The 72,089-nt window shown below is 35.9% G+C and overlaps 3 protein-coding genes and 2 pseudogenes across 3 annotated transcripts; 1 reads left to right on the forward strand and 4 right to left on the reverse strand.

Annotated features, from left to right (window-relative positions):
- Positions 1-7,993: 7,993 nt before the first annotated feature.
- On the forward strand, positions 7,994-8,974 carry LOC103561524 (olfactory receptor 4F6-like). Its single transcript, XM_008536172.2, has one exon. The coding sequence runs from the start codon at positions 8,036-8,038 to the stop codon at positions 8,972-8,974; it is 939 nt and encodes a 312-aa protein (XP_008534394.2). The 5' UTR covers positions 7,994-8,035.
- Positions 8,975-21,488: 12,514 nt separating this feature from the next.
- LOC103561523 (olfactory receptor 4K14-like) lies at positions 21,489-22,957 on the reverse strand (annotated as a pseudogene).
- A 10,413-nt stretch (positions 22,958-33,370) lies between these two features.
- Positions 33,371-34,312, reverse strand: LOC103545594 (olfactory receptor 4K17-like; annotated as a pseudogene).
- Positions 34,313-38,663: 4,351 nt separating this feature from the next.
- LOC103561522 (olfactory receptor 4K13-like) lies at positions 38,664-39,605 on the reverse strand. Its single transcript, XM_008536171.2, has one exon. The coding sequence runs from the start codon at positions 39,603-39,605 to the stop codon at positions 38,664-38,666; it is 942 nt and encodes a 313-aa protein (XP_008534393.2).
- Positions 39,606-47,803: 8,198 nt separating this feature from the next.
- LOC103561511 (olfactory receptor 11G2-like) lies at positions 47,804-48,760 on the reverse strand. The gene has a single exon (XM_008536161.2). The coding sequence runs from the start codon at positions 48,737-48,739 to the stop codon at positions 47,804-47,806; it is 936 nt and encodes a 311-aa protein (XP_008534383.2). The 5' UTR covers positions 48,740-48,760.
- Between the last annotated feature and the right edge of the window lie 23,329 nt (positions 48,761-72,089).

Genomic DNA, 72,089 nt, shown 5'->3' on the forward strand with positions numbered 1-72,089 from the left:
GCTGAATGACAGAAGACAGAAATAAAAAGTTACATATTGTATGATTTCATTTACACAAAATACCCATAATAGGTAAATCCATTGAGACAAAAAGTAGATTAGTATTTACAAGGGACTAGAGGAGAGGAGAAGGAAGAGTGATGTTCAATGGATACAGTTTCCCCTGTAGGTAATGAAAATATTTTATGTCTAGTTAAAGGTGATGGTTGCATGATATTGTGAGTGTAATAAATGCCACTGAATTGCGCCCTTAAAGTGATTGAGTTATGTGAGTTTTATCTCAACAAAAGTACGTAAAATTAAAGAAATAGAAAAACACTTGAAGAAATTATATTTTCCGTTATGAATTAAGATTGGAGTCATCAGTTTGGTTTATCACATAATTTCCAAATCCTACTTGGCTTAGGCTCGCCTTTCTCTTTGCTTGATAACTGGCTAAAAATATGCTTTTGATGTAAAAGAGTATCTCAAAATTTACAGACTGAGTTTTTGCTAATTTTCAGTTATTCAAGTTAAGTGTCATGTAGAACTTACTTCAAGATTATAAAATGGGAATACTCAATATCAATCTAATTGACACAAATCAAGTTGGTTGAAATAATGTTGAAATGGAGTTGTTACAATAATGCTAAATGGTTGCGATGAAGATGTGTGGTATCCAGTCTCCTGTGAGTTTACTTTTCATTGCTGAGCAGTATTTCATGCATTCAGTAAGTCTGGCATGAATTAATGAATAAAAAGATCAATGGACTGAATTCCAAGCATCATAAATTCTAGCCCCTTTTCTACAATTAACTGTATATAAATCACAATCTATTTCTTCATCTGATAGGAAGGAATATTGCATTTCAATCTCACCATTTTGTTAGGAAAATTAAATGAGATGATAAATGTAAATATACTCAGAAAAGCTAAATAGACTTGTGAACTCTTATTTGTATGTTATTGCAATGATATAAAAGAGGGAGTATAATGCAGGGATTAAATTCACAGACATTGAAATCAGAAAATAAGTGTTTGATAATTGGATCTGTCTCTAGCAGAGTGACGTTTGCCAACATATTTAATTTCCATGTTATTTAATATTAGTATCTCTATAATGGGGATGGGAATTGCATAAATGAGGTAAAAAGGAGGCACAGTGTTTCCAAGGATATTCCAAGAATATGCTTCCAACAGAATTTTAAATGATTCTTATTAATGAGTTTGTTAAAGCTATTCCTTTTCCACTGGCATTGGTGAAAATGATAATTCATTTATAAACAGGCATTAAAATGTTAGGAGATGCTGATTTTTCTTGATATTTTGCTGCCATCTTTTATTAGACATAGTTTCCTTTGCTTTCCATTTACTTTCTTAACCAAACTTCTATTATCTTTTTCTTCTCTAGATTCTATGGGGATTAAAAGCTGAGCTCCCATGATGAATGGCCTGGGGACTCAGGTCATGGAGCCATGAAGTGGTCACCAAAAGCTGTTAGGTTTTTAGAAGTGGAAGAGTTGTGAGAAGATTGAACTTCATAGATAAAAGAGGGAAACATTTTTTAAGTTGTCCAGTAATCATGAAAATGTTGATTCCTTGGGTCTGTTTTTTGGGCAGGTAAGTGAGGACTATATAATTTAATTGAATAGCCTCCTAAAATTATCAGCTATTTTTCTTATACAGGTAATGCATACTACCTATGCCATGACATTACAGAATGTCTCTCCCTCTCTCTCGATCCTTTGCTCCCTTTATTGCCTATCTCCATTTGTGTTTTTCAGTCCAAAAAGCATTTGTTGAACACCCACCGGTCACAGTCTTTCCGAGGGGAAATTAGAATTTTCACATTAGGTTGCATGCATTGCTCCATATGCCTATACTGTGTCTTTATTTACAGGGAAATTTCTGGGGTCAGACTGTATTTCACTAGGGACTAGAAAGGCCTTGAAAATTAGTTTTAATGTAAGTAGTCTTAGAACTTCCCTATGTTTATGGAAATTTCTAGACTGGCAATTGTTTTAAAATTGCATTGGCATTAATTTTCAATAGGAATAAGATGTAAAATATAAGTCTATACAAAGAAACCATTACTATCAATTATCCATACATTTATATACATACGTGTGCCCACATCCATCCAACCACTTGCTTTCTCTCCCAAACACACACTTACATGCACCAGGATTTATGACTAAAACACAGTCCCTGCTCTCAACAAGCTCACAGACCTAGTACGGGAGAAAGAGACACTAGTAAGTTGTAAATTATAGTGTCATGAAAAAAGCATTATGAGAGGTTTGCAAGTATGATGTGAGAGCATAGAGAAGAAATATCTAATCCAGACTGGAGGAGAGAGAGAGACATCCTTGAGTAGTTGTTGCGTAGATGGAGTTTTTAGCATGAGATGTAATCAGCCAAATGAAAAAGGTCAGAGATACCTTTAGTGCAGAGCAAAAGTATGGGTAAACTTGAGCATTCATGAAAGAACAAGGAGTGTCCCTATAGTTCATGAGGTTTGTGAGGTGGAGAGGCAAGAGGAGAGGCTAGGGAGATGGGCTGTAGACAGATGTCAATGCTTTATGTGCCGTGCTGCGGTGTTGGGAAGGCAGGAAAAGTGACTGAGAAATTTTAAGCAATGAGTAGACAAGAGAAGGCACAGGAAATACTCCCTCGATATGCTGTTTTAACTTCTTGCCTTTTAACTTCTGTGATATTCTTTCTTGCTTCCATTCTTCTCGCCTTTTTCTTTCCTTTTCTTGTCTCATCCCTTCTCTCTCCTCCCTTCTCCTTCCTTTCCCTGTCATCTCCTTCCTTACTAGCATCAATCAACTAAACAACAGGTATATTTTAAAGTGATTAGCAATACACTGCTCATCTATATGAGGTTTCTTCTTGGGGATGAATCTCTTAGCATTTTCTGAACAAAGGCCATTGTGATTTTTTATATGTAAACAGTTTTTCACACACTAGGAAAACTTTATTTCAATCTTTAAATGCTTATTTGAATGGTGTTAACCTCTCTATAATCTGAATTTGTAGGGCTGTGGATCTTGAACCTCTTATTTTGTATTTAACAATCCATTTTTAAGTAAAAAACAATATATGGTTATTTCAGACCATTTAAATAATACAGAAACATGACCTCAGAAAGTGAAAGGCACATGTAATCCTACTTCAGAATTCACCATTGGTAATATTTGGTGTGCATTCTTGGGAAATTTTTTTATTCAAACTTGCACATGGTATCGTAATATTAATTTTTTTTGATATTGGAGTTTCTTTCTTTGATTCAATATTCTAATGGTTGTGTCCAAATACTTAACTACATATATTTAACTGACCTCAGCATTTTACAATTTAACACATGCTAGTGGTTATCACAGAACAATTCTTGCAGGAATTAATGTTGCCTATTAATATACATAAACAAACATCTTAAAGTCTAATACTTTTGACATCACAAATGAGATCATCTGGATGATGGTAATCTTGCTATTACTCATGAAACAGGAGCTCGTTTTTTATGTAAGGTCAAATTTAACTAGATTAGTTTGTGGATGGCATATTGTTGTGGGTGGAAAACTCTATCCAGGACTGAACAAGTTAGAACAAATGCTGACTGGACATTGTTTTGTGTGGCTTACACTAAGTTATGCTGCAGTAACAGCCTCAAAACACGTGGCTTACAACCAGTATATTTTTTCAGCTTTATTGAGGTATAATTGACAAATAAATATTGTATATCTTTAAGATATATAATTTAATATTTTAATATATGTATACATTTCGAGTGTCAAATAATTTTTGATATGTGTCTACATTGTATATATCATGTTACTTCACATAGTTACCAATTTTTCCTGTGGTGTGAACACTTAAGATCTACCCTATTAGCAAATGTCCAAGTATACAATAAATATGTGTGATATATGTGTACATTACACATATTACAATCATATGTGTGTGATATGTGTATCACACACAATATATGTGTGACATGTGTATATTACATATATCACAATCAAGCTAATTAACATATCAGTCACATCACATAGTTATTTTTTTCTATGGTGTGAACACTTAGTATCTATCCTCTTTGCAAATGTCAAGTTATACAATAAAGTTTTGTCAACTATAGTCAGATTGATGGTTAGATCTCCCGAACTTATTCATCTTGGTAAGTGAAACTTTGTGCCCTTTGAGCAGCATCCCTCCATTTCTCCCTCAACCCAACCCCTGGAAACCACCCTTCTACTTTTTGCTTCCATGAGTTTGACTATTTTGGATTCTGCATGCATGATACCATACAGTATTTTTCTTTCTGTGTCTGACATTTCACTTAGCATAATGTCCTTTATGTGCATCCAAGTTGTCACAAATGGCAGAATTGTCTTTTATTTTTAAGACTGAATAATATCCCTTTGTGTGTGTGTATGTGTGTGTTTGTGTATTACGTTTTCTTTATTTATTCATCCATTACCAGACATTTAGGTTGTTTCTATTTTATGATTAGTGCGAATAATGCTGTGATGAACATGGGAGTGCAGATATCTCTTCGAAGTACTGATTTATCTCCTTGTGCATATACCCAGAAGTGGGATTGCTAGATTGTAAGGTAGTTCTATTTTTAGCTTTTTGAGGAAACTCGAATTGTTTTCAATAGTGGCAGTCGTAGTACTATTTTTATGCACTTACTTTTTTCTGCTTAAATTAGAAATCTTTCCAGATATGTATATAGAGAACTATTTATTTGACTTTAATAGCTTCATAGTGTTCCATTATATACATGTACTACAATGTGAGTCATACATTCTCTATTGATTGACGCATGTCAATAACATTCTATTACATGTATATATGTGTATTTATGTATCTGTAAATATAAATGTTATATAAATTATATGCTACATCTATATAATATTTGTTCTTGTGCTAGTATGTCTAGAAATAGATGTGTATATTTTAAATTCTAGTAAATATTGTCAATTTGTAATTCCTTCATCAACGTATGAGTAACTTTTATATTGAAACTTTGATAAAACTGGCAATTGTCTTTCTTTCTCTCATCTGTCTCTTTGCTTTCTCTTTCTATCTTTCTTTTTCCCTGTTGATTGGTATAACATAAAAAGCAATGAAGCTCCTAATCACCAATGGTGATGAGGACGAGAATTAATAAATATGTTTCTTGGCCATTTGCATAAGTGGATGTTGTTCTCCCTGTTGTTGAGTTCCCTGTGCATGCATTTCCACTTTTTAAAATTAAATCTCCTCCTCGTGGAGTTAATATATTGACCTTTCTATCAAACGTAATGTTCTGAATAATAATATTTTTCCTTTCCTATTGAACTATATGAAATGAAGATAGTTTGTAGTAATAAAGAAATTTTTAACATTTAGAAATAAAAATAAAGAGAAAAACAGAAAGAAATGAACCAATTCTCCTACGACTCAGGAAAAAAAAATTATCAGTACTGTTTTTTAATTGACCTTTTGTTTTGGTATTTAAAACATTTTTATGTATTTTGTACAGTCGGGAACATATTGAATGTACATTTTTGTATGTTAAAATAGGTATATTTTTAAATCTACATATTGCATGGTCAAAACTTTTAGAGATTTGATTATAGGTCCTTTGAAATGTCACATCCTCTGCCCTTCACCTTGGTGATTGTCCCATTCTTCCTTGCTCAGTCCTACTCTATTTTTTTCCCAGATATTGACAATAAAATTCTCCATCCAGTGCCGTTGTGGCTAGGCCTCCTAGCATCACCTTTCCTTCTGGCTACAGTACCAGCTTGATGTCCATAAACCTCACGAAACCAAGTCCTGACTGGTCAGGCTGCCCTATGTCTGTTCTTGGCTATAATGGGTCAAGGAGCTACCACTAAATTATGCTGCTATTCTGCTGAGGTGGTGCAGGGTTGTGCCAAAGGTAGAGCCTGGGCATGATATGGAGTGCCACAGGGAGGAGTGATGACATGAGAGAATGGTTGCTAGTGGTGTGGGGCCTAGAGGAAAGTTTGGTGGTGGCAATGCAAGTGGGGAACCCATGGTATTCAATTCAGGGGTAAATCAATCATGAATAATTTAGTTTGGTTGTTTAAAGATGAAGTAGTTTAGAAAATTATGTAAGAAATGAATATATCAATATTTTAGATTGAACTCTATAAAGTTAATATTTGAGCATCTTTGAACCTACTCAAAGAAAAAATTTATATGATTCAAACTGAAAAATACATATTAGCCCAGAGATGAATAATTTATTGATCGGCACTAAGGATAATCATCTTTCTATTTTTTCCTAGGCATGAAAGTTTTAAGTAGGTCTCCTATATATTATTTCTTATAAATTTCTATTTTTTTCAAATGTCCTATGTTCACATATTTCCATAGCAATGATTTTTGTTTCTATATGTGAGGAATAATGACTTCACCAGTTGGGAGAACTATGAATATTTTAATTCTATGTTGTGGTCATTTATATTGTTTCTAATTTTTCTTATTATAAACAATGATATAATAGGTGCCCCTTTTAGCTTAATTTTTAGCTTATCCATTGTTATTACACTAAGTAAATATTCCTGAAACATCATAAGTTGTGGAAAATTTCGACTTTTGATATTTATTTCAAATGTGCATTCTCAAGTAGGTATATCAATTTTCACTAGTATTATCATTGTATGAGACTGTCTATTACCTCACAGCCTCATCTATGATAAATAATACTACAATCAATTTTTTGAGGCTTTGAAATGTGTTGGTACAAATAGTGCCCCAAGGCCATCTTATTTATATTTCTTGGATTACTAATGTGTATTTTACTTTGCATATGATTATTGACTATTAAGATTTCTTCTTTTGTCAATGGTCTTTACATGTTTTGCTCATTTTAAAATCAGTATACCACACTTTTTTCTTTATCTATTTGAAAGAAATAATTTTTTATTAAAACTGTCATCTATCTGATATTTTAAACCTATTTTCCACAATGTGTTTTTAATTTTATTTTTATAGTGACTATAGTATTTATAATTTTATGCTCACCTATGTATAATATGATACAATTTTTATTTTAATATTTTGGATACTGCCAATTACTTCCTCCCTGACTTGTTAATAAGGGATATGCTTCGAATGAATTCTCCATCTTAAGGCTTATTCAAATATTTCTATACTTTCTTTTAGTTTGTTTCTCTTATTAATGTTTAAATGTCTACTTGAAACTTCTCTGAGTTTATGTTGAGAGATAAACATCTGTTTCTCTCCGAGTTGTGTCTCTTGTGCCAACACCATTGGTTGAATAGTTCACCCTGTCCATGCTGATGAGATACGACTCTTCAGTGGTCTCCTGAGAGGTCACTCTAAGTTTATTTGGGCCCTTTCATTCCATTCTTTACATCGAAGATTTTGTGACTGAAAGTAGAAAGACAATCAAGTCACTTCATAAAATCACTGACAATTTTCTATTGCTCTTAGGCTATAAGGCAAAGTTCTTATCACAGACCCAAGATTCCATCTTGTCTGGCCTATTGCTCCAGCCTGATGTGCATTTTTCATCCTTTTGCCCCACTGACCTTCCTGTCTCAGGGTCTTTGCACATGGCGTTTCCAAAGTCTGGACTATTCTACTTACTCTTCATGAGTAAATCCTTATTTGGCAGAATGTCAAGAAACACCATGATCATGAGTCATACCATTCTCCTAGCACTCTGTTCTTCTCCTTCAGATAAGTTATCAGAGTTCTATCTGTTTTTAAAGGTGTTTAATGTCTAGATCCACCATTAGCCTGTAACCTCCTCAAGTCAGGATCAGTGTTTTACCTCAGAACTTGACACGGTGCCAAGCATATGGGAGATGTTCATTAGGAATATTAGTTATACCCATTAAGCATATTAGCTGAAAGCACAACTTGCATGAATTTTTCAAAAAACCTTATGGTTGTTAGTGAATATCTCTTCTAAAACCGGATATAAAAATATCTTAAGTCTGTTTCTTTTTTATAAGTTCTTTTGTTATTATTTTGTTTTTGGTTTTAGGGATCACAGACAAAGCCAATGTACGAAGCAAATTACTCTGAAGTATCTCAATTTGTGTTCCTGGGATTTTCTGCCTCTAGACCAGTGCAGCATTTCCTCCTTGCCTTCTCTACAGCATTTTATGTAATAATTGTTCTGGGAAACCTTCTAATTGTGTTTGTAGTGACCTTTGATCCTCATTTACATTCCCCCATGTACTTCCTTTTAGCCAATCTCTCATTTATTGATATGCATCTTTCTACTTTAACAGTTCCTAAGATGATTTCTGACTTGTACTCTGGGCACAAAATCATATCCTTCCAGGGGTGTGCCGTTCAGATATTTGTCCTTCACGTCCTGGGTGGATCTGAGATGGTGCTGCTCATCACCATGGCCCTGGATCGATACATTGCCATATGTAAACCCCTCCACTACCTGACTGTCATGAACCCACGGGTGTGCATTTTGCTTGTATCTGGTGCCTGGGTTATTGGCCTCCTTCACTCAGTGGCCCAGTTAGCTTTTGTCGTTCATTTGCATTTTTGTGGTCCTAATGAGATAGATAGCTTTTACTGTGATCTACCTCAATTTATTAAACTTGCCTGCACAGACACTTACAGAATGGAATTCATGGTTACTGCCAACAGTGGGGTCATTTCCATGGGCACCTTTTTCTTATTGATTATCTCCTATGTCTTTATCCTGGTCACTGTATGGAAACGATCTTCAGGTGGTTTATCCAAGGCCCTTTCTACTCTGTCAACTCATATCACTGTGGTGGTTTTGTTCTTTGGACCATGCATCTTTGTTTACATGTGGCCATTTCCCACAGTGTCAGTGGATAAGTTTCTTGCCATTTTGGACTTTATGATTACACCCATCCTGAATCCTGCCATCTATACACTGAGGAACAAGGACATGAGGACGGCAATAAAGAGACTGAGTATTCAACTCTTGAATTTGAGGAAGTTCTCCTAAATAACTCATAATAGTAGAAGTGGTACCACGTGTAAGTGCTATTGAATGCACAAATGTTTAAAACATTGCACTGTCTTGAGATAATTTGTTGTCTTTAATTCAGCAGCTCAAAAACCTTAGATGGTTTATTCCAAGTTAATAACCAATAATGATTATATATTTAATTTTTTACCTATAGGCTATTTTACATGGTTTTCAGTTTCTAAAATACAGGATATACAATTTGTGTTGTGTGATCTACATTTTGCATAGTCCATAGACTATTATTTTTTTTTTTATGAATTCCAGGTCACAGTCCTTATTTGCAGATCCACTGGTGTATTTTGATATTTTCGTCTGTAACTGGGTTGAAAAATTCTCATATAAAGAGAATGATTATTTTGTCCTGAGTATTTTTGCCCGAGCAACGCAGGATAGCTTTCTGTATTGATTCAGGACTTCTATTGCTTCTTTTCCTTCCTTTACTCTGTTACTTTTGTTAATAGATGTGCTCAGTTACATGACTATAATTTCTGAAAAAAATTAATTTCTTTATAAGATTAAATATTGTCTGCTATTCACATATGCAGAAAACAATAAAATGCACAAATAAATAGCTAAACAATTATTAGTATTTTGAGTGTCATTTTACTATGTTGTCATTAAGAGGGTAAAATTAGGTCTTCTTTTTTAATTTTGATTTTAACTACTCCTTTTAAATGTGTACTGACAGTAGAATGGTATGAATTTGGTAGTAATATTCAGCCAAAGAGAGTAGAACTAGGCTGGATTGAAAAATGCTAAATTAAAGAGAAAGAACTCAGATTTAATCTCTCCAACTATGGATCCGTTGCAGCACTGAGCGCCACTCTACATTCAAGCATCAAGCCTCTGTTTTTAGACTTTCAGGGAACTCACAACCACATAAAGCAACACAATATCTTTTGGAAAGCATTGCTTCTTGAAATTGTATTCTTATATTGAGATGGAATTTATTTCTCTACATATTTCCTATGGTATTCCTCATTTGTAATCTGGAATTTTGCAGAATAGAATGTTTTCTGGAGTTTGCCCCCCTTTCATGTTTGAAAATAAAAATGATTATATTTTCTAGTTTTAAGTATTCCTTCTGAAGCTAAACATATTGAATCAAATCTTTTTAGGCAAAATTTCCCATTTTTAAAATTTCATGAGAAAATTTATTTTTATTATGAGGCAACCTGGAATATCAGTTTAATGTTCTGTTAAAATCTGTTTCTGTTGGAATCTGGACCTAAGTTGACACTGATTCTATCCATGAAGGAGTGAACAACAAATCATAATATTCCATCATAAATGAAATGTCATTAAACTTGTAATTCAGGATATAAAAGAACATCCTAATCAGAGATTCAAAATTTCTGGATGGAAATGACTAAAAACATGGAAGCAAAATATAAGAGCTAACTTAAACTCAGAGGAAAATTTGAACAAGGCAATATCATTTCAGAAATGAAGAATAAACTGCTATGTACACAAAGGAAAATAGAATGGCCAAAATTACAATGAAGGATATAAGGAATAAAGACGAAAAGAACCAAGAAAATGAAACCTAATTAAAGTCAAAAGTATAAAAGTTTCAGAGAGAAAGTTATATAGAATCAGACAAATGACACTTAATATTTGTATAATTTGAAAATGAGGAAACACGATAGAATTAGTATTTCAAACTCTTATTAATGTTCCAGAAATAAAAGACCAGAATCTACATAATGCAACAGCTTATAGTGACTTGGGAAAATTGACCCCTGGTAGTTAGTTCCAAGACATATCCTAGTAAAATTAGTAGATATTTAAAATATAGTATCTTCTGAGCCTCCTATAAGAAACCCAGGTAATCTAAATAGAGAGAAAATCAGACTGACCTCTTTTTCATACTCATATACACAGAAAGAAAACAATGGAACCACATTTTCAAAAGACTCAAAGAAATAAAATGTGAGATGAAATTTAATGTACAGTCAATCCATCCTTCAAGCGTATCAGGATTAAATAAAAATGATTTTAAGTATATGAGCTTTTGTCAAATGTTGTACATATAAGCACTTCCTGATGAATCTTCTAGAGGATGAGGTCCATCCAATCATGAGCTATTTGCGGACTCTTCAGCAATACTGGTGCTTAGAACTTAATGCATTGTTTCATAGATTTAGAACTTAAACAAAAGTAAGGCTACACATGAAAGAATAGTATGGAAGTGTTAAGTCTCTGATAAATTAAACATTTTAATGGGGAATAGACAGAGAAACAAAAAAGTAGACAAGTGTGTTCATTTTTTCATCAGCAATAGATAGGAGTCAGAAAATACAATAGGATTGGCAATCCAAATAATTTTGGAAGCATGCAATTTTTTTAAGTGATGAAACTGAGCTCATTATAGAAAGATAAACACTAAATCAAGTTAAAATTTTATATCAAAACAATGCAAAAATAATTTTAAAAAGCAAATCAGAGACACTATTGTGAAAGACATGTTAATAATAGCACAAAACAAAGCAAAATAATAAACAAAATAGGACGGATTTATTAACAGGTATTGATAAACCAAGTTCAATCTAAGACAGGTCAAATGGAAAATATAATAAGTGAAAATAAATTTTTTTAAATAATATAATTATACTAAGCTAGACATTCTCGGTGTGTGGGTATATATCAGATTTTGCACCCCAATACTAGATAATTCAATTTTTCAAGTGTGTGTGTAACTGCACACACCAGCCATTGGTTATTTACTATCTGATTCCTTCACTACAGAGGACACCTGGAGGTAAGTGAGGGTTTTATGCCAGAACTTGACTCGGTATCTGGTATACAGTTGGGTGTTTTCAGTAGGCAGTCAGTGAAAGCTTACATAATAAATGAATTTTTCAAAGCACCTTGTGCTTGATACTGAAGATTTTTAAAAATTGCACAATTGGAAATCAATTGAAATCTTTTAATATTTCTAATGTACTTAATTTTATTTTTTCCTTTTATGTAACAACAAAACAAATAAATAGAGAAAATTAGTCTGTGGTATGAATTTGTATTTCTGGCCCTTTATAACTTTTGGTCATGCAGCACTTTATCTTTTCTATTTTTCAAAACATTTCCTTCACCCGAAAGAAACCTCATACCTATTAGCAGTTAATCCCAATTCCCTTCTCCTCCCATCTCCTGGCAATCACTAATCCACTTTCTGTCTTTATGAATTTGACCATCCTGGACATTTTGTATGAATAGAATCTTGCATTATGTGGCCTTTTGTGTATCTGGCTTCTTTCACTTAGCATAATAATATTTTCAAGGTTCATCCATATTGTACCATGTATCAGAATTTCATTTATTTCACAGCTGAGTAATATTCTACTGTATGGATACACCACATTTTGTTTATCCATTCATCAGAGGATGGACCTTTGTATTGTCTCTACGTTTTGCCTATTGTGAATGCTTCTTCTACAATAATTTATGCACAATTTTTTGTTTGAATACCTGTTTTCAATTCTCTTAAGTTGAACTACGGGTCACGTGGTAACTTGATGTTCAACATTTTGGGGAACTTTCAAGATGTTTTCCACAGTGGGTGCACCATTTTTATCCCCACTAACAGTGTGTGAGGAATTCAGTTTATCCATATCCTCACCAACACTTGTTAATTTATTTTATTATTTTTTATTATGGCCAATATAATGGGTGTAAAGTGATATCTCATTACGGTTTTAATTGGCATTCCTCTAATAATTAATGATGTTGAAAATCTTTTTATGTGCTTTTTGTTAACCACTTACATATATTCTTGAAAGAAACATGTATTCGAATAAAAAGGTTGTTTGTCTTTTTACTGTTGAGTTTTTTAATACATTTTGCATACTGGACCTGTATTATTTTTCTAAGGCTACCATAATAAATTGCCACACACCTTATGGTGTAAAATAGACATTTATTCTCTCGCAGTTTTGGAGGCTAGTAATCTTAACTCTTAGTCTTGGCAAGGTTATGCTCCCTCCTAAGGATCTAGGGGAGAATTCTTCATTGTCACTTCCATTTGCTGGTGGTTCCAGATGTTTCTTGGCTTGTATTTATATAATTCCAGTATCTACCTCCATTTTCACATGGCTGTCTCCTCTGTATTCTTGTCTTCTCTTCTGTTTCTTATTATCTCACTTCTTATTGGATTTAGGGCCCATCCAGGTTCTCCAGCGTGATCTCCTCTCAAGATCCTTATTACATTTGCAAAGATCCTTTTTCCAAAGAAGGTCACATTAACAGTTTTAGGCTTTAGTATATAGACATACATTTTGAGGGCACCACACAACCCACTAAAAGATCTTTATCAGATATATGACTTAGAAATATTTTTTCTCATCTGTAGGTTTTATTTTCACTTTTTTGTCCATATCCTTTGACACATAAAAGTTTTTAGTTTTGATGAAGTCCAATTTATCTATTTTTTCTTTTCTTGATTATGCTTTTGATGTCATTTAAAGAAACCGTTGCCTACAATAGGTAAATGAGTAAATAGTAAATTATAAATAGATCTGTTCTCTGGGAATATACTATATATTTGTAGAATTTTAGCATCTGATTTTTTTTTCATTCATGGTCTGGGGAATCAGACGATGAGAAGGAAGGTGGTATGAGATGTGGCTGGCAGACAGAATCTACATTATTCAAGGTCCTTAGATCTTCGAAAACATCACATTTTGAATTTTATCCTGAAAATAATGGATAGCCTTTGGGAGCTTATGTGTAAGACACTGTTAGGCATTTTACAGAAATTATGCAATTTCTCCTTAACATATCATGAGAATGAGGTGGCGTTTTACAGAAATTGGCTTAGAGAAGTCATGCTTCTTCTCAAAAGTACTAGCACCAGCCACTACCCTCTTTTCATAGGTCTGAGTTTCATGTCCATGGGGTCTTTCTCTAAGCTTCTAAGTTTTAATAATGCCAAACCCTTTATTCCTCCAGCCTCAGAGCTGGTACTTTATTTCTTCAGTTGCTTTCTAAATAATTTCTTAGTGTTTTAAAAAGTTTCTTATTTTTAGTTCTTCCATACCTAGTTAACTATCTCTAAATGATATTATTTCATTAAAATAAAAAATGTCTCTGTCTCCAGACTAATTCAGAAATCTGTAACAGAATTGGTCCCAGGAAACAGATCCTCAAATATGGGATTTTGGAAATCTCTTGGTCTTGTCCCCGTGAATGTATACAGTGCTGAGCTCTTTGCCAACATGAAATGGAATGCTAGTAATTCCATTACCAGCAAGTAGTGGCATCATAAAGCACTGTGTTGATTGCATTAAAGTAGCAACTGAAGCAAGTGACTATTGTACTTGACCATTTTGTTACTAATGATTCTTAAGGAGTGTGATGTGTAATGGATTCTTGTGAAGGCTTTAAAGAAAAAAAATGACAAGCTCAGCCCTTTAAATTTCATTTCAAGCTCTAGTCTGAGAACCAGAAAAATTCTATGGTGGCTCTTAAATAAAATCTTGTTTATTGTGCTGAAGACGTAATCTTGCTGAATTCAGCCACAAAATTTAATTTTGTACTTTGCAGGATTACAATTTAATTTCTGAAATTTGTGAAATTAAGGGCATTGCTTAGAAAAGAATTGGAACATATTTGGAATTAAACATGCACACAGTCTTCCAAACTTCCAAAGATATGTGTAATTTTTTTTTTCAATGCTGGCTTACAAGAAGTTTTTCCTGGATCAGAGTAGCTTATTTTTCAGGCAGTGTTTGTTCAGAGGTTTTGCCTTTGTCTCTGTTCCCATCAGCCTTCACCCTTCATTGTATCTATTTGTGGCTTAGGAGATGCTTTCAAGTCTGCCTTGTTACTTACTCCTGCGTGGGTGCAGGCTAGCACATGCAAACAGCCTTACTGAACCCCTGGATTGAGTGTAATCTCAGGAGAGTTCTTCTTGGCTGGTTCTCTCCGTCAGTTTTTGGGCTTCTCTGCTGTTTTGCTCTTGGCTGCCAGTATCATGGAAATTCCAACACCCTCTAGTGCTCTCCACTGAAATATTCATATTTTTTGACAATATCCTTAGTCATGGAATTCTTCACACTGTGTTCCAAATGAAGTCACTCACCTCAGACAGAGCTGCAGAGCTTTTTGTCTTTAAAGCCTGTCTTACCTCCTGGTCAGAAACTCTGCACCACTGCATAGGAGTTAGGGGAAAGAATCTTAGTTATAACTTCCCCCACCTCCATCAATATATTCTACACTCCTTTTCTACTTCAGGCTAAGCAATTCTGAATTCTTTCAAGGGTTTCTTATGCAGTATGATTCCATTTTCCTTAATTTCCTTGAGTGAACTTCAGATTCTATGCCCTAAGTTTGATACTTTAAACAAAATATGACCAGCACAGAGCCATAAAAGAGAGGAGGAGAAGGAAAGAAATTAAAGGAGTGGAAGGAATCTGAGTGAAGATTTTCTTTTTTCCTCTGAATAATCATAACAATCATGATTTACAAAATAATCACACAATCTACCCCTGCGTTACTATGTGGAACCAGGTAGGAGAAAAATGGATATCTTTTATTTTGCCAAATATTTTTTTTTAGTATTCCATTGAGAGTTGCTTTGATATTAACTTAATATAATATGTAAACAAACTTGTGATTGCCTCATGGAGGTATCCTTATACTTGTATTTATTAACTTGAATTTACATCTCTTATTTGTATAGTTAACAGACTTGAAAGTATTTAAAAGGCTACGTATATATTTATATATATATTTATATGATCTTTATTATGGAGACATAATTCATAAATCATAAAATTCATCCATTTGTCATAATATATTCTGCAGAAATCTTGATCATCTTGATATCCACAAAACATCATTTGATCCCCTCCATTAATGTGATAATTATGATTGTACCCAATGATGAGAAAAAAGCAAGTATTTTGCATGCGTTGGACATATCTGAACCAGGTAGTGGGAGATAAATCACCTCAATAAAATTTCTGGGGGTCCAATCGTTATCATCCTACTGGGCTCTGATAGATATTAAATACTTAAACTTGGGCCACAATTATTAGTGTGTTTTTCTTTCTACCCATCAAGAACTTGATGCTATCTCACTCTTCAATGCATAAAATTCAGACACAAAAATAGCATTAAGTCATCACGTGGAAATTGTACCTAAGAGATCAGGCTGAGAAGGTTCAGGGTTGTTTAGAAGTTGCATTAGCTTACGACTAAACTCCTTTAACAGCTATGAATCCCCGATTGCCTTCTTTCCTTCAATGTACATCAAAGGCTACTTGAGGAATTCCTTATAACCAATGGACTGAAAATGTAAACTTTGAGCCTGAATATACAGATGGTTTTGCATAATATGTTGGCCGCAGCTAGAAGTGAAAGTCTGAAGCTTTAGAGACCCAATTTAGTGAAGTATTATGGTTAGATATTAGTTATGTTTGTTATTATGGTTATGGCCCCAAAAGACAGTGGTGAGGAGAAATTCTTCATGTGGGCAGAAATGTAAGTTGTGCATTTGGTTATCAACTTTGTCTGGCTAGAAGCATGGATATATATTGATTTAGGAACAGTTACTAATGGTGTGGTTACATGGTCAGGGATTAGAAAGACTAGAATGGAAAGCCTGGTGAGAAAGAATTCCTGGGGAAGAATGCTGGTGATAGATCTCTCAGAATGGGCACAGATTATTAAAATATAGGTGTCTCAAGTGAATGCACACCATACAGCATTCACTACAGAGGAAACTTTACTAATCCGGTACACAAATGACAAATTTTGTGTATGTTAACCTCTTTTCCCAGCCACCTTTGTGCTTGCTGAATGGGTTCCTATACCAAATGACCAGGGTCAGAGATCATATGTTGCTTAACAACATAGAATTCCTCACAAAGCTGACTGGCTTTCAGTACTGATAAGCCTCTTTAATACTGAGCCACTAATACGGTGCAGATTACCATGGGGATCAGCCAGCCACCTGGAGGCAGGTTGATTATATTGAGGCCTTTCTATCATGGAGGAAGCAGAATTTTGACCTCATTGGAATGAACCTGTATTCTAGATATGCGTTTTGCCTAACTATGATATTCCAGCTTGCACTACCATCCGTGGATTTAAGAAATTCTTTCACAACCATGGTATTCTGAACAACATTGCATCTGTTCAAGGAATGTACTATACAGCAAAAGGAGTACAGCAGTGGGATCATGACCATGGAATTCACTGATCTTAACACATACATGATTGCCCATAAATAGCTGGCTTCATGGAATGGTAGAATGGCATACTGAATATTCCTGTATGACTCTTTTAGAACATGAGATCTCCATTCTCTGAATTTGGGCATCAAGATGTGGAAGTGGCAATAGATCTTACTACGGTTATACCTAATAACCAACTCACAAAATTTTTGCCTCCTGTCTCCACCACTTTGAGCTCTGCTGGGTGAGAGGTCTTGGTGCCTAAGAAAGGAATGATTCCACCAGATATTTTCATTAAACTGGAAATTAATACTGACTTTTTGGCTATTTGAGTTTTGCAAGAGAATGTCCATAACTACAAGTTCTCTAGATTAATGTCTGTAAAGATGATTTTAATAGAAATCAGTGAGAATTAAGGAGAGTTTGCCTATCTGATAGGATAGCATGACAGAAATTGGCTAAAATGTTTTATTCAAGAACACATACTACTTGGATTTTGTTGTGGCGAATTATATTACAGGATAATATAAGCTGCATTGTTCATTTGCATGCCCTTCTACTTTCAGAATATTAGGAAATCCATTCAAATAATCTTTAACACTCAGGTTTATCTTATAAGGACAGACAGAGAGAAAGATACTCAACATTCTGGGTAGGAAATAAATTGCTTAAACATACAGTGATGATAATGCAGTGACTGAGTGGGTATACCACTGAGAATGAATTGAGGCTACAGTCCAAGACAGAGACAGCCGAATGGTTGACTGTTAATCCTTTAGTACTAACCGTGAACAAGCCTGTCCTTAGGTGATCTTTTCCTCATTCCCAATTTACACTGCATGATCAAATTAGATAGCAAATTATGCTATTTCCAATATACATTTTTTAATTTTGTTATGTTAATAGAGATACTCAAGTATTTCATTCTTGACATAATTTAATCTTTACTTTCTTTGCAAGAAATAATTTTATATGGTATTATGTAGTGTCCTTTAATAAATGAACAGTCTTAGAAATCAAGTTGGTCTTTGTATCCTTAAGTGAAGAAAAAATACGGCTTTGTTATCTTGAGAAACTTTATACTTCTGAGTCTCATTTTCCTATTCATTATTTGGGAATAATAAAAAAAGCATTTAAATTAATACATATAACAAAATGACGTAGATTAGGGATTCAAGGATCATAAGTTATTCTGCCATTTTGTTATATTTTGTTCCCATATTAAGAGAAATACAAACTGCCTAGGGGCTATATATTTTTTTAGGACATTTATTGTCAATTCTTACAACTAAACTTCAAGTCCCGTAACTTACAATTGTGGAAGAAAGAAAGAAAATTTTATTTATAATTTGAAACTTTTAGTAATTTTTTTAATGACAAAAGACTATTTAAATTCACCATAGTCAATCTTTTAATAAAACACAAGACATGTTTACCAATAGACCCAAAGCACCTTTTAGTTTTTCTGTAATAAGAACTCAAAAGTAGATAGACATATGTAATAATTAATTTCTAATATTTTATCTTATTTGAAAATGACCTAAACTCAATGAATTTTTGTCATTTAAAATGACCTGGCACAACTTCAAAGTTTCAAGTTGCCAAGAGATTTTGGAAGTTATTTTAAATACACATCATAGCATAATTATTTTTAAAAAGTTCACCTAACACTCTTTATCTTTTCCACTTCTACTTAGTTTACCTGTTTCCATAATTATTTATATTGCCTATAAAGACTTTGAGACATCAGAAAATGTCAGCTATCATTAAGTTATTATGCTGACAAATTTATAACAGGGATAACATGAGCTTATTTAACTAATAAACCCAGTCCTCATGTCTGCATCATATACAATGTTAATAACTCAGGGGACATGTCCATTTTCATTAAACCAACAATCTTAAATGAGTTTTCATTTACCAAAGATTAGTTCATATCATGTTAACTTGAAAGACGTCTGGGTTAGTTTCTATTGCATTTAGACATAATGTAAGTACTTTCTTGGAGCCAGTTAAACAGAGCTCTTGATTTTTAGCCATACCATCTGGAGGTAAAATATCACACATACATAACATACATGTAGATACACATACACAAAGACTTTATAGCTATTGTTTTAAAACTTTGGGACAATGTACTATACCTCTATAAGTCTGCAGAAAGCATTTAACAAAGGCCCTCTTTATAAGTGTACACTTTAAACCGAGACCAATTTGCCTTGAGGGAGTGGCTTTTATTATGCTTTTTATTAGCAAATAATACTAACCTCTAGATTTTATCTATTATTGTTTAGGCTCAGGAAACCCTATTGTCTTCCCTTTAGCACGCTTAATAACACTGTCTGAAGGGTACACTTATGTGCTGTCTTAAAATTGGGCAGGGGAAATGTTCCCTTTTCCCAGTGAGACACAATGTCTATCCCCACAATACAACCTATAATGCAATCAGGCATAAAAGAAAAAATCACTTCATGTAAAAGTCCATAAATATACTAATTTTGCTATAAAATTTTATGTGAATTCCATCAACTCTTATACCTCTTATCATAGCTTTCATTAGAACTTAAATATAGGTCTTGTCTTATAATTTTGGATAGGGAAAGCATTGCCAGCAAGATATTTTAAAATTTACTCATGAAGGTTGATACAACCTCTTTATATAAAATTATCTCAAACATCCCAACCTTTATAATCTTATGAAAATTTATACTTTTGTATTTTCTCAATTTAATTGTAACTTGAGTCAGGGTCTTAAGGCTAGCCATTATTTTTTTTTTTTTGTATTTCCTTTTTTTAATTTGGCCTTTTCAAAGGCGCAAATAACACAATTATGATGAGAGCTCTCACAAACTTTTTTCCCCAATTTAGAAGTTTTCCCAATTTAAATGATCCATCATCTGGCCACATTGATGAGTAGGATCTTAACAATGACTCAACCAATAAGCTTAACCATGGATGCAAGAGGTGTCACATAAACAGAGTGCAAAAGCAGCCCTCTCAAGATCCAGAAAATTCAGTCCAAAAAATAGTCTGAGAAAGCAAAGGCTTTGGTTGCACAGGCAGAGTGAACAAGCAGTGAAGGTTGAGATGACAAAGGTCCCTTATGAAAGCAACTGGGACTCCTTATGACAAACTCCCCTGAGATCTGACATAGCTGGACAAAGAAAGTGCATCCCAGGACCCCAGTCTAATTGACTGACTGCCAAGATGCATGCCGGTACACGCATCTTCTGGATGATAGAGACCAGGAAGGTCACAAAGCCAAGCTCTCAAGAAACAGAACAAGATAAAAGAAAAAACTTCATAACTCATGGACTGCGGGATCAGCCCAGAGAACAGGCTTATAGAGATGCCTGAATCTTGCCCTATACTTTTTCCTTTTTATGGCAAATGACACAAAGATAGAGACTAAGAAATATAAGACCATCACTGGAAGGAAAAAGATCAATAAACTAATGAGTACTCAACCAAATTTCCTAGAGTATCTAAGTCCAAGAAGTTAGCTTCACCAATATTTTCTCCTGCTTATCTAAATTCAAAAAATGAAAAAAACTTACCACTCTTGCTTCCACTGAACCCTACAGCCAGAGATCCAGGAGATGGACATGATAAGAACTCTTAGCTTCCGTTGGCTCCTGTCAGGGGTCCAGGATCTCTCAGCTGCTGGAGTCCAGGAGCGAGCAGTGTCCAGCCAGTGAAATTTTATCCTGTCTAAGTTACCAAACTGTAGAGGAGGAAGAGAGTTCCTATATCCATTCTATGTCCTTCTGGCTGGGCTACAAATTAAATTGGCATGAGACAGAATAACAGTATAAAAATCAAACAAGTTTAATAACATATACATAGAAGAAACCCAGGAATGCTGAGCAACTCACCAAAATGGCCAAGCTGCCAGTTTAAATATCCTCTTCAGCTAAAGACAAAGGAAGATGTTGGGGGTCAGTTATGGGAGATTACCAGAAAAGCAAAGTAAACAAAAGTAATGTTATTATGCAGATTTAAATACTTGCCTTCAGCATAGGTAACAGCTTTTAGAGATAAGGTCATTTACCCCTTCTTCCTGGTACAAAGAGGGAGACCATTTTACAAATGGAAATTTCTCTTACAATGTAAATGTCTCTCACAAAGATTAGCTTCTACTTTTCAGAGCTTCTCCCTTGTCCACAGTTTCCTAAAAGTAAACAGCCCAAAATAAACCTAATGCCAAAAGACACACATTTTGGGGTGGCCAATTCTGATCCCTGACAATACCTAGAATTTTCAACCTGTTTTACAACATCAATTTGAAGTGCTTACAGTGAGATTTCTGGGCATTAGATATTTCCCTCGGGATGCATGTAGTAGCTTCTGAATCTCTTCATTGCATTTTTAATCTCTTTATTTCTCAAGGTATAAATGACTGGATTTAGGAGAGGTGCAGTAATAGAGTAAACCACAGCAAAAAGTTATCCATCCAGGTGACGCTGAGTGGCCACACATAGATGAAGATACAAGACCCAAAGAAGAGAACACCATTGTGATGTGGGCAATACAGGTGAAGAGGGCCTTATATGCTCCTGTTTTAGAGCTTTGGCAGAGAGTGAGAAGAATGTATGTGTAGGATATCACCAACAGTACAAAGCAGGTCATGGCCAGAATCCCACTATCAGTATTCACTAATATGTCCAAGTTATAGGAATCTATGCAAGCAAGCTTGGTTACCAGTGATATATCACAGAAGAAGCTGTCAATTTCCCTGGGGCCAAAGAAGGGCAATTGCACAATTGCAACTATTTGACTCATGGCATGAACAAAGCCAATGGTTCAGGAAGTCACCACCAGCCCAACGTATTTTTGCAGGCTCATAATGCTTGAATAGGGGAGTGGCTTGCCGATGGCCACATAGAAGTCACAGGTCATTACCATCAATAGCACCATCTCACTCCCTCCAACAAAATTCATGAAGAGAATCTGGTACATACAGCCTCTAAAGGAAGTATTCTTGTTCTCCCTGAGAAAGTCTGTAATCGTTTTAGGAGTGGTTGCTACCACACAAAGCGCACCATCTGCTCGCCGCAAGACAAAAGCCAATTGTCAAAAGGCAAGATGGTGACAGAGAAAGGGCATTTTATTACAGCTTGCTAGCAAGATGGAAGATGGCTAACAAATGTTCAAAAGAACCACCTTAAGAGGGCACAGAATCTTGAAGTCCTTATAGAGGCCGGTGGGTTATAGGGGAGGGGGTTAGAAATATTGATCTTCTGGTATTACAGACTGGGAGTTGAGTCACCACACTAGATCTTTCAGTTTTCATTGATGATGGCTATCAGAACAGACTCTCCGTTTGGGGGTCATCATATTCCCAAGGAATTCAAAAGAATGAAATTATCATCTTATTGTTGGTAGGAGATATATACACAAGCAGGCACTATAAAATCTACAGAACATGTGGATCTCCTGGAGGGTGCAAATCCATCTGGGTTAGTTAGTCAGAGGTCATTCAAAGTTACAATATGGTCCTTTTTGTACAATATGGCTTCCCTTACGTCAACATTGTATTGAGCCAGTTTCATGGTAACTGAAGAAAGCCATATATCAATAAAGGACAGCTTGGTCAAGAAGAAGTACATGGGGGAATGGAGATGGGGATCGGTGATGATTAAGATCATGATGACAATATTTCCAGATATGATGATCAGGTAAAGCATAAAAAATATCAATAAGAACAAGACCTGCATATTCCTCGAGTGGCAAAGTCCCAGAAGCACAAATTCTGAAATACAGTCAGATTTCCTTTATCCATTTTATTCAGTGCGTCCTCTAAAATAACCTAGAGAGAAGGATAGACTGTCAGTTAGTGGGATGGAAAAGAGTACTTAAGTTTTAGAATTTGGTTAAAATACTATTTCATTGAAATTTCATTGAAAATTAGCATCTATACATGAAAGAGAAAAGTATAACTGGGAAGACAAATCTTGGCAAAATATTCTTGATATTATGCCCCAAAGAGAATCTAAATGCCTAAGATTGGCTTTCCAAGAAGGACAGTCTGGGCTCAAGATTCTTATGTAAATGAGTAACTGAGAGGATATTTTCACAAGAAAGGAGTGAAGGAAGCAGGACAGCAAAAGGCAAGGCTAAAAAGAAGATTGTGGTTTCACCTGGAAACTTGCTTCCCTCCACCACTCCAGTAAAAAAGAATCTGAGTGGGGCAGCACCAACAACCACTGCGCTAAATAACTAAAATTTAAGTCATCTACTTGGGAAGAGGATGGCAAACGGATATTGAAATCCACAGCAAATGACATGGTATAAAATTACAGTGTCTCTGTATTTTAAATAATGATTCCTTCAATCCTCAGTTGAACATCTTCTATAAATCATCATAAAGCTAAATTTTTGGCTTATTACTCTGAAATGTATGTTGGGACAAATTTTAAGAGAGAAGCTATTTAGAAGGTAGCATAATAAATACCTTGGCGTGATAATTTGGTGCAAAACCAAACACGTAATTTAACAGTTAGATCATAGTTAAACAGAATTCATTTAGTCAACTAAATACATTAGAAAAAATGTCAGTGGAGAACTATGTGAGAAACGGATTGATCAAAGTGGAAGGTAATTGAAACTCAGATTCTAAATTGAACTCTAAACAGAAGCTCCTTACAACTCAAACTTATCTATAGAAAATATTTACTTTCAATTGCATCAGTGTTTTTTAGGAAATACCTAGCTTTTGAAAAGTTGCAGTAAAAGGTAGAAAAACACTTATTTTTGAGTGAGCATGAAGTTAAATCTTCAGAGATCACCAATGATTTACCTTTGTATATGCTAATGATATTTTTTATACTCATCTTTAAGTAAATGAGAATTCTTCTCAAGTCGAATGGCAGAAAGATAATTGCATATCTCTCTTCTTTGTTTATTATTTCTTTCCCTCAGCTTTGTTTTACTTTTTGAGTGTCTCACCTTCTTTTACCCTTTGAAATAATAAGGGTGGTGCCAAGGAGAGCAGGTGAACAATGAAAACTGTTACTCATCATAAGCACTAGTTTCTCCTTTCCTTCTTCTGAGAACTCAGCAGCATAGACTAAGAATGGAAAGAAAGAAGATATTCCTAAGGAAATTAGGTAAAGCACACATTTGCTGTGGAAAAGGGGATATGTGGCAATACTTTTACAACTTCCAAATAAACATATCCTCCATAATAGAGACTGCTTACTTTCTAAAGAAAATATCCTGATATTACACCCGATAGAATTATGTCCTCTGAGAAACTTGAACAATTTGACTTTTACCTTGAAACTTAATTTTTGTAAGACAAACCTTTCCAGGGTTAGCTTTGAATAATTAATTCTGTATCTGTTGAAATAAAGAACACAGAAGATAGCTAAAAGCAAAAGCACAATTTCAACTGTGTTTGAGATAGGAATTTACTAAAAGATGAATATGTACACTGCTAGACAACAATTTACCAGTAAGAAATCATACTGTTTTTTGGCGCCGGCCCCATGGCCAAGTGACTGGGTTCAAGCGCTCTGCTTCGGCGGCCCAGGATTTCACTGATTCAGATCCCAGGAGTGGAAATGGCACTGCTCATCAGGCCATGCTGAGGTGGCGTCCCATATAGCACAACCAGAGGCACTCACAACTAGAATACACAACTATATACTGGGGGGCTTTGGAGATCAGAAGAAGAAGTAGGAAAAGAAAAAGAAAAGAAGATTGGCAACAGTTGTTAGCTCAGGTGCCAATCTTTAAAAAAAATACAATTTTTAATCAGTTTTGAAATTAACATTTCATAAAATATTTATGAACTAATACTTCATAAAATATTATGATTATGGTGGATTAATTATATTGCTTATGAATGTTAATCCAATATTTAGGAAAATTAGTAGAATAACCATGGACTTTTTAATTTGTCAGGTCTGGTCTGAAATCTAAGTATATTTCTTGTTGAACTTGTGACCTTGAGCTAAACCTATTTCTGTCTTCATTTTCTCTCATTTCTGTCATTTTCAGTAAAAATAGAGCATTCAATCTCATAGATCTGTTGTGAAGACTAGTCAGATAATACACAGAAAGCACTTAAACATTTCTGGTACTGAGTGCGCGTGTTTAATAAATATTAGTTATTTTCCTTCTTTATTCATTAAAATGCAGCATAAAGCAGTACAGTTTCCAAAGCTTAATGGAAACAATCTTAGTGAATAGCCAATTACGTTCTGCAAGCAAAATACATATAATCACCATTCTTTAATGTACTTGCTTCTTATATTTTCTCTAAGTTAACAAGCACGTACTTAGCAAGTCTATAGGATGTACAGATGCAAAAGAAGTACCAGACATGCTGCTAGCTTTCTAGTAGCTTAACAACTTTTTCACCTTTCACTTCTGCTTTTGTCCAAGAGGGGTTATTCATATTTTAAGAGGATCTACATGAGGCAATAGCACATTCTATTAAATCAGCTTTGGAATTCTTACCTGTAACTCAGGGAGGTAATGATAACTTTGGGATTAGTGAACGTGAAAAACTGGGAAAGGAGACAAATTGAGTTACTCTTTTAGGAGTATTAAAACATAACTACACGTTTTTCACCCCCTTCTAGATGCAATGTCCTTCCATTAATATTTCTTAATAATAATAATCCTAGAACTGTGAGATTTTCAACATTTATATTTTTACAAGGAGAAACTTGGATTCAGGGAATTTAATCGATTGCCTGAGATACACACTGGGTGAGGCGCTGAGGGAGGTAGTCCTAGTTCCTGTCACTGGCTAGAGCTGCCGTCCTTTTTTCTCAGATTACCACCTTTAATCCTATTTCTATAGTAATTGAGTTTTATGTCACTTCTTACTTTTTTTAAATAACACTTTTTACTTCTATTTCTGTGTTAAAAGTTATCTTAGCAAACAGTACTCTATCTGATATGAAAAGCTTTATCTTCTTAATTGTCAAGGACCATTTGAGACAGGATAGGTAGAAGTTGCTAATATCAAGTATCTGTCAAAGAACTATGGTCTCCCAAAGGGGACCTGAGCACATCACTGAGGCACTGCATTATGGTGACCTGTACACCACCATTACAGAGAACACAGAAATTCCAAGAGGAATAGAATAGGAGGAGAAAACCTGTGAAAAGTCTTCTTTAAAGGTCAGAGGTAAACAAGTCATACCCGCTCCAAGCAAGTGGGCATTCATGAAACAGATATATAGAAATATTTTAAAAATTATTTTAAAGAAGAGAGAGTCATAGAGAAGACAAGATAACTTACTAAACACACATTTTCTCTAAGATTAGATTATTTTCCCTCTTCTCTATGATGTATGCTTGAGATGACATCCATGGTTGAAGGGAGACAGTATCTGTGGAAGAGCTTTCTCTCAGCCCAACATATATTCACCACCAGAAGGAACCCCTTGGGTGAAATTTTTCTATGTTCCTTTTTTCCTTCTCCCCACTGCCTCCCAGTACATAGCTGTATATTCTACTTGTAGGTCCTTCTGGTTGTGCTATGTGGGACACCACTTCAACGTGGCCTGACAAGCAGTGCCATGTCTGTGTCCAGGATCCAAACCACCGAAATCCTGGGCTGCTGAAACAGAGCACGTGAACTTAACCACTTGGCCACAGGGCTGCGGATCTATATCATCAAATTCAACTAAGGTTTTAGTTCCAGTTCCACGAGAAAACATATCCTGAACAGTGTGATATATGGCAACCAACAGAAAACCCTGATGTGGATGGAGTGCCCTACTGCATGCCTAATGGTATCTAAATAAGCAGTCAATCTTTCTCAGCTGACTGATCTGTTTCACTATTATCTATGATTACTTGAGACTGACAGATTTTTTTAAAAGGATATCGATGTTAGTTTAAAATTAATTTATTTTGACCTCTTAGATTTTTAAAATATCTTTCTTGTGGTGTGATTAACATATAACAAACAGCACATATTTAAAGTGTACAATTTGATAAATTTTGACATATGTATTCAACCGTGAAAATGTCATCATAATAAAGACAGTGAATGTGAACATATCCATCAGCCCCCAGCAGTTTCCTCATGTTCCTTGATAATCCCCCTTAACTGTCCTCCCACACATGCTCCCTCCCCAGAGGACTGCTAATCTGCTATTAGTATACATTAGCTTGAATTTTCTGGAGTTTTATATAAGCTGAATCATATAGTATCTACATTTTTTCATCTAACTTCTTTCATTAAGCACACTTTGATAAATATGTAGGAATATCTATCAATAGTGCATTCTTTCTTTTTGCTGAATCATATTTCACTGTATGTATATGTCATAGTTTATAATCAATTCATCTGCTGAGGGACATTTGAATTTTTTCCAGTTTTTGGCTATCATAAATAATGTTGCTATGAACATTCGCATCAAAATCTCTGTATGAAGTGAACGCTTTAAAATTTATTGAGACTTATTTTATGGCCCAGAATATGGCCTAACTTGGTAAATATTCTGTGTGCATTTCAAAAGAATGATCTGCAAATGTCAAGGAATGAAAAGACAAGCCACACTGGGAGAAAATATTTGCCAAAGGCCTATCCAATAATGGACTATGATCCAATGTTACATGTTGGTGTGGGGGAGAGGGAGGTATTTGGGATTTCCTGTACATTGCAGTCAATTTTACTGTGAACGTAAAACTGTTCTAAAAAATAAAGTCTATTTATTTAATTAAAAAAAAAGATTGGAAAAACATGTATCATACTAAAACAAATCAAAAGAAATCTTCAGTGGCTATTTTAATATCAGACAAAATATATTTCAGAGCAAAGAATATTACCAGGGATAAAGAATGCCATTTCATATTGAGAAAGGGACATAAGTAATTAAATTGCTATGTCACACAGTAGGGGAACCTTTGTTATCATCAGTGAACCTGCATTGACACATCATTACCAAAGTCCATCGTTTACATTAGGGTTCACTCTTGGTGTTCTACATTCCACAAATTTTGACAAATATACAATGACATGCATCCAGCATTATAGTATCATACAAAATAGTTTCAATGCCCTAAGTCCTCTGTGCTCTATTTATTTTCCCCTCTCCATAACCCTGGCAAACTTTGATCTTTTTACTGACCATATTTTTGATTTTTCCAGAATGTCATATAGCTGGAATCATACAGTATGCAACCTTTCCAGATTGGCTTTTTTCACTTAGTAATTTGTGTTTAAGTTTTCTCCATGCCCTTTCATGGCTTCATAGCTTTTTTCTTTTAGCACTGCATGATATTTCATTGTCTGGATGTATCACCTTTACTTATCCACTCACCTACTGAAGGACATCTTGGTTGCTTCTAAGTTTTGGCAATTATGAATAAAGCTACTGTAAACATCTGTGTGCAAGCTTTTGTGTGCACATAAGTTTTCAATGCATTTGAGTAAATACCAAAGAGTATGGTTGCTAAATTATGTAGTGAGAGTTTGTTTAGTTTTGTAAGAAACTATCAAACTGTCTTCCAAAGTGGCTGTTCCATTTTCATTCTCATCAGCAATGAGTGAGAGTTCCTGTTGCTCCACATCGTTGCCCTCATTTGATGTTATCAATATTTTGGAGTTAGTCATTCTAATAGATGAATGGTGGAAACTCGTTGTTTTAATTTCAATTGCTTAATGTTTTATGATGTTGAACATCTTTTCATATGTTTATGTACCATCTGTACATATTCTTTAGTGAGGTTTTTGTCCCAGTCCTTTGCCCAGTTTTTAATAAGCTTGTTTTCTTTCTGTTGAGTTTTAAGAGTTCTTTGTGTTTACTGGATAACAGTCCATTATTGGATAGGCCTTTGGCAACTATTTTCTCCCAATGTGGCTTGTCTTTTCATTCCTTGATATTGTCTTTTGCAGAGCAAAAGTTTTTAATTTTCATGAAGTCCAGCTTATCAATAATTTGTTTTGTTTTGTTTTGTTTTAGGAAGATTCTCCCTGAGCTAACTGCTGCCAATCCTCCTCTTTTTGCTGAGGAAGACTGGCCTGAGCTAACATCCATGCCCTTCTTCCTCTACTTTATATGTGGGATGCCTACCACAGCATGGCTTTTGCCAAGTGGTGCCATGTCCACACCCAGGATCTGAACTGGCGATCCCCGGGCCGCCGAGAAGCGGAACATGTGAACTTAACCACTGAGCCACTAGGCCGGCCCCTTATGATTTCTTTCACAGATCATGCCCTTGGTGGTGTATTTAAAACCTCATTTCTGTATTTAAGATCATCTAGATTTTCTCCTGTGTTATATTCTAGGATATTTATAGTTTTGCATTTTACATAAATTCTGTGATCCTTTTGAATGAGTTTTTGTGAAGAATGTAAGTTCTACGTTTAGATTCATTTTTTTTTTTTTGCATATGATGTTTAGTTGTAACACCATTTGTTAAAAAGATTACTTTTGCTCCATTGTATTGCCTTTGCTCCTTTGTCAAAAATCAGTTGCCTATATTTATGTCAGTCTATTTCTGGGCCTTCTAGTCTGTTCCATTGATATTTATGTATTCTTTTGTCAATACCACACTGTCTTGATTATTGTAGCTTTATAGTCTTGAAACTGAGTAATATCAGTCATTGAACTTCATTCTTCTCCCTAAGCCTTTCATTTTTAACTTATTTGTGTCTTTATATTTAAAGTGTGTTTCTGGTATGTAGTATATAATTGGGTCTATATCCATGAAGGGTATTTGTTTGTAGTTTTCTTATTTTATGCTGTCTCTTTCTGGCTTTGGTATCAGGGTAAAATTGTTCACATAGAATGAGTTGGGAAGTATCCCTTCCTCCTCAATTTTTTGAAGGAGTTTGCAAAAGATTGTTATTATTTCTTCTTGAATATTTGGTAGAATTCACTAGTGAAGCCATCAGGGCCTAGGCTGTTTTTTTGTTTGTTTTGTTTTGAGGTCTTTTTTTGTATGTGTGAGGAAAATTGGCCCTGAGCTAACAACTGTGCCAATCTTCCTCTACTTTATGTGGGATGCCGCCACAGCGTGGCTTGGCAAGTGGCGCTAGGTCTTTGCACAGGATCTGACCTGCGAACCCCAGGTTGCTAAAGTAGAACACACAAACCCAGCTACTTAAGCACTGGACCAGCCCATGTACTGTCTTTTTTTGGGCAAGTTTTAAAATTACTGGTTTACTCTCTTTATTTCTTATATGTCTCTTCAGATTTTTCTATTGTTTCTTGTATAGTTTTAGGTGTGTCCATGCCACGTAAGTTATCTAATTTCTTGGCATATGATTTTTCATGATATTCCTTTATAACACTTTTTTTTGGTAAGGTTGTTAGTGATGTTCTCACTGTAATTATGTTTGTTTAAAAATAGGCCCTGGACATGGGTTTTCCATGTTGTTCTCCAAAGAGTCAGCTTTCCCAGTCAGGCCTTGGAGCTTCCAAGCCCTCCTGTCTGTCATGCTGACCCTGGGCAGACCTCCATAACATGGAGCCAGAGCTAAGAGGTGAGATGGGAGCCACCAGTTATTAAGGCCTGACTTGGTTCCCCTGGAATAGAAACTCTTTGTGTCAGGTTTGGAACTTCGAGAGGCAATAGGAGTTGCCTGTCCTTAGGAAATGTTCCATCTGAACAGTAAGGAACTTTCACAACACAGAGCTGAGAGAAATAGGAGCAGACTCTGGCTTAAATGTCACAGACTTCGCCTATTCTTATCAAAATCCAGTAGATTTTCTGGAATAAATGTTTCTCCATTGTTGTATGCCCTCTGATCATTTTCCAGAGATTTTAAAAGGTTTATTTTTTTGTCTTCAATGATTTTGGAGATGATTTTCCAAACTTCTCATACAGCCATTCTGGATGTCCTCCCTCTAGTTTATTCTTTGTTATTGTTCAGTGTATGGCTAGATCACAATTTGCCTGTCCATCTTGGTTGTTTCACGTGTTGGTGATTATAAATTGAGCTTCTATGAACATTTGCAAAGCCTTTGCATGGAATAGAGATGATAATTGGTTCCTTTTAGAATGTGATTGCACTGGATAGCAGTGCCTGCAGATTCTGGGACTCCAGCTAGAACCTAAAATCTCCAGTTGCAGTGTCTTATAGTCAGACCTATTTTCCAGTTACACAGATAGAATTTCTTCAAAGTTGTTTTGTCCTGTTGAACAATGCTGTTAGGTCTCATTGCAGTATAATCAAAGCATGTCTAAAAAAATTTGAAACTCTGTAAAATTTGTGTCTCTCTCAGGCCATTTTCCCTTTCTCTACTTTTTTCTCTATCTATTCTCATTTCCCCAGGGCTTTGATCTCAGTTGATTGTCATAGAAGACAAGAGTTAATAAACTCACTCAGAGCATGAGATGAATAACTGAAAACAAGCAAATATGTTACAGTTCGTAAAATGATAATGTTCTTATAAGTAAAAGAATGACAAAAAGCAGTAGAATTTCAAATCACGTGGCAAATTATACTGAGCGAAGATTTTTGGTAAAGGACTCTTCTGAGCACTATTGAACATCATCAGATATGTGTACTTTTGTATGTGGTCTATGTATAAAGCTATCCCAGTGCTTCCTTCTCTGTCTGTGGATAAGAGTATATGTCATGGATGTGTCAAATAGAATTCTGACTGTTGTGGGAGAGAAGAGAGTTCTTCAAATGTCATGGCTTTCCTACCCTCTAATATTTGCTCTGGCTGACACAGAAAATCTCCTGTAACAGCTCCCTGGCTATTTTTTAGTGTAGTTATCTTTTGACCAGGAGCATCATAGTGGGGGCATTGAGATGTGAGAATTTATTAGAATAAATGTGTGTGCTTGCTTGTTATGCTTCTTCTGTTTCAGTTATTGTTCAAGTTCACAAACTTTTGAGTTGATCTCTAGAATGGGAACACTTTATTCTTTTTTCAATAGAACATAAGAAAATAATTCCTAAGGAATTGTAAATTTATCAGAAATGCATTCTGAGATAGCTTGATCATGGGATAATAGAGTTATCTATTATAAAAGTTGAGTTTTGTTCTCAACTTTTGCTATTCTTTAAACAAAACATTTACTTGTTGTGTTATTCAGATTGCTTTCATTGAGTGATTACACAGGATTATTTTCCTACTCCCTTTTGTCTCTGTACCTACAGTTGCTGCTGATACCTGAAATTTCTTCCCTTAGATTTCAACATATTCCATCGTCATTAAATTCTAGTTTTGTGATTGTGGTCAAATGGTATGTAAAAGTATAGAAATAATCTCCAAAAAATGTACTAATGATCTTTTGTTGTCAGGACTTCACTTTGGCCAGAATTAGACTTGTTGAAAAGAAAAAATACAACTTTATATAGCTGCTGATTATTATTTCACATATCAATGCCGTATGTTACAGAGAGGGCTAAATGACAAGTTGTGAATGAATCTATTCAAATTCACAGCTATAGAAACTCCACTGAATTGTGTTTTATTAATGGAAATTAGTAGTGACGTGATGGTATCTAAATGTTATTACGTTAATTTCATAGACAAATATAACATGCATAATGTAATTTATTATAAAACATATTTTAAATTCAAATTACTCAAGGAAAAGATCAATGTCTTTCTGAATTTTGTAACTTTATTGTTGGAGTGAGGAACATAGTTTCTGAAATTGATAAATTTGGGGGTAGGAAGATGAGAGTAAGATTTCATAATATTGGCAGGCTTCAAGGCATCTACCAAAACTCTCATTTTGGAGGCAACAAGAAAAAAGAGTATATTTTGATAGTGTAGGTAGATACTGAAACTCAGAGTTACTGTTTTCTTAGGAGGCACCATACGTGAGTCCTAACCCAGACATTAATATTGCTAAGAAGACAGAACCAACCTTGGGCCCACAATAAGTGCCAAATCATTCTCATTACAGAAAAATGTGGTAAATATTCTGAGGATTAACTTTATTTTCCCTTTCAATGAATATCATTTTTAATAGCTTAATAGCTTAATAAAGCATATATTTACCTGCTCTTCTAAATACAGGTGAGGTTTTAGTTGAATCTTTATAATTCTGTTAGCATCATTTAAAAATCTAAAAATCTAAAATTGTTTATCTGCTTGTTTGTTGGTATATATTGGAAATATCATTGAATGTCTGATTTTTATAATTTTGCTGTGTTTTACTAGACCTACTCTGTATGGATAAATAATATTTTTTAAAAGAAAACTTTAAAAATCATTAAAAAATATCCTATTTCTATCTAAATTATATTTTTAATCTAACTATCATCTCTAGAACTCACAGAAGCATTCCATAGTTTCTTCATGGCTGTTTTCCTTTTTTTGTTTCACAGAGTGTAGACAAATGGGTCCAAGATAGGGGTGATGATGGTGTAAAATATAGGAAGGAGCTTATCCACAGTGTTTGCTGAAGGGCCAGATATAGATGAGGATGCATGGACCAAAGAAAAATATCACCACTGTGATGTGAGCAGTCAAAGTGGCATGAGCTTTGGACTGCCCAGTAGAAGAGTGACTCCTGATGGTTATGAGTATCAGACTGTAGGAGATAAGCAAAATACTGAAACAGCTTGGAGAGATCATCCCACTGTTGGCAACAATGACTGTACTATGTAGGCATCTACACAGGCAAGCTTAGTGACCAGAGGGAGATCACAGAAAATGCTGTCTACTACATTGGGACCACAGAATGGCAGGTTCATAACAAATGGCATCTGAAGCTCTGGATGAAGGAAACTTAAGAACCATGAGGTCAGTACTAGAAAAATACACACCTTCTTGTTCATGATGGACATGTAGTGTATGGGCTTAGAAATAACCACAAATATGTCATATGCCATGGTGACCAAAAGTACCATTTCAACTCCACCCAGTAAGTGAAGGAGAAAGATCTGTGTGAAGCATCCAGCAAAGGAAATGGTCTTCTGCTTTTTTAGCAGGTTCACAATCATCTTAAGGATGGCAAAGGATGCAAGGGTCATAGCCACAAAGGAGAGGTTCCCAAGGAGAAAGTACATGGAGGTGTTCAGGTTTGGGATGTAAAACACTGTGACCACAATGAGAAGGTTACCAGAAACTGTGGCCACATAGATAAATGAGAAGAGTGCAAAGAGAAGAAACTGTAGATCCTGGGAGTTGGTCAGTCCCAGCAAAATGAATTCTGACACTTGGGACTGATTTAGTCGTTCCACGGACTCCATCGTAAGGTTTGTTCAGGGATGACCTGTGCAGGGAAAGAAGAGAACACTAATACTAAGGAGGTTGAAAAGCTTTTTTCATCTCCTTGGGTCCCTCAATAGCCTCATTTGACTTTAAAATTTAGTGTTATCCTCTGTTACCTCTAAGAGGGAGGACATATAGTCTAAACCGTCTACCTTTAACCCTAACTTATCCTATTCATATCTCTTGATGCCCCTAAGCAATCCATGAGCTCAGTGGCATGTGCTTTGTCTTCATAGGTCAAAGAAGATACTACCATCTTCCTAAGCTTTGTGTTTTTGTAGGAGATGTTATCTCTCAGGCGGAATTCCTGGGAGAACAGAGGGGCTCGGCACAACCTCTTTTAAGTTCAAATTTTGAGTCAACCTGGGAGTTAGTTATTGTCTGCCCACAACTACCGTAAGAAATTCTTGTTTAGTTCTGAATTAGCCCCAGAGTTTTGAAGGGCCTGTGATCCAGCTGATATAAAGCTGCTCTGAATTAGCCAGTCAGTGAGGTTTGGAGCGAACCAGACTACTGTCTTTCCCACCACTGCATAAGTGGGTTCTATCTTTTCACACACTTAGGATCTCTTCAGAGACTACTTTTTCCCAAAGTGACTGTCACTATGTCCTGCTGTGGCTGAAACCATTCCTCGAAAGGTATTGTAAAGTCCATAAGTTGAAAAGGCAGCTGTGGTTAAGTAGTAGGAATGAATATTCTGAGTCTCTGAGTAGCCCCAACCTGTTCTAAGAATGGCCATATATTACACAGAGAGCAAGACACTATGAATACAAGTGTCATTACTTATGACATCTAAATGTCTTGCTTCCTGCTTTTAGTTCCCATGCTATAGCCCACCTATCTTTATAAAATTGTATACTTTTTTGTTGAGGAGGATTTGCCCTGTGCTAGCATCAGCTACCAATCTTCCTCTTTTTCAGCTGAGGATGATTGGCCCTGAGATAACATCTGTGCCCTTCTTCCTCTATTTTCTATGTGGGATGCCTACCAGAGCATGGCTTGATAAGTGGTGGTTAATTCCACACCCAGGATCCAAAACGCTGGGCTGCCAAAGCTGAGCAGGTGAACTTAAATGCTGCACCACCTGCCCAGCCCCTAAAATTGTATATACTTTTTTCTTTTTTCTTTTTTGAGGAAGATTAGCACTGAGCTAACATCTGTCCCAGTCCTCCTCTATTTTCTGAGGAAGACTGGCCCTGAGCTAACATCTGTTCCCCATCTTCATCTACTTTATAGGTAGGACACCTGCCACAGCATGGCTTGACAAGCAGTGCATGGGTCTGTACCCGGGATCTGAACCGGCAAACCCCGGGCCACCAAATTAGAACATGCCAAGTTAACCGCTGCACCACCAGGCCGACCCCAGCAAATTGTATACTTTTAATGAATCAAGTTTTACAATTCATATATTAGCATGTTTCCCTTGACCTCCAGTCACGTCCACGAAAAGCAATACTGACCTGGCGATGGGTGGGGCACAGCCCCCATACTGGAGCTTCAGGCTGGGGATGTCGCTCCAATTAATACAAGCAGAAATGGTAGACCACTATGGCTCAATCTGGAGGCTGCTGTTGCTGCTGCTGTGTGTGTGTGATGTTGCAAAAAACTCTGCCTTAGTAAAAAGTAGAACAATTAATCACACAGGAGAGAGAGATAAGACAGAAAGCTGTGATTTCTGTGCTTTTCTAAATTAAGATGGGAGAAGAATGAGGGTAGTATTTGGCAAGAACACTGAAATAAAGATGTTGAGACTGGGACTGAGAACCAGCTGTGCCTCCAGGAGCTGGCTTATCTTTCCTTCTGGGTCTGTTTCCTGATCAATAACACAAAGAGTTTGAGCTTGGTCTCTGAGCTCCTTCTCAAGACCAAAACTTAATGGATTATTATTAATGAATCTGTTATTATCCTTTATGGATCTATTATTCCAGTCTAATTTCAGACTTTTGTTACTTATTAGCTAATGTAATTTTAACTTTTGATCAATTTAAATATAAATATCAGATACAAATTGTTCTCGAAAAGTTTCTCTGTGACAGATCTTTTACCTCTTTTCTCAGGTGATATTTTCCTTGATTGTGACATTTTCTTTACTCTAGGTGCATATTGCACTGTTTAGCTCCCGAATGCTCATGCTTCTGGTCATCTCTCTGTGGTTGTCTTCCTAAAAATACCTTGGGGTCCAAAACACTTATCCATTGCCTATATTTTGAAACTTTACTATGTGCACAACCTTTGAGACAGATCTTCCACTTCTCAGATCTATCATAAGGCAGTGATTATGTGTGTGACAAAAAAAATCTTTAGGGTAACATTATGGTATGTGTAAAAAAAAATTGGAGGAATCTAAATGTCCTGTAATTTGGGCTTACCTTCTTAAATGAAACATAGGAATCTTAGGATGTAATATCATGCTAATAATGAAATGATGCTTGAGAAAACTATTTAAGAATGTGGAAAATATTCACATTATTTAAGTGAAAAGAGGTAAGTTACAATACATTTTATAACTATGATCTCATTTTGTAAATGTTAGCTGTATATATAAATAAATACATATAAAATTTATGTAATTTCTAAAATATTGGACAACGTAACAACTATCAAAAAAGAGAGATTTTGGTTGTTGAGGTGTGAACAGTAACTAAAGATATTCAAGGCCTAAATTTCCCTTCATAGGATTCCCTTGGTAAAATATTTCTGCTGAGGAAATATATGCCATGGTTTAGTGTGGCATTTGGGGAGATGTGTTCGAGAAAGAAAAGGATGCTTAAATATAGAAATTAGAAAGATAATATGAGCACAGTATTGGATGCCCAGTCTAGATTATCTAAACCAGTTGGTAAATATGATACACCCAGACTTTTTCAAAAGAAACTTGAAATGTTAGAGGCACATTGTCTAGGGCCAAACTAAACCAGAGGAAGTTATTTAAAAAGGAAGAAGGGGATAAAGAGGGAAAATTCAAAGAACTTTGTTATGTAAAATAAAAGACATCAAAAGACAGGGTCTCCAAGATGTTTGTGTAACTTTAGGTTTTGTATTTACGTTTGGGAGGCCTCTTTGCAATGTTTTCATAAACTCACTGTTTGTATCATTTGATAAATTCAGACTTATACCTGAAACAGCCCGCTTACTATTCCCTCTGCTTTCACTTTGCTACAATATGCTGTCCATTTAAGAAGACAGAGCTATACCAAAGTTTAAATGTATATAGGAACCCATCACTCCCAATCTCAAAATGCTTAAATGGCTTTATATGGCCAATAAAACAGAATCCACCAGGCCCAAACTCTCTGGTCATTTCCTTTCTGTAAAATCTCAGCATACCTCTTTCTTAGATCTATTCATCAACCTCTTTCATAAAGTTCTACCTTCAGTATTTATAAGCTCTGTCTCACTTCACAATGTCTGTGTACACTAGCCCTCCTGCCTAGAAGGCTCTTTTCCCTGCTCAAATGGCTAATTCTTTAGCTTTCCTAATGTATTGGTATAAATGTCCCCTCCTTACAGTGGTGCTCTGAGTCTGCCATGCCCAACACAGATCCCTTCTTCTGTGACTCTCTCCAGGGCGGGGCCACGTCTGTATTATTAACCATGTATCCATATTGCTTTGGACAGTGTTTGGTAAATATTTTCTGAAGTGTTTTATTAATGACTGAATTCAGTTAAAGGAACAATGAATATCTGCTTTCTGGTGAAGCAAGGTACAAAAAGCAGTTCATGGTTTTAATTTTTAATATTTTACTTCATATTGATTCTGGAAAATTATTTAAGTACTCAAAGATATATTTGAAATGTTTATTTCTAGGCATATTTTTAACATTCTACTAAAGATGGTTAGCCTAGTGAACTCATACAATGAAAATAAAATTTTCAAATACTCATACACATCACAATTCCTGTGTGAAGCCTCCATATGGTTTACATGTATTGATAGATATTTTAACACCTATTAAGTTACTACATAAACTTTAGAAATAAAAATTTACACTAAACACCATATAGTGTGTTGTCTTACTGTTTCCTATTTTCACACGTTGATTGACAGAAATATTATACCATTTTTGTAAGAAGACATTATGCATATGTATTTTAAACATTCTTTGGGGCTGATGCCCTGAATTCTAAGATTAAAAGAGATACAAGGAGGTATTTATTTATTAAGTTGGTGCAATGAGCATTTTCCATTTGAACCTGAAATAAAAATTGTCTTAATAATTCCACAAATTTTGAGGGAACATTTTTATTTCAATTATTTGAATAAATATTTAAGACTCAAAACCCAAAAGTAGCAGAGCACACAAAATAATCAGTTGTTACAGACAATATTTAGTGTGTGAACCAGGAACCAGTATGCTTGCTGTTCAGTCTCTTAATAGCTGCCTTCATTTCCTGATTCCTCAGAGTATAAATAACTGGATTAAGGAGGGGGGTTATTATAGAATAAAACACAGAAAGAAACTTATCTACAGAATAACTGCTGAATGGGAAAGCATAGATGAAGGTAGATGGACCAAAGAAGAGAGTGACCACAGTGATGTGAGCAGAGAGTGTGGACACAGCCTTGGAGGATGCACTGGAGGAGCGCTGCCAGATGGTGACCAGCATGACAACGTAGGATATGAGCAAGAGAATGAAGCAGATCAAGGACAAAAGTCCACTGTTTGCAATCACCAAGAGTTCTAGGATATAGGTCTCAGTGCAAGCCAGCTTTATTACCAAGGGAAGGTCACAAAAAATGCTGTCCACAATATTGGGACCACAGAAAGTTAAACCCACTGTGAAAACCATCTGGCTCATGGTATGTATGAACCCAATTGTCCAGGAGAGCAGTAGAAACAAGATGAGCACCCTGCAACTCATGATGGTCTTGTAGTGTAAGGGTTTGCATATGGCAACATACCTGTCGATGGCCATAGCTATCAGAAGAGACATCTCTCCACCCCCAAAGAAGTGCATAAAGAACATCTGGGCCATGCAGCCCCGCAAGGAGATGGTCTTGCGTTTTCTAAGGAAGTCTGCAATCACTTTGGGAGTTGCCACAGAGGAAAGACATAAGTCAAAAAATGACAAATTTGCCAGAAAAAAATACATGGGAGAGTGAAGATGGTTATCAAATATCACAGAAATCACAATGATGAGGTTTCCTACCACAATGGCTACATAGACAATAAAGAAAATTGCAAAAAGGAATATTTGAATTTCTTGAGAACTGGAAAATCCCAGCAAGATGAACTCAGAAACAGTTGATCTGTTATTCAGGAGATCCATTCAACCATTTGCATGTGTTTGTCAAAAGTTGCCTAAAAGAGGAAAAAAATTAGAACTAACAAGTCAGTGAACCTAGTCTTTAGTTATACATCCTATTCCCATTCAGAGAAACAACCTTTTTGACAATATCACTGCTTTGTAGATATTCCTTGGTATTTTGCAGTTGAAGATAATTCATAGGACCATAAGCCAGTAGAAATTGTTGTGAGAACTGAGTGACCTAAATCAAATTTTTGTCTTGGTTAGTAGGGGCAATGTGAGTTAAACATTTGAGAAACTTTTCTTCTTTCATTCTCAGTTGCAGATCAGACTATGCACGAGTACTTAATTTATTAAAGTGATAGAGATGTTTTGAAAAGCATCACTGGAGGAGATTCTTATCTTTTGCAGATCTTAAAAAGTATATTTACTGACCCATTTTGTTGCATCTTCAGTACGCAGTAAAATGTTTTCCATATTAAAAAAAAAGTGATGAAATCACATAACGCGCATTATGCTTCATGAATAGAACTGATTAGAGACCTTAACCACATTGTTGCTACAAAGTTGAATGTAGAGATAGTTATATATTTAACTGAGATCAAACCCAATTACTGAGGAAAGATTAAGGTTTAAGATTTGAATGACAGATTGGTTCTCAAGACTACAGATACTCATTGCACATATTGCCTAACTCCTCCATTTCTGTAATCAGACAGACAACTGTATCCCATTTGTGCATTCTGATGTAAAAGTTGCAAAATTGGATCAAATGATCATTTTTGTGTGATATTTGTATTTAATTCTTATGTTTCACATATAATAAGTATATAGAAATACCAAAATCACTGTTATTTATCCCATAAACTATGAGGCTTACCACTTTAGACTTGTCCAACTTTTCTCCCATAAAAAGGTGTAATCATTAACCTTTGTGAAACTAAACTAAAAAGAAATTATGATATATTGCTGTAAAAGAGTAGTGTCTTTGGGTTAGCTACTTCTCTTTAGAGCTATGTTTTGTCACAATGATTTTCTTTAAGGTTCATTTAACCTTTAACTTTGTCAAGGATGAAAATAAGTCATAGACATTGTGTTACTGACTGCGGAAGACTCAATTAAGCCAAATGAAATTTAAAAGAAAATACACATATTTAAAAGGAATATGTCAGTTCTCTATATAAATCCACTTCTTTCAATGCCTCCCGGTTTGGCTGATTTTAGCTCTATTTTTGAAGTCTTAATCCAGGCTTGTTGCTATTTTCCAGTCCTTTCCTTGCCTTTGTCACAGCCCAGACGCAGATCAAATGTCAATTATCAGAAGAGAACATAGGATATATGTGATTTGGAGGGTATAGTCTAACCTTTTAATCATACACCAGAAGTTTGGAAAATGTAGTGTATCTAATTAACCATAATGAACATTTAATTATATGCACTTTTCTCTGTATAGTTACTATCACGAAGACACACATTTTATCATAAGTAGTCCATTCTCTAACCATAATTTTGACACCATCATTCAGTGTAGCAGAAAAACTTCTTTCTTTCACAATGCGACAGAACAGAAAATGGAAATCTTTGATATCTATCAGTCATGGATATGAATCGTTATTCCTTCTTTGTGATCTGTACTCTTACTGTAGCAGTGATTTTACCCCAGCTATACCTGTTGAATCTTCTGTGATTCTTTGAAGTATGGAAAGAAGGAGATTTGCAGGTGCACTTGAATCTGGCAAAGATAGAGTCCTAGACAAGGTGATTTCTCTCAAGTTCTTTCCAGCTGAATGAGTGTTTAAATATTTGGCCATTTCAGACTATTGTCATAGGCAAATTAAATTCTCTCATAATTTCCTCTCCATAATTCTTAACAAGTGTAATGGTAGTATCCATATTTTGCGAGTGGTGATATTTTATGATTTTCTAAGCCATGAATCAGGCATTTTATCCTTGAAGTATTATTATTTATCTCTCTTTGTAAATCATTCCATCTCTAAAAGCACTAGGCAACTTTCTCTATATTATGCAATAGTTGACAGAATAAAATCACTCACTCTGATCAATAGAGCCAAACAACTGAAACCTACTTGGATCCCTTTTCTCTAAGAATAATTCATTTGGCCTGGATTGTTGCATTATTATCTTAATTTCTGGTAAATATTGGCATGGTGATTTTTGTATTTTTTTTCTAGTTGTAAAAAAATCAAATTTTTCCTAGTTTAATTTTCCCCTTTCCTGCTGTCCCCTCAGTTATTATTTTATTCGTAATTTTTATAAAAATTGCAAATTATAAATATAAAAAATTATAAAATGATAAAAATTTGTAACATTTTATAATTTATGGACACATTTAATGTTGTAAGTGAAAATACTACGATCAATGCGGTATACAGATGGAGTAACATATCAGGATTATGTAACCTACCAGTTTGCACTTGGACTTCGAAAGTAATGTCAATATGAAATCCTAGACACTTAATCTTCATCATCCAGTGATTTTATTTTCTGCTCTGAGCTTCAGACGGAAGCAGTATATAAACGTATCCCCTTGATAGGAGGCATAAAGAAAAAAAGCTCATTTGATTATCTTAGATTCCTCAGAGACTGGCAGTAAAAAAGCAATTGGGATTGTTAAAATAGACTTTTGACATTACAGAAAATGAGACACCATTTTTCATCTATCAAAAGGACAATACTGTAACGGCCTTAATCATTAATTAAGAGGGTATGGAAAGATGTCACTAGAGGTGAATTATGGGATTTTTGTATGAAGTTTCTTCTTTGTTGTAGTTTATTTTCTACAATGAACATTGATAACTGTCATATTCAGCCAAAATATAAATATTCATTCTAGATTATTTAATTTTAATTCCAAATTCTTTGGAATTTATTGATAAATGATATAAGTTTTTACTTAACTGTAATTGAATAATAATTAATTACACTAAAATTTGCAAGGTTTCCTTTATCATTTATTGAACTCCGAGATAGACGAGGTTCAGCTTCGGGTTTATCCATGTTTTTTCTTTTTATTTTAAGCAATAAATACCCTTTATTTTTCTATAGTCTTGTCATGTACATCAACTAAAATAATTCTAAATTGGGAATGTCTAAATTCTCCCCAGGAGTGACTCCTGTATCTTATCTGGTGTCTGGTCTGCAAGCCAGTCAGGGGTGCATGCAATGTGGCAGTCAGGGGACAAACTCTAGGCCTCGGCTTGCCACCAGCTGCTTGTGTTATGGGCCTTGGGTTTCTCAGCTGTAAAATATGGAGGATGGACAAAATGAGTGGTTTTCATGCTCCAATCCATGGAGCTCTGGAGATTCCTGAAGGCATTTTATTTTTAAATAAAGGTCGTATTGGCTTATAACATTGTATACATTTCAGGTGTACATCATTATATATCAGTTTCTGTATAGACTGGGTCATATTCACCACCAATAGTCTAGTTTTCATCAGTCACTGCACATATGTGTCCTTTTACCCTTTTGCCCTCCTTCCACCCCCTTCCCCTTTAGTAACCACTAATCTGTTCTCCTTATTCATGAGTTCCTTTAGCTCCCATATATGAGTGAAATCATTTAGTGTTTGTCCCTCTGTCTGGCTTAATTTATATAACATAAGACCCTCAAGGTCCATCCATGTTGATGCAAGTGGTACAATTTTGTCTTTTTTGTGGCTGAGTATTATTCCATTATATGTATCTCATATCTTCTTTATCCATTCATCTGTTGATGGGCACTTGAGTCACTTGCAAGTCTTGGCTATTGTGACTACTGCTGTAATGAACATAGAGATGCATAAATCTCTTTGGATTACTGATTTCACATTCTTTGGATAAACACCCAGTAGTGGAATAAGTGGATCACATGGTATTTTGACTTTTAATTTTTTCAGGAATCTCCATACTCTTTTCCATAGTGGCTGCACTGGTCTGCATTCCCACCAGCAGTGTATGAGGGTTCCCTTCTCTTCACATCCTCTCTAACATTTGTTATTTCTTGTCTTAGTTATAGCCATTCTGATGGGTGTGATATGACATCTAATTGTACTTTTGATTTACATTTCCCTAAGAATTAGTGATGTTGAGCAACTGTTCACATGCCTATTGCCCATCTGTATATCTTCTCTGGAAAAATTTCTGTTCATGTCCTCTGCCCATTTTTTGATCGGGTTTTTTGTTTTTTTGTTTATAAATTGTATGCGTTCTTTATATATTTGGAAATTAACTGTTTGTCAGATATATGATTTGCAAATATTTCCTCCTCTTAGATTGTCCTTTTGTTTTGATGCTAGTTTGCTTTGCCTTGCAGAAGCTCTTTAGTCTGATGAAGTCCCACTTGCTTATGCTTTCTATTGCTTCCCTTGTCTGAGAGGACATGGTATTCAAAAAGACCTTTTTGAGTTAGATGTCAAAGAGTGTACTACCTACATTTTCTTCCAGAATTTTTATGGTTTCAGGTCTTATCTTCAAATCCATTTTTGAGTTTATTTTTGTGTATGGCATGAGATAATAGAATACTTTCACTCTTTTGCAAGTGATTATCCAGATTTCCCAACACCGTTTATTGAAGAGACTATCTTTTCTCCACTGTATGTTCTTGGCACCTTTCTCTAAGATTAGCTGCCCGCAGATGTGTGGTTTTATTTCTGGGCTTTCATTTCTGTTCCATTGGTCTGTGTGCCTGTGTTTGTACCATTACCATGATGTTTTGGTTACCATGGCTTTGTAGTACATTTTGAAGTCAAGGATGGTGATGCCTCCAGCTTTGTTTTTTTTTTTTTTTTTTCTCAGGATTACTTTAGCTATTTGGGGTCTTTGGTTGCCCCATATGAATTTTAGGATTTTTTTGTTCTATTTGTGTGAAGAACGTCATTGGGATTCTGATTGGGATTGCGTTGAATTTGGAGATTGCTTTGGGTAGTATGGACATTTTAACTATGTTTATTATTCTGATGCATGTACATGGAATATCTTTCCATTTCTTTATGTCATCAAATACTCCTTTCAATACTGTCTTATAGTTTTCATTGTATAAGTCCTTCACCAGCTAGGTTAAATTTATTCCTAGATATTTTATTCTTCTTATTACAATTGTAAATGGTATTGTGTTCTTGAGTTCTCTTCCTGTAAGTTCATTATTAGAGTATAGAAATGCAATTTTATTGTATATCTCTGCCATGAGACAATGAATACTATGAGGAAAAAAATGTGTCTTATGTGCTTTTGCACCAAATTTATTTCCTGGCTCAGTGTCTGGTATTGTAGGTGCCCAGCAACAACAATAAAAACATATAATTGAACAATGAGGGAGAGGATGGCTACACATAAATGTAGTAAACTACTTACAGTTTGTCACATATATTTGTACAAGTCCTAAGAGGAGAAAGGCATTTCTCATATTTTCTCTGAAGTACCAAAAGTCTGAATGAAATCATATTAAGCTGTTCTTAGGGTGATGCTTCAACTTTTCTATAAATGAATAGGCTCCTAAGAAACCCTAGAATTGTGGGAGTAAAAAGTATTTTCTAGATCTAATTATCAGAAAATTCCTCTAGCAAGTTATTCTTTGTTTAAAAACAACTGTATTATTATTTATTTTTATATAAATAATACAGGCATATGAGCAAAGAATTGAAAGATTCAAAAAGGGCGTGAAGAAAATAAGTCTCCTTTGCTCTCTTGCTCCTCACATGTCAGATTTCCCTCACCTGAAGCAACCCTTGTTATTGTTTCTGGACCTCCTTCAGGAGACGGTCTGCACCTTACATGAAAGGTAGCCACACTCTGCTGCTCACCTTGCTTTTTTCACTCAACAATATAGCTTGGAGATATTACATAACATTACATATAGAACTATTTCATATTTTATAAAATTGGAGACCTATTATTCCATCGTATGAAAAACACAGCTCATTTAACTATTCTCCCAATAGTGAGACCTGACGTTTTCTCAACATTTTGCTATTACAGGAATGCTGCATTCAATACTCTTGAACATTCTTTATTGAGTGATTCATGAATCAGAAAGCATCCCATCCGACAAGAAGAAAGGAACTCCATATAGCTACAGAAAAGGAAAGGTTCTTAAAGGCAACAGTATAGCAGAAAAACAGAAATTATTAGCAAAGAGTGCATTGTTTTAGGCAAGGTGGCCCTCCTAAGGGGAACAGAAGACAGAAGCGGTCTTTCACTAAATTTTCTAGTGCTGACCAGGAAATTTCAGGTTGGCTGATTAAAGGTTACATTTCTGAGGGAGGTTGAAACTGTAATTAGGTTAGGTAGGAAGTCTTGGTTTACTGCTGAAGAACCTAAAATAAGTGTTTCCATTTTGGGCCCCTTGTCTCCTTTTTAACACCATTATAGGCTTATCCTGCTTTTTCCTTTTTTGAATGTATTAGTGCTCTTTCCATGAGTTTAGAGTCTTTTCTGTATGTTATTTGTTTAAATCTTTTTGTTCATTTTCCTTTTGGGATGTTGTTCTGTTGTCTTACTGTTTACAGAGCTTTATATATATTAAGGAAACAAACATTGTTTAACTGGCAAATAATTGAGAAGTCCTAAAGATAGAAGTATAGGATTGGTCAGTAAAAAAAAGTGACTTGGGTTAGTGAAAAGGGTAGTGGGTAGGAAATTTTTGTTTTTTACCATCAAAGGTAATATTCTCAGCAAATCACTCCTGATTCCCAAGCCCCGTTTTCTTCCCCTGCGGAATCCAGTAGTTGAAATGATGAAGACACTTCAAAAATAGGATGGTCTTTCATTCAGGACCAAGATGGGAGTTCAAAACTAGACCAAGTTACTAATCCAAATCCTGAGTAAATATTTTTACTGATCTACAATTGCAGAACACCTCCAATATAAAAAAAGAATACAGCCTAAATCTGATCTCCGTGGTCCTGGTTTTACCTCTTATTTTACTGTAAGCCCCAGCCAATCCACCTCGCTTGCAAGGGTGGAATCCTTGGATATCTGGAGCTGTTAGCAATGAAAAGAAAATCAGACCTACATTCCAGATATGTATCTATATCAGTCCCTATATGCAGTCATCTCTGACTTTTGGGTTTTGCGTGGCTATGGTACAAGATCATCTTCTGAAAGTGACAGAAGTGAGAATGCATGAATTTAGATATAATAGAACAAAAAAATCTGGTTATGTTATGACTAAGCAGCTTGTATTAAACTAACTCATCTGCCCAAAATAACTATAAAATCTGGACAAAATATATAAAACAACTATTTTAAGGCAGTGGAGAGTAAACAACACAGGAAAGACTTCAGAAGCTACAATTCCAAGAAGGGAGGGTCAAGGAGATGAGGTCCACGTTCACCTTGGTTGTTTTTCCCTGAGGGCATTTGACGATTCACTGGGTCAGGGAAGTATGGGCATGTGGAGGCACATGGGAAGGAATGAGGGTAGGCAGAATAAGTCTCAGCAAGAGCAGCAGTTTCACTGAACTGAGGAAATAAAGGATTTGGTGTTTGTGGCTGCCAAAGCAGTTGGGGTTTGAGAACCAAATCCTGAAGAGAGGAGGACCACAGAGAAGTGAGGCTCAAAATATGATATGATATCTGTTCAAGGAATTTTTGGATTTCTAAGCCATTCATGTGCCAGATGAGATTTGAAGAAATCTAGCAGAAAGCAAAAACTGGGTGTCTGAAAAGCTGAACAGAGGTTTCAGGATTCACAGGGTTCAAGGAATACAGAAATAGGCAGTCAGGCCCATTAAGGGGGAGGGGACCTAAACAATCCAGGCTTACAGTTGAGATCCCAGAAAGGACACGTTCCTGGAATAAGAGTTATATTCCAGAAATAATAGCAAAACTGGTGTAGATTATTTTCACAACACCTAAAAATAGTCCTTATATGAGACCACAGTGATCTGCTTCTACCTATTGTGGAAAGAAAACTTTTGTAGAGTTACCTAACCCACTTTCTTTACAACTTTTAAATGTAATATTTGGCATTCAATGAAGAAAATTGAGGCATGGTAAAAAACAGGACAATTGGTCAAGAACCAAGAGAAGAAACAAACAACATACACATGCTCACACGTGATTGAGAGTTTAGTCAATACTGGAATGAACTATTACCTGAATAAACCAAGTTTATTTTTTTGGTTTTTAACTTGAAAATAAATGAAATACAATTTTTCTAAATAAGGTAAAGACAATTTGGGGATCTAAGAGCCCAAAAGCCTTTTCGTTTAACACTTTTTATATTCTCAGAAATTTCTGCAGGGCATTTTTCATATCTTTGTTCCTAAGACTATATATCACAGGGTTGAGGAGTGGGGTCACAACAGAATAAAACAGAGTCACAATCTTCTGTGTTCCAGCTTTATGCTCAGTTGTTGGGCTCCCATACATGACCAGTACTGAGCCATAGAACAGTGAAACCACAGCCAGATGAGACCCACAGGTGGAGAAAGCCTTTCTTCTCCCAGCTGCTGAAGGGACTTTCAGTACAGTTCTTAGGACCAGAGCATAGGACCCCATGATGTAGAGAAAGAGAATGATGATGGGCACAGCATTTAAGGTGGAGAAGACAAGCTCTACCACAGGAGCCTTTTTGCAAATGAGTGCTAGAAGAGGACCTGGGTCACACAGGAAGTGGTCAATAATCCTGGATCCACAGAAGGACATCGGGGAGACGATGATGATAGGAATCAAGAACCAGAGGAAACCAAGTGCCCAGCAGCTGACCACAAGATTGGTGCAGAGACGTCCAGTCATACGAGTAGGGTAATGGAGAGGCCGGCAGATGGCAAGGTATCGATCTAATGCCATAATAGACAGGAAAAAAGATTCTGTACAACCCAAGGAGAAGAAAAAGTAGAACTGGAGAAAGCACCCAGAGAAGGAGATGACCTTGGTGTCAGAGAGGAAGTTGGCCAACATGTTGGGGACAGTGGAGGTGACGTAGCAGATCTCCAGGAAGGAGAAGTTGGCGAGCAGGGTGTACATGGGGGTGTGGAGTCTCTGATCCCAGCGCACAGCACAGATGATGGAACCATTGCCCATGAGGGTCAGGAGGTAGACAACAGAGAAGAGCAGAAAGAGGAGGATCTGCCCCTCCCTGGGGCAAGGGAAGCCCAGGAGGATGAAGCCAGTGATGGCGTTGGAGTTGTTGGGGGTGTTGGAGATTTTCATGGGTCTGTACTGTGAAAGGACCCACAATTACTAAATAGCCCTGGAAAGCAGAGGGGCTTCATTTTCCTTGTCCAAACTGGAAACAGAGATTTGTTCATTTTTTTATTATTAATTAAATATTTATAGAGTGTTTATTATTTGCTGGGTATTTTTTCTAGATATTGTGCCTACAGCAGTGGCCAAAATAGATGAAAATCCCTACATGATGTAGCTTACCCCAGGTAGGAGAATGCAATTTAGACTGACATTACAATGTATAATTCTCCTCTTCTCTCCTCTTAAACTAAATATATTGGGTTAGCTCTCTTCCTGGCAAATACGTTTTTAAGAGTAGGCAGAGGTTATTGCTATGTTAAATGGCAGTGTCATGGAAGTGACTGGGGATACACATGATCCTTGCATTTAGAAAGGTTTCTGTAATTTTTTTTAAATGAATGGATAAGTGCATTTGCCAAATGCTCATGAGCAGTCTCCTAATGCAGCTGCTTTTACACAGGTGCCTTGTTGGCTCATGTGATTCTGGAGCCCAAAAAATGTGGGATTTTTGATGTCACTTAAAATTACTTGTCAGTTGGCTATATTTCAAGCTAACTTGTTGATTTATTCTCTCTAATACCATTATCTATCAATTTCAAGAATAAATCCATCAATGTTTGCTGGGGAAAAGAACCTGAAAACATAGCACATAAAGCTATCTTGATAGGTATCCTGAAAGATAACATTAACATCATTAATCTGACCAGCTTCAAATAGATCTATGCTCTGGGATAAGGAGGCATTGGTGTGCTAGAACCCTTTCTCTATGCCACGTTTGTTTAGGATATTACTTGATTCCATGTCAAGGGTCACTGATGTGTGCAATAATAACTCTCATGATTCTAACTATCTCTGTCTTAATGTTTATCATGACAGGACTTTGCTGGCTTCAGCAAGGGTGGAAAGGCAAGGGGGAGAAGGTAGCTGCGTTAGGAGCTCCATCTTCTAAATGTTTTTGATGAGCTTTTAAATTTATCTGTCTAGGAGCTCAGAGTAAGTTTCAAATGATACTGTATTTCTCATGAAGGAGAGCTGAAAGCAGATAATACGAAAATATCTCATATTTGTGAATCGATTCTCTGCAATATTCATTTGGGATTAAAATATTCAGGACTTTGCCTTTGTTGAAGAATTTTTCTTTTTCCCCCTAAGTTGCCTTATCTCTTCTTAGAATGTTTTAAAACTAATATTGTGGTAATTTGTCACACTGCTTACTCATATATGGCAGAAGGTAAGATTTGATATAAACGATGAACACAGACTATTTTGGTCTCAGAAGTTAAAACAAAACAAAACAAAAAATTGATGAACATTGTGAGTTTATGCTCAATTTAGAGAAATGACAATGGGCTTTAATCAATTCAAGGAATCTCTTGCTTAATAGTGGCTGTGCATTTTGGATCTGGATTTTTTTTGCTGCTTTTCCTCTAATCTCAATTTATATGCAGTCATCTATTTGACCATCTTATTCCTGGAAATGTGGATAGTTGAGTAAATATTTGAGGACCTTCTTTTTTTTTGCCTCATGTTTGTGTCAAATCTCTTTTTCACTTAGCCTTCACACACAATTCAGCTGCAATTCCTCTTTGTTGTATTTCTAAAATACAACTTGATACATCTGCTGCCCTCTCTTTCCTCTACATCCTCTAGTTCAAGCTACCATTGTTATTTCTCTGGGTACTACAAAGGCCTCCTGAATGATCTATCTGCTTCCTGCCTTTGAATCTCTATACAGCACCCTAACTGACGTTTTAGTAATGTAAGTAAGCTCATGGTTTTCTTTGTGTAAAAGCATTCAGTAACTTCCCTACCTAGAATAGAATCTGAGCTCCATTTTGGCGCATGGACCTCTCTGAATGATCTGTTCTCCACCTGCTTCCTCAATTTCTTCCCCTACCCTTCCCCCTTTCCTGGTCTGCCTTTTCCTCATTCTCCTTCTTTGGTTACAGGCCTTCTTTCTATCCTAGAATAAGGCAGTCCTTCTCTAACCTGATTCTTTGCTCTAGGCCGGAAATCTCATCTGGAGCCCATTCTTCAGAGTCCAGCCTAAATATTCTTTTCTTCTGAATACCCTAGGTAAATTCCCCTGTTATTCCTTTGTTCATAAATTTTTACTTATTTTCACCTTAGTATTTATCTAAATCTGAAATTATTTTATTTCTTTACTTATTTGTCTGTCTTTGCCATTCGAATGAGGGCAGGGACACTGTCTGCTGAATTCATTACTTTATTGTAGTTGTGGCACCTAGTAGGTGTTTAATAAATTGTTGTGTAACTGCTCTCTTTTTTTCCCAAAAATAGTTTTCTAATTTTAAAATGTTTATCATAGAAACTTTGGAAAATGCCTGAATTTTAATGAAGATAATCAAAGTTTCTTTGAAAAATATCTATAAATAGAAGACATTTTGAGAGAAATATGTTCCAAGCCTCGAAACAGTGTTACTTAACAAAAGTGACTTGTATACCATGTGAAGCTAAAAAATAATGTAAAATTTGCAGGAAGGTGTTATTTAGGAACTTCTGTCTATTAACTCAAGTTACTAGAATATGGATATAGAGTTCAGGGAATTCATTTTAAAGGGCTTTTGAGAGATTGAACCTTCTTGGTAACAGATGCCATTTGATTATAACTGATTATCCGTTCAACTGCTAACATATGGGCAGCAGAGTGGAAAGACAAGGGCCTAAATTCTTTTAATTTTTTTTTAAACTTGCTTTGTGGAGCTAACATAGTTTCTTTTAATGTCTCTCCATTTTTGTTTCTTAAACGTAAAGTGGGAGTTTACTACATAATTCTTAATCCTGATGATCTCTGAGATGTTTATTGTGATTCTAGGAATGCCCAGACTCCACAGGACAGCTAGACTTGAAAATCTAGAAGTGATATATCATCCTAGAAGGAAAACGTGTGCTCGATGTTGTATTAATTATATATGACAATACAGGATTCAGGACAGTTCCTTTTCAGGATAGTTTTCCAAGTACAAGCCTGACAAAACTGTCCTGGAAAATAGGAAATGTGTAAAAAGATCTCATGCTAAACCTGATATTAAGTGCGATATAACCTGATATTAAAGGTAGAGAGATTTCTACTAAGCTGTTTTTCACTCGTCATTTGTCAGTTAGTTGCTAAGCATAGAAACAGCTGCTGTGTTAACCTTTCAGTCTAAGTTGGCTGGGTCCCCCAGCGTTCACAACAGTGGGTGCTTTGTCCAAGATAGAGGGAACAGGAGCACAGGGGCCTCAAAGCTCTGTCTCTGCACTCAGGCTGGTTGGAGAGAGAATTGACAAAACAAAACAAACAAGCTTTCCTCTTAAACTTGTGAAATTAGTCTTCAGATGTCTGAATGCTATATGTGTATCCAAACTTCCAACTTCTAGATGCTAATTTAACAATCTGGATTTTTTCATTGATACTTTCTTTTTCTCTAAAGCTTGTCCCAGAAACCCCAGTGGAGTAGAGCTCTTGGTATGCTCACTAGTTAACTCTCTCAGCAGCCAGTCCAGACAATTCCCCTGTGAGCAAAGTGCTCTGCCTCCCTGGCCTGCAGAGGCTGCTCCATGGAGGAGGACAGCTTCCAGAGCTTGACCATCTGGGTTTGAATCCTGCATCTACTACTTTCTAGTTGTGGATGGTGGACAAATTATTAACCTCTCTATGCTTTGGTTTCCTTTTCTGGAAGACTAAGAGTACTGACTACAGAAGGTGTTTTGAGGATTAAATAAAGAATATTTGTAAAATGCCTGGTAACCAGTTAGTGCTTTAGAGCCCTCTATCTCCTTGTATAAACTTTATTGAAAGTCCTTGAAAGTAAGTAGACTTATCTTTTGCTCATAAGTGACAGGCAATTGTGCTATACTAGAGTAGTACTGGATTTGAATATGGGAGCCCAGGATTTGAATTCCAGAATTTACATTGCATTGTTGTGGGAAATTCTACAAGGCAATTATTTCTTGTCTCTTCATTTCCTCAAATGTCTTGTCAAGATATTAACGCCTTCTGCTATGGGTTGTTATAAAGACAGTTGAATGAGATAACGAATTGACAGGGTAGAAGCACCGTGTCAATATCTGACATATAATAAGTAGTAGATGTTTTGTGTAAAACTGTAGTGGAGTTAGCAGGAAGCTTTGTTTTAAGATATGTAGTTTCTCCAGCTATATTTGAATATTTTTTCTCCTCTAAGCACTACATTACCTTCTTTCTTGAAGCAGGAAAGGGAATTCCAACTGAAGCTTCTCAGTAAGTTTGTTGCAGGCTTTTCTGAGTAGAAGTAGTTTCCTTGTAGTGAGCAGCTGGGAGAGAAGGTGTAAAAATAGATGAGGATGAAGATCAGTGAATGTATGTGCTGTAGGACCAAGGGATTATGAGCAGAGCTTGTCTCATACCCCTTGAGGATTAATTTACTGTTTCTGGAAGGAGAACAGTGCCAGGAGACAGAGAGGTGCTAGGTTTTCCTTTGCTCACCCCATCTTCTCTGGAGACCCTCTGCCTTCATTTCTGCCTTTATTTTCCCCAGCAGTAGAGGAAGTAATATTTTTCACTATAAATCTCTTAGAGGTGGCCAGAGATTCAATCAATGGATTCATCAATCACTCACCAAACTTGCTCTGAAAATCTATCATACGCTCAAGGGAAATTTTCTCAAGCAAAACTCAAGCTAAGGTATCTGTATTGCAGGAGTTTATTTTTTGATCTTCTGATAAGTTGATGTCAATAGTGGCTTCTGGAGACAGATCTCCCTCTCCCTACAGAAAGAGGAGACCATTGGGGGAGGTGATGGACCTTAGCCAAGGGAGCTCTCTTCCCAATACCTCCATGGCCTCCTCAGTGGTCTTTCCCTCTCTTCTTCCAGTTAGACCTTCTGAGTCACAAAAGTTCCACTGAAGAACCCTGCCCCTCATGGGACACTTACCAGGCCCAAGGATACTCTTGGCCAAAGGGACACACAGCAGGGTCATGAAGAGAAGCTGCAGTTGGGGATTTGGTTTCAAGTTTTCTTCATCCCAAACAAAGAAGCAGGACTTTTAGCATGACTCATCACCTGTCCCTTCACATTCCTTGAAGGAGTTTTTGTCTCTAATATTTCACATCCTGTTTAATCACCTTGGATGTTTCCCCTATCCACAGCATAAAACTCAAAGTTACTCTCCTGGTTAGTAAGGCCCCTGCAACAGAGCCTGGCCCTATTTCTCGAGTCCTGCCTCTCAGAGTTTCCCGTGCTTTTTTTCCTTATGATCTAGCTATACTTACATATGCACATACAGAACTCTAGCCACGTATTTGTTGAGTGAGTCATTTTACCCTCTGAAAGGCATGAAAGAATCCTCTGATTCTGAAAGCAGGAGGCCCCACCTCTGTGGAGTGATACACCAAAGAAGGCAATTCACGTATTCAGGTGTAGGGGGTTTATAAGTTAATTGCATGCAAGACTATCCATGTCTTATTATGCTTACTGTTATTATGCTTATTAGTTGATCTTCATTCACTCATTTTCTCAGTATTCGTTTTTCCATTTGCTTTAGCTTCTTTTACTGTTTTATTTTATTCTATTTTTTCTTGCCATTTCTCTCCTCCTATTCCTTGCTTGTCCTTCCTCATTGCTCTCTTTCTTATCCTTCTCTTTCTTCTTTCTCTCATTTGCCCAATTTTTTCAGTCTCAAACCTTTTTCACTTTGTTATCTACACGCATTCTATGTGATTATATTTGATACCTGTCTTTCTATTAATTCTGAGATTATAGATTGTTTTTCCCATTCCGAGTTAGAGTGAGTACTGTAGGAGCTTCCTAAGTGTTCCATTTCCATGATTTCTCTACAGATTGAAAATGTTTAACTTGCTCTTCAGTGCCAAGCTTTTCCTCCTGAACATTATCCTGTTTGAAATTTTCCCAGTTTCAACTACTCTTTAGTTACTCCACATTCTCTCACGTATTTTGTGTTTCGAACTCATTCTAGTAAAAATGAAGTGACTTATCTTTGTGCTTTAAAATAAACCTCCTTAATACCACACCTGCCAACATGAATAAATTTGAGGAAAGTTCAAAAATTTGGTTTCTGTTAACTGTATTGACTCTATATTTCACATTATTGAAACACACTGTTATCTGTTTCCACAAGTTTTGAAAAATGTGGATCAGGCTGAAGAACATCAAAAATATTTAATTGATACTAATGTTGAGGTTTATATAAAACATTCAATTGCACAAATTTTTACCCACACAATTACTTATCAATTAGATAGGATAGTTAAAGTGGATGAGGGAAAACGTTATTTTCCTTTAATATTCTAAGGTTTTAGTTAGTATCGTGGATATTATAGGAAGAACCCTGGCTTGGAAATTATTCTGTCCTATTTAAGTCACTATTTCTGCAATTTGGTAACTCTATAACTTCAGGCAAGTCATTTAATCTTTTAAAATCTATTTTTTTAAATCTATAAAGGAGAAATAATATATCCATTCTTCCTACTCCACAGGGTTGGCATGAAGAGTAATTGAGATAATTAGTAGCCAATTCATATCTACTTAAACTGAACTAAGAATACATTCAGCGATTACACAAATTCTAGAAAAAATGATAACTGGACACTATGTCAGTAGATCTTTTGTCACCTCCCTGGAGTTAATTCCAGAAAACATAACTGCTCAAATCTGAGTAACTTCAGGATTAAAAATCCTAGAGTTTCAAGGAAGGCCAGGGAGGGTTTGTGAATCAAGTCTTTCTTGTTTTAAGATCCCTAACTCTGAACCTTATATTGGTGTATGCCATAACCATACACAAGAGAAAAAACAACTGCCAGCCGAATGTAGGAACCAGAAAGTTTGCAAACTTCTGAAGTCAGCGAAGTTTATCTCTGAAATTCAGCCTATCCGTTCTCATTTGCAACCTGATTTCCTCCTCTCTTCTGTCTCTGATTTAGCATGGGGGAACAAATCAGTCATTTGAATGTCATCAAATTTAAATCCAGGTGGTGCATCTCCCAAAACTATTAGCATTTTCACTTTTTTTTAACAGTGGAATTAAATATTTTAGCCCCTTTAAAATAATACTAACCATCAGAAGGATATGGCAGGAGGTGTATTTGAGAGACAGGGTAGAAAGTGCTATATATTGGAATTGAGATCTCACCCTTTTCCTGTTTCTGCAGCATTATTCTATTCTCATGCATTTCAAAGCAGCGGATATCTCAAACGAATAGTATGAATTTCTTTCTACTTTTTCTTCCTCTCAATTGCTTTTAAAAATGAAGAATGACCAAAAATTTCACCACACCAAGGGTCCAATGCTACTCCCAAACAAATGGCTATCTTCTTCCTTCTGATAAAAAGGAGATTAGCTGATCATTCTAGAATCTTTTCTTCAAGGTATGCTCTCACGGTGGAACATCACAGATTCTGAAATCTGCTCTAACTTGTGATACAACAGAGAATGTCCTTTGGGATTTTACAGCTCCTTTTACCTTGCAGATTATTTCCAATGGGGATTATTATAATGTCAACTAGAATTAGAGAAAGGAAAAGACAAGAACATGTTAAAGATTAAATATTCAAAGCATGTGCCAGCTAAGGCCCCACTGAATCATGTTAGGAGTTTGAATTTGACATTTTATCAATATCAGTGATAATGGAGTGGCACATGTGTTTACTAGACAGAATGCAAATAGGAAGCATGTGGAAGTTTTTTAGGTGTTACTTTATAGTTCACTTAAGTAATATGAAAACATTGATCTTTAATAAGAAGGTAAGTAGTGAGAGTAAGTTCATGGTAGTATGTGCAGATTTGGCATACAGAGAGTTAGAGAGAGAATAAATTATGCTTAACAAGATATTTCAGGAATAATTCTCCTTCAACAAGGCAACTTGATGATGTTCTATAAACTAGTTCCTCTAGGGATGTGTCCTCTCAAACAAAAGAAGAACTACTCTATTGTGAGCTTGGTATTTATACTTATTCACTGTTTTGAATATGCAGTTCTTGAGTTCTGCTATAGAAAAATGAAGACATTTCTGTTTTTCAATTAAAAATATTACATAGAAGAAAAAATATTTAATCATACAAAATCCATTTAATTTAGCTTAGAAAGAAAGATGGGTTAAGTCTAAGTCACATTCAAATTAATCTAGCAAAATTAACTTTTACAAAAAGAAATACAATATATAGTTAAGTATACTTTCATTCAAATTTATGTCCAATTCAGCCAGAGATACAATGGGAAATGTTAAAAAGTGGAAGAGAGGGGTAAAGAGATGGACATAATGTTGTTGGCAGTTTTTTTCCTATCACAATCTGTGCTGCAAATACATAATATTGAACGTAAGTAATTTTGCCGTGCAAATGCTAGAAATATAAGATAACTGGAAAAGAGAAAAGAACAAAGGGAAAAAATGGAAAGATACACATGGAAAAAAATAGGAGAAAAGATAAAGAGACAGACAAACTGTACCTACAGAGATGCATGTACCACAAAGCCACATATAAAGATGTAGAAAAAGGAGGGAAAAGGAAGAAGAAGAGAGAGACAACAGGGAAGAGGAGAGATGAGACATCTTGGAAATGCAAGGTCTTTTGTTTTGTTTTTGCTGTGTTTTATATAATTACAGACTTCTCAGGGATCTCACTTCTCAGAATTTACCACAATGCTTTAGAATTAATTAAAAGTAACACTGAGATCTTAACTAGGCTTCTCCTCTCTGCTGAGAAAGTTCTTTTTATCTTAGGCAATTTTACAGTATTAAAAAGAAAGATTGTGTGTGTGTGTATTTTAATAAGTGTTTCTTCACATTGATCTGAATTAGTTTACTTAACAAGGCATCCAGTAATGGTAAAATTTCACAAGAATGTAACTCAAAGACAAGATCGTAATCCTGGCTTCACTCATGATAGTTGTTTCTGGGGAAAATGTCACAAACTTCCTCAGATATTTCCCAATCACAAAAACTGGAAATGTATTTATTTATTTTACAAAACGTTTTGAGTGTCTATAATTTGGGAGGCTTATTGTATTGGTGGGTCAGCCATTTGATACTGATTACAAACCCAAGGTCTTTGGTCTCAGAGATTTGACATTCTAGTGGAGGGGACCAAAGAGCAAAGAAAATAGGGAACAAAATGTTGGAGAATTAAAGAGCATAACAGAGCAATATGTTGAAGAAGGAATGGGGACAAGTAGGGTGATATTTTAGATTAAGTATGAGAAAAGTCCTTTCTGAGAAGGTGACATTTAAGCTCAAGTCTAGCAATAGGGAGATGTGAGGGAAGGGCATTCCAGGCAACAGGTGGAGCAAGAACAAAGACCATGAGGGAGGATAATGGTGGTGTGTTGAGGAACAGAAAGGAGACCATGATGCTGAGACATGTGTGGGCAAATGGCAGAAGAGTATAAGGCAATGCCAGAAGGTAGGCAGATGTTGCATAGGTTATGGTGTTTGGTCATTTTTCTACGTGTGTAATTGTGAAGGGGACATTTGTAATCAGAAGATCACTCTGGCTTCTGGGTGGAGAATGGACTTGAGGAATGCAAATGTAAAAGCAAGGAGAATAGTTGGGAGATTTTGCAGCCCCATGCATAGGCGATATTGGGGACGTAGCCTGGAGGAGGGTGGGAGAAGGATGGAGTAGCAGAAAGGATAAAGAGAACTTGATGTATAATTTGAGGGTAGAGACATTTGGACTTATTTATGGGCATGATGTCTGAAAAGATGAATCAGGAACAACTGGAAAGATTTAGGTGGTGTAACTATGAATAGAATTGCAATTTAATATCATGGAAATGACTCAGACAAGATGAGATGAGTGATATAAACATGCTGTTTTTAACATGCATATAGTTTTTGCATAGGAAATATTTTTGCATAGTTAAACATTTTTTTAAAAGTAAACAATATATTCAGTGAGAAAACTTCCCATCCATAATCCATGCTACAAGAGAGGAAACTATCATTTGTGTACATTTTCAAAACTGTGATGATAGAAGTAAATTTTTTATGTACATTCGTTTTTTTACTTTTGAACGTACATTTGAAACACATCATACACAATGTTTAGCACGTCACACAGGAAGAGAGAGATCCTAAGAAGAAACTCTTAAGATTAGTTTTCAAAAGGTTTTAGAGAAGAAATAGAAGGCCCAGGACAGTCTCTCCAATTGACAGAAAAAAATTTTCCACGTAAGAAATGACCTCTGAATAAAGAATAAATCAATCATGTGGCTTCAATACCCTTTAAGATCTCAGAAGGACTTAAGACAGTGCCTAGTAGAATCTCTTAGCTAGAAAATAAGACTTCTAAGAATCTGACAGGTTGGGGCCGGCCTGGTGGCGCAGCGGTTAAGTTCGCACATTCCGCTTCTCGGCAGCCCGGGGTTCTCCGGTTTGGATTCCTGGTGCGGACACGGCACTGCTTGGCATGTCATGCTGTGGTAGGCGTCCCACATATAAAGTAGAGGAAGATGGGCATGATGTTAGCTCAGGACCACGCTTCCTCAGCAAAAAAGAGGAGGACTGGCAGTAGTTAGCTCAGGGCTAATCTTCCTCAAAAAAAAAAAAAAAAAAGAATCCGACAGATTAGTTTCACATTAACCAGGTATACTTAAAGTAGAAAAATACCTGTCTCAGAAAGAATTATGAATGTGGATTTGGAGCATAAAGTGAACCCCAAAATGTTTCCTAAGAAATGCACACGGTTTTTTGAGCAGTGTTTCAACAGGGACATCCAAGTCTTCTCCATGTGGTGTTGACTGGATTGGTCAACTGGGCACAGATGATCTAAGACGGCTTCCCTCATGTGTCTTGCACATCAGCTGGAGTATGACTGGCCTTTTACTCTGTGCTCTTTAAGCATTCAGGACCTCTCTCTTTATGTGGGCTCTCATTGGAGTGAAGGCTGACAAGGGCTTCTTTACAAGATGGTGTTCTCAGATGTCTAAGGACATGAAGAAGTAGTTTCAAAGACACAATGCCTGAACTTGTAAAATCTAGAATGCCACTTCCACCACATTCTGTTAGTCAAAGCAGTTCCAAAACTAGAGAAAATTCAACGGACTGGAGAAATAGAATCCACCTTTTGAATGTAGGAATGGCAATATCACATTGCAAGGAAGCATTCACATAGAGAAGGCAGAAATTCCTAGTACAAAACTCCTCTGTTGAATTTCATTGGTCTAACCAGGTCACAAAACCAGACCAGATGGTCTCTACCCTGATGGGAATAGTTTCAAAGAAAAGTGGCCATTTTTCACAACCTACCACTGTCAGATGTAATTTATTCTTGATTTCTTCTGAGATTCATTAGAAAGAACGCTTGCTGAGTTATCTTCTTTTAAAAATTATTTGTCTATAGTATTTTGAGTGGCAGCTTTCCCAGATATGAACTATTTATGTTATGTTTTCTTGCCTAAAGGGTTTTTTAGGTTTTGCTCCACTGCTGTCTCCATTTAATTAATAATGGGTAATTCGTCTCTGGAGCAATGCCTGAGTGACTGACTAGATTGCTACCCAGTGAGAACTGTATAAGTTACACCTCTCCAAATCCTGATAATGAAAACTCCTCTTCTCTGGGATGGTTTTTATATTCTTCTTTGTCTGTTACATGTTTTTAATTTTAGTAAAATGTGCTATTTTAGTTTGTGATTGAAGGGACAGTATTTCTCATTTATTTTGAAAAATAAACTATTTCTGTTTTTACAAGATCTAATGACAAATGTCTATCTTGTTTATATTCAGATTAGCAAATAAGGTATGAATAGGTGACAAAGAGATTCTAATATTTTAGTCAAGTCAGAGGGTTCTTGATAGTGTTACACAATCTGTGGCTTAAAAGATTATTGTGTTTAATCATAAATTGCTGATTTTGAAAGCAGAAGATAATCAGTAGTTTGGGGAATAAAAGAGAGAAGAAACTCAAAAAGATTTAAAGAGAAGACAGTGAATTTGGGAATTAGGTGGCAAGTTTTGTGTTTCACTGGCAGGTTTACTGGCTGATTTGGAGGCAACAATACAAATGAAATTCTCTGATACGTATTTCTCCATGCTACCCTGCCTTATCAACCTTCTACTCCAGCCATGCCCTCTGTGATTCAGGCTACCCCACTACTTTCTAGCCTTCGGAAGTTTCCTTCTGTTTCTTCTATTTTAGTTTCTCAATCCATATGTTATTTTGAACTTAGTAATACTACATTGCTCTACAATTATCTTTTTATTCTTGTTTAGTCCAAGCTGAAAAATTTAAGAAAATACCCTTATGTAGTAGCTGTACACTGGCATTTGAAAATCGTATCAGGCTGTAGTATCATTCTAGTGGACTTTAATCATAGTTATCTGAAATATGGAGTAACAAAATAAGTTCAAGTCTAGCTTTCTTATATATGGAAATTATTAAGGTAACAAGATAAAATTTATCATTTTATTATTTATATCTATAGATATACTTTTTTCCTTCTTTCTTTTTTGCTTTCTTTCTTTCCATATATTTTTTAATTAGATGGATGTTTGATCCTGTGGAGAAGTCAATGGTTTTATCATTTCTAGGTAAACAGAAGGCAATTCAATATTCAGAAATAATAACTCAAAACCAGCCTTCAAGTTCTTAAAACAAAAATCACCTTAGTATTGAGGAAGGAAGCAGATCATGATAGGAGATAATTCAATGTGAAAGAAAGAACCCTATCCACCACAATTCCACATGGGACTTTGATATACAAACTAGGTTTTCAATTAATAATCAAAATATTTTTGGATAAAAAGAATCTCTGGAATTTTTCTTATCAGCCATTCATCTTTATTTATAATGAAATTGTGACAGGAGTCTATTTCCCTCAAAAGCTTGACACATTCCCTTGTCAAATAAGAAGCCTAAAGATCGACCTAGTCATATGAAATGGCCTATGTCTTTGATGACTACGTTCCTCAGTTTGAATAAGTTTGTATATATAGACAGATAGAGACTGAGTCAAATTTTCTAAAGTAAATTTTAATTTATAAAACGTGGTCGTATATTGAGGTCTTAGCGCTAAGGAAAAGGAAAGGACTAGATGATAAATAATTTACTAATGTATTAGATTTATTTTGCTGAAAAGAGAATAGCAAATTGTAAAATACTATTAGTTGTAGGGCTCTGCTAGTTTAATTTTAACACGAGGCAAAATTAGAGACAAATATAGCACACAAAAATGCAAAAGAGAGGAGAATATAAAAAACAAACAAGATATCTATTAACCCCAGCCAACCTAGAATTCCTTCCCTCAGGCCTATTTTTACCTTGGAGAATGAAATTAGTCATCGGCTACAAGAACTTGTACGTTGGCTGGAAACTCACCAAAGGAGAGAAAAAAAAAAAGAGATTTCTTGTAGAGAAACAAAGCAAGATATTGCTCTATAATAATTAATATGATTTCTACAATATACCTAAAAATTTTCTTTTATTGCCAGTGCTATTGAAAGGATATCATCCAAATTTTACTTTAAACCACTTTATTTGTTGTTTCTGTTATTCTTTTTCTTTTCACCAATCAGTTTTTCATTCCATTTATTATATGAGATATAATTTACAAATGTTAAGATAAACAAATCTTAAATGTATAGATTGAAAATTTTTTTCCCTACGCATGTGTCTACGAAGCCATGACACATTAAATTACAAAATATTTCTCTCCCACTAAAAAGTTCTCTTGGACTCTTTGCAGCAATTATTCACCAACACAATCAGAGCTAATGACTATTCTCATTTCTCTCACTAAATATCAGGTTTATCTATTCTTGAGTTTCATTTAAATAAAATCTCACAATATGTATTCTTTTGTTTTGAGTGTATTCTGCCTAACATAACAATGTTTTAGAGATGTATACATGTTTCATGTGCCAGTTAAAAAATTCTTTTAAATTTTATTACTGAGTAGTATTCCACTGCATGAAGGTACTCTAATCCCATCTTGGTGTCTACTTCTTAGATGACCTAACCTAACATAACTGGTACTGGGTGTGGTCTGAGAAAACCGGTGATAAATGTAGATTTGTGGCCAGTTCACTCACAACTTGATGGGTAAATAGGATTCCATTGCAAGTGGTTGATGAGACCCAGATAGGCCCTGGCATAGTATGAATGCTGATTGTTAAAGATTACACTGATGGTAATCTGGGAAATCATCCTATTGGAAAGGAATGTTACTGCAGATGAATGATTCAGTCATTTGAAAGATAAGTGGAGAAAAATTACTACAAATAGTGGAGCTGTTTGCCTATTGCTAGTTGTATTGATGCCTTGGAATAATAAGAAATAGAAGGCCACTGATAAGCAGTTAAAAGGTAAGTGTAAGGACCTAAGGATCTCTTTGGTTGTTTACGAAGAAGTCCTTCTGTCCTGTGGTGGAAATGTAAATGTAGGCAAGTAATAAACTGAAGATCTAACAGAGATTCACAGCTGCTGAACAGTCAAGGCACTTGTGCTACGTTAAGTTCAAGGCACTGGTAGGGAAAATCTAGAACCCTGAAATATGGAATGGGAACATCTGGATAAGTGTCCCTGAAGATGTTGGCTCTGCAGGCTCCTTAGTAAGGAGCTAGAACTTCCTTTTGCTCAAGGAAGCTTCAGAAGCTTGTCTCCAGAAAGACAACAGGTGAGCCTTTACGCCTAGTCCAACTTTCTTTTCAGGATGATAACTAAAGTCTGAGCATAACCTCTGGGACACACTGAGTCTGATAAAAGAGGAAGAAGACTGTACTAAAGCAATTGCAAGAATTAGTATTCATGTCCTGGCAGCAGCTATGGGACTGTTATCAAAAGGGAGTATTGAAGTCTCTTTCATGCATTTTTCTCTTGACCTCAGTGAACGTCTTTATCATGGTTATTTTTAAATCTCTGTCAGATAATTCATATGACTATTTTTTTAGGGACAGTTTCTGGAGATTTAGCGTGTTCCTCTGTTTGGAACATCTTTACCTGATTCTCCATTTTCCTTGATTTTCTGTATCAGTGTCTGTGCATTAGACAATGCAAGCACCTTTCTGACTCTTCGCAGATTGGCCTTGTACAGGAAAAGATCTCCACCAATAAGCCGGGCCAGGGATTCTGAGGGGCAACATTTTCCCTCCCCAGGAAGAAGTAGGCAGATTATTGCCATTGGTTTTTGTTTTGTCACTTGTGCTGAGCTGTGGGGAAGGGAGATATGGTATCTACTGGCCCAAGCTACCATCTCCATTCTCCCCCAGCAGACTAGACTGAGACAGAACTGTAATAGCTCAAGGATTGGCAAAATAGATGCCAGTTCTTTGGGAAGCTCCAGAGAAGTTTGGGTGCTGGATGCATGAATCAAGTCTCTCCCTTCCCAGGGAGAAACTGAGAGAAGGATTTTCCATTCACTCTCTCTGTGCTGAGCAGTGGGAGCATCGATGGCATATACCAGCCCAAGCTACTGCCTCTTTTCTCTTTCAGGTAGGTAGATTGTGCCAGACCTGTTAGAGCTCCAAGACTGACAAGACAGAATCTAGTCCTCAGAGAGGCCCCTTGGAAAAGCTTGGGCACTGGACATGTGAACCAACTCCTTTCTTCTTGGTGAAGTTGGGAGCTAGGAGGTCCTTTCCTGATCATATAACCTACTATGCCAGGGTCAGAGTCCCTGGCAAGAGGGTGACTGAATCTCCTTACCTACTTTGGTGAGTCTGGTTTCATACTATCCTGAGGTGCAGGAGACTTTCACTTAATTTCTGATTTCTCACAAATGGAATTTGTCTCTGAATTGTTGCTGAATTGTTGTGTTTGTAGTGGAAAGGAGGATCCAGTGATTCCCACTCTGGCATGTTGCTGACATCATTCCTAGTTTCAAATATTGATGCTTGCTGCAATGGGGATGAATCTTGAAACATTAGGCTAAAGGAAAGAAGCCAATCACAAGAGATCACATCCTTTTTCCCCTCCCCCCAAACCCAGACAATCCTTAATCTATTTTCTGCCTCTAAAAATTTTCCTATTATGCACATTTCATACAAGTGGACTCAAGAAATATGTGGTCTTTTGTGACTCATTTCTTTCACTTAGCCTAATGCTTTCAAGATTCATGCATGTTGTAGCATGTGTCAGTACTCAATTTCTTTTTATTGCCAAATAATATTCCATTGTATGGATTTACCACCTTTTGTTTATCCATTCATGAGTTGATGAACATTTGGTTTATTTTAACTTTTTGACTATTATGATTAAAGCTGCTATACTCATTCATGTATAATTTTTGGTGCCTACCTGTGTTTTCATTTCCTTTCCATACATATTTGAGGTTGAAACTGCTAGGTCACGTGGTACTCTATGTTTAACGTTTTGAGGAACTGCCAAAATTCTCTCCAAAATGGTTTCTCCATTTTTCATTCCACCAGCAATCTCTGAAAGTTCCAATTGCTCTACATCCTCACTGAACCTTGTTATTGTCTGTCTTTTTTATTATAGCCATCCCAGTGGGTGTGAAGTGGTATCTTATTATGATTTTCTTTTGTATTTCCCTGGTGAATAATGTTGAACATCATTTCAGGTACTTATTGGCCATCTATCTTCTTTGGAGATTTGTCTATTTATATCCTCTGCTTGTTTTAAATTGGGTTATTTGTCTTTTTATTCTAGAATTGTGAGACATATTTGTGTACTCTGGATACAAGTTCCTTGTCAGAAATGACTTATAAATATGTTCTTCCATTCTGTCCATTGTCTTTTCACTTTCTCCTGACTCTCATTTATGCCGGATTTTTCGTTGGTTTGTTTTGTGATTTACCATTGTGAGTTTGTACTGTTAATATCTTTCTGTGATAGCTCAGTGTAGCCTGTTTTCAAGGAACACTTTTTTTCAGTGAATATTTTTGTTTACCTCTGCCACGTGCTTGAATCTACAGCCATAAGTAGCAAGTTAAAAGAAAATTCTCACCCTGATGTGTTGGAGCATACAAAGAATGTTATGACAAATCAAATCCTTGTTAGAGAAGCATTTATTTTCATCTGCACCAAGAATAAAGTTTGAGAGATGTGTTTTTCCTGCTGTCTGCTTCTGCTAGGCAGGCTTTCTTCTAATTTCCTCCTTTTTTCAGAATCTGAACCCTCAGCAAGGCCTTTACTCAGTCTCTATCTCTGTTCAAGCTAATGGCCAGTCCACAGTTCTCTCAAATTCAAAGTTCTATTTGTAAGACCTCTAGGCCATTATATTCTGCAGATTTTCTCAGAGTGGGCAATGCTTCAGTGCTGGTTTCATTTCCCGGAATAGAGTTCAAGCTTCATATTGGGCCTCAGGTGTGATTTTTTACTTTATTTAACATCTTTTGTTGATTTAAAAAGTTATTTGAGTGATTATAGAAACTTTAGATGTTTTGTAACCAGAGAGGTTCAGGATCTTGAGTGTGCTATACTGACATAAAAACTTTATGTACTATTTTACCAGTTAGAGTATAATCTCATCCACCACTGGATGTGTATTTTATCTTATAAATGGTTAGGATTCCTTCAATATAGGATGTACCAAAATGTAAGACTGAGAGTATTTTTTACCATATAGGATACAGTTGAATATAATTTCTTATAGCAAATATTCTGAACTTGCTTTATTTCTTCTGGTCTGTTCACCTTAAATTTTTCATAAATTCCATTTTATTGTGCTTTAAATACACAGCTCTAATCCCTACAATTCAATTACTGAAGTATGTGAGCACTGTATGTCCTTGTGTACTCTAATCTTTTTTTTTTTGAGGAAGATTAACCCTGAGATAACATCTTCTGCCAATCTTCTTCTTTTTTGCTGAGGAAGGCTGGCCCTGAGCTAACATCCATGCCATCTTCCTTTACTTTATACGTAGGATGCCTACCACAGTGTGGCTTGCCAAGCGGTGCCATGTCCGCACCTGAGATCTGAACCTGCAAACCCCGGGCGGCCGATGCGGAGCGTGTACACTTAACCACTGCACCGCCAGGCTGGCCCCTCTAATCTTTTTAACAGATAATATCTTACAGTAGAGGTGCACGTATTCCTTAATTGTAGGTCGAATTGAATAATATTCTGCTAGAATATAGTTGTTTCATCATTTCTTTTTTCATTCAATAAGTATGTATAAACTACTTCTATGCCAATATGTGCACTAGATACTGAAGGTATATGAAACTTATAGCCTAAACATAAAGCTGACATCAACCTATAATTCATGAATAATTAATACATCAATACCATAATTTATTCAATGGATGGAAATAGCAGCATGCTATAAATGAGTAAAATGAAATCTAAACTGGCCAAAGATATATAGGAAAGATTTAATAAAATGCAATATTTTATCTGTGTCCTATCTTCAAAGAGGGAGTTAGCCAGGGTAAGAGGTGATGAAAGATCATTCCAGGTGAAGAGAACAATGTGGAAGCAGTCCTAAGTTAAGAAGATGTCTGCTGCTTTGGAGAACTTGAAAGAAAGTCAGTGTGATGCTAACTTTATGAAAAAGGACTAGATTGGAGTAAAATTCCAGAGGAGATCATATTATGTAGGGTTTTGAAGGCTAGTTAGTGATGTGGAGAAGGTGATATCAGCATAATGACAGAATGGATTATACACTTTGTCTTTTCCCTCTAAGTTACAACCAATCAGACATCCATTGACCAAAAGAGGACTCCCTTCACAGCACAACAGCATGCCTAAGATATCCACACATCTATTAATTTGAAAGTGGATGGACTGGACCTCTGGGAGGCAGTGGAACCAGGGGAACAGCCTCTCTTGGCAGCAGCAATCCAAAACACAGATCTTGACATCTGGGTGCACACCTGTGAACAGAGGCTGCAGAGGCAGACATGGTACTCTCAGCCCCTGGCCCCCCAAGCGGTGTTAGGTGGTACACACTCTCAGGATTCAGGACATAAATGGGAGATTGTGATCAGGCCTCCTGCCCCAGTAGCTGCCTGTTCTTTCCAACAGTGGGTACAGTATCCAAAATGTGTGTTTTCCTGCCTGGGGCAAGGCAGCCTGACCTGAGTTTTCAAAATACACTGGCATATGCCAGTGACCTGAGGCTGCATGAGAGAACAGCAAATATACTCACTCCCTGCTTGGCCCCTACACCTCAAGTTGTGGCAGGTGAAACCTGTGACCTGAGGCTTCAGGAATCATAGCAGAACCCATGACCCAGCCCCTAGTTGCAGCAACCTTGACATCAGCTCTGTCAGCAGTGTGAGCTGCATAGAAGTTCACAGGGTCCAGGGCCTCTGGCAGCAACAGTGACACTTGTGAACCCAGAGCCCTTGAAAAGACTGCTGCCAGCATCTCCAGACAACCCAGGAGCAACACCACAGGTAGTCATGGGGAAGCAACATCTGAGCCTGTGGAGAGCCTTCAGAGAGCCAGTGGGGGAACAGGAGACCTGGAAAACTATAGAAACAACAGAAGTGCATACAGACTGGGGACCCTGGTGGCTACATAAACAGCAAATCACCAGCAACCTCAGAGGCACAAACAGCACAAGGAGAGCATTGATGATGCCTCTAGAAGAGACAATGGAGGATGGAAATTGCAGGCTCTGAAATGCAACCAGAAGCAGTTCAGAATCAATGAAATCAAAACCTTTTCCAAATAAGAAAGGTGGTTACTGCCACAAATGTGTGGTCAGAAGATCAACTTATCAAGCACTGTGAAGAACTACGGTAACAAGGCAGCACAGAAGGAAAATGACAATTGTCCAGAAACCAAACCTGATACCACAGAAGATCACAAAGTACTGAGAATTCAAAATCATAAAGAAACTCAAGGAGTTATAAGAAAACTCAGGAAGACAGTTCAATGAGCTGAGGAATAAAATTAATGAAAGAAGTAGTACTTCACCAAAAGGACTGGAACTCTAAAAAAAAAAAAAAAAAAAAATCTAGAGATGAAGAACTCAATTAATGCAATGAAAAATAAAGAAGATAGGACTGGAAATAAAGCAGACCATATAAAAGAGAGAACTAATGAGGTTGAAGATAGAAATCTAGAAATGATTCAGGTGGAAGAGGAGAGAGAAATAAGATTTTTAAAAACTGAAATTTTACAAGAAATATCTGACTCACTTAGGAAAAGTCATATAGTGATGACAGGTGTTCCAGAAGGAGAAGAGAAGGAGAAAGGAACAGAGAGCTTATTCAAAACATAATAGCTGAAAGGGGCCAGCCTGGTGGTGTAAGAGTTAAGTTCACATGTTCCACTACAGCAGCCTGGGGTTTCCTGGGTTGGATCCCAGGCATGCATCTACACATCATTTATCATGCCATTCTGTGGCAGGTGCCCCATATATAAAATAGAAGAAGATGGGCACAGACATCAGCTCAGGGCCAATCTTCCTCAGAAAAATAGAGAAATGTTGGCAGTTGATGTTAGCTCAGGGCTAATCTTCCTCAAAAGAATAAAAACTGCAAAAATTAATAGATGACAGGGCTGGCCCCGTGGCTGAGTGGTTAAGTTTCCCATCTCCCCTGCAAGTGGCCCCGTGCTTCATTGGTTTGAATCCTGGGTGCAGACATGGCACTGCTCATCAAAACACACTAAGGCAACGTCACACATGCCACAACTAAAAGGACCCACAATGAAGAATATAGAACTATGTACCAGGGGGCTTTGGGGAGAAAAAGGAAAAAAAATAAAATCTTTAAATTTAAAAAAAAAAATAATAGATGAGAACTTCCCCAGCCTGGCATAGGAAGTGGATATACAAGTACAGAATCAGGAAATTGCATCTCTACATCAGAATAGGTAAGTAAACAATTATAACACAGAGGTTAAAGGGAAAGAAAGCATCAAAAATAACTATACCACTTCAATTTGGTAGCAAACACTATAAAGGAAAATTATAGAAGAGGAAGTGGTAAAGGACAGACCTGCATAAGCTGATGGAGATAAGACACTATCAGCAGAAAATTGACTATACCATCTATGAGATTTTTTATAAAACCTCATGGTAACCACAGAACAAAAAATCAAAGCAAAGTCACAAATCAAAAATAAAGAGTAAACTGAAAAAACCATCACAGAAAACTACCAAACTGAAATGACAGGTAGAAATACAAGGAAAATGAAAACAATGGAAATAAAGAACAACCAGAAAACAGAAGATACAAGGGTAATATTAAGCCATCATATATCAATAATCACTCTGAATGTAAATGGATTGAATTCCTCAATCAAAATACAGACACAGAGTGGCTAGATGGATTACAAAACAGGACCCAAAAATATGCTGCCTCCAGTAACCACATCTAAACTCTAAAGACAAGCATAGGCTGAGAGTGAAGGGATGGAAGATGATACTCTAAACAAACAGTAACTTAAAGGAAGCAAGTGCAGCTATAATTATATCAGACAAAATAGACTTTAAGACAAAAAAGATAAGAGACAAAGATGAATATCATATAATGATAAAAAGGACATTCATGCAAGAAGACATAACACATTAATATATATGCACTAATAGGGGAGAACTAAAGTTTATAAAGGAACTATTAACAGAACTAAAGGGAGAAATTGACAGCAACACAATAATTGTAGGCGAATTTAACATCCCAATTACATCAATGGGTAGATCAACCAGACAAAAAGTCAAAAAGAAAGCAGTGGCTTTAAATGAAATACTAGGCTATATAAACTGAATAGGTATATATATAGAGAAAGAACATTTCACTCAAAAGCAGCAGGGTATACATTATTCTCAAGTGCATATTTAACATTCTCAAAGATAGAGCATGTGTTGGGAACCAAAACAAGCAGCAATAAATTTAAGAAGATTGAAATCATATCAAGCATCCTTTCTGACAACAATGGTATTAAATCAGAAATCAACTACAAGAAGAAAGCTGGAAAAATCACAAATATAGAGAGAATAAACAACATGGTACTGAACAGCTATTGAATCAATGAAGAAGTCAAAGGAGAAATAAAAAAATACCTGGAGACAAATGAAAATGAAAACACAACATACCAAAGCTTATGGGATGCAGCAGAAGTGGTACTAAGATAGAAGTTTATATCACTAAAGACCTACCTCAAAAAACAAGAAAAACCTCAAGTAAACAATTTCACACTATACCTAAAAGAACTAGAAAAGAAAATGAATAAAGAAAGCCCAAAGTCAGTAGAAAAAAGGAAAAAAATAAAAATTAGAGCAGGAATAAATGAAAAATAAACTAGAAAAACAATAGAAAGGAACAATGAAACTAAGAGCTGGTTCTTTGAAAAGAAAAGGAAAATGGATAAAAAGATAGACTCACTCAGAAAAAAAGAGGGAAGGCTGAAATTAAAATCAGAAATGAAGGAGGAGAGATTACAACAAATAACACAGAAAATAAAAAGTGTTATAAGAGAACATTATGAAAAAATATATGGCAACAAATTGGATAACATAGAAGAAATGGATAAATTCTTAGAATTAGGAAGTGAATCAAGAAGAAAGAGAGAATCTGAACAGACCAATCATAAGCAAAGAGATTGAAAGAGTAATCAAAAACCTGACCAAAACACAGAAGTCCATGACCAGATGACTTCTCTGGTGAATTCTACCAAACATTCAAAGATTTAATACCTATCATTTTCAAACTCTTCCAAAAAATTGAAGAGGCCAAGATGCCTCCCAACTCCTTTTACAAGGCCAACATTACCCTGAACACTGAAAACAGACACGACCAACACAAAAAAGGAAAATTAAAGGCAATATCACTGATGAACATAGATGCAAAAATCTTCAACAAAATACTAACAGATAGAATATAACAATACTTTAAAAGGATCATACACCATGATCACGTGGGATTTATTCCAAGGATGCAGGAAGGGTTCAAATTCTGCAAATCAATCAATGTGATACACCACATTAACAAAAGGAAGAATAAAAATCACACGATCATCTCAATAGACACAGAGAAACCATTTGACAAAATCCAATATGTGCTTATGATAAAACTTTCAATAAAATGGGTATAGAAGGGAAGTACCTCAACAAAAAGATGGCTATATAAGACAAACACCTAGTCAACATCATATGCAATGGTGAAAAACTGAAATCTATCCCTTTAAGGACAGGAACAACACAAGGATACCCACTCTTGCAACTTTTCTTCAATATAATATTGGAAGTTGTAGCCAGAACAATTATGCAAGAAAAAGAAATAAAAGTCATTCAAATTAGAAAGGAAGAAGTAAAATTGTCACTATTTGTCAATGACATGATTCTATATATAGAAAACCCTAAAGAATCCACACATAACTATTAGACATAATTAATGAATACAGTAAAGTTGCAGAGCACAAAATAAATGTACAAAAATCAGTTGCATATCTACACAATAATAA

The sequence above is a fragment of the Equus przewalskii genome, chromosome 1 (assembly GCF_037783145.1).
Source record: "Equus przewalskii isolate Varuska chromosome 1, EquPr2, whole genome shotgun sequence".
Taxonomy (NCBI): Eukaryota; Metazoa; Chordata; class Mammalia; order Perissodactyla; family Equidae; genus Equus; species Equus przewalskii.

Coding starts and splice junctions, on each gene's coding strand:
- LOC103561524 (XM_008536172.2), top strand. CDS start 8,036: ATGTACGAAGCAAATTACTCTGAAGTATCTCAATTTGTGTTCCTGGGA.
- LOC103561522 (XM_008536171.2), bottom strand. CDS start 39,605: ATGGATCTCCTGAATAACAGATCAACTGTTTCTGAGTTCATCTTGCTG.
- LOC103561511 (XM_008536161.2), bottom strand. CDS start 48,739: ATGAAAATCTCCAACACCCCCAACAACTCCAACGCCATCACTGGCTTC.